The 70,963-nt window shown below is 52.6% G+C and overlaps 1 protein-coding gene across 3 annotated transcripts; it reads right to left on the bottom strand.

Annotated features, from left to right (window-relative positions):
* Positions 1-30,887: 30,887 nt before the first annotated feature.
* On the bottom strand, positions 30,888-70,322 carry TFAP4 (transcription factor AP-4). Of its 3 annotated transcripts, none has more exons than XM_005306172.4 (7): positions 70,091-70,320; positions 60,281-60,446; positions 57,791-57,889; positions 56,085-56,255; positions 52,515-52,652; positions 33,511-33,669; positions 30,888-32,426 (listed from the first exon to the last, which is right to left on the bottom strand). In XM_005306172.4, exons 1-7 carry the CDS (start codon positions 70,294-70,296, stop codon positions 32,232-32,234), a joined length of 1,134 nt encoding a protein of 377 aa, XP_005306229.2. In that variant the 5' UTR covers positions 70,297-70,320; the 3' UTR covers positions 30,888-32,231. The 3 variants fall into 3 exon arrangements, with proteins under 3 accessions (XP_005306229.2, XP_023956413.1, XP_023956412.1); XM_024100644.3 differs by having other exon boundaries at positions 31,632-32,426; positions 52,569-52,652; positions 70,091-70,322; XM_024100645.3 differs by lacking the exon at positions 52,515-52,652 and having other exon boundaries at positions 70,091-70,321.
* Between the last annotated feature and the right edge of the window lie 641 nt (positions 70,323-70,963).

Genomic DNA, 70,963 nt, shown 5'->3' with positions numbered 1-70,963 from the left:
GGTTCCAAAGAGGATGGAGCTCGGCTGTTCTCACTGGAGGAAGATGACAGAACAAGGAGCAATGGTCTCAAGTTGCATTGGGGGAGGTCTAGGTTGGATATTAGGAAAAACTATTTCACTAGGAGGGTGGTGAAGCACTGGAATGGGTTACCTAGGGAGGTGGTGGAATCTCCATCCTTAGTGGTTTTTAAGGCCCAGCTTGACAAAGCCCTGGCTGGGATGATTTAGTTGGTGTTGGTCCTGCTTTGAGCAGGGGGTTGGACTAGATGACCTCCTGAAGTCTCTTCCAACCCTAATCTTCTGTGATTCTATGAGTTGTATGCAGGAAACCAGACCAGAATAAGCAGTGTAAGTGACCCTATTGCTACAGGGAGTCACTGCCAGTGCTGTGCACACCAGTCCCCTACATGGTTGATTGGGTACGGGGAATGCCCTGAGCTAAGAGGAAAGTGCTGTCCGAATTAGGCTCTCCGGGAATGATGACCTGTGGGTCCTGTCCCAACCACTAGGGGCAGCCCGAGAGAGGTAACCACCCCCATGGGCTCCTGCAGTCACTGCCCTGTATCACCCTGCTGCTGAGCCTGCCAGTTCCCTGCCTGGCTTCAGTCCCAACTCCCAGGCTGCTGAAGGCCCAACGTACTGCCCTGTCAGAATGCCGCAGGCCTAGCTGGCTCAGATTCCCATGCAGCATCAGGCTGCTGGCTGGCAATGTGCATTGCCTTCAGGTACCTGCCGTGTGCATCGCTGTGGGGTGGGGAATGAGTTCACACTATCTCCACCTCCCCCCAACTCACTCAGCACACCAGGGCCGAGGAATGTCACACACAAACACAGAGCGAGATTGGCTGCCCTTTAGTCCCCACCACCCACTTTCCAAGTGGCAGTCATGGCGGAGTTTGGCATGGGCACATTCAAAAGCCCTTCTTTCCCCTCCCAATACCCCTGCAATGCAGCGTCTCTGGCACACAGTAAGCATGGATCCAGACCTGTGGGTCAGGTTCTGCCCTAAAGCTGGAAATGAAGGCTGGAGAGCTGGGCTTGCAATGCATATGTGACTGCACCTGTTCATACCCACATGGAGCTTAAGAATGCTTTGCAAACCAGGCTCCAACTGGTCTCTTCAAGCTACCACCAGCCCCTGTTTGGATATAGGGCTCAGCAAGCACATGTGTTTCTCGCCACTGGACAGCACTGTGGATCCCTGCACAAGACATTTTCAAACTGTGGTGTCCATTTACAGACACAACTTTGTACACATGGAGATTTGTGCACAATTCAAGCAGTATCAGCCACGCACAGGGATGACAGGATCTACTGTGTGATTCTGCAGGGGGCTGGGAGATAGGCACAGACCCCACTGCCGGCATGCATTATTATTAGGGCTGTCAATTAATCGCTGTTAACTCATGCAATTAACTCAAAAAATTAATTGTAATTAAAAAAATTAATCGCAATTAATCACACTGTTAAACAATAGAATACCAATGTCATCTGAAAGTGAGAACGGGCGTTCACATGGCACTGTAGTAGTCGGCTCTGCAAGATATTTACGTGCCAGATGCGCTAAAGATTCAGATGTCCCTTCATGCTTCAACCATCATTTCAGAGGACATGCTTCCATGCTGATGACGGATTCTGCTGGATAACGCTCAAAAGCAGAGTGGACCGATGCATGTTCATTTTCATCATCTGAGTCAGATGCCACCAGCAGAAGGCTGATTTTCTTTTTTGGTGGTTCGGATTCTGTAGTTTCCGTATCTGATTGTTGCTTTAAGTCTTCTGAAAGCATGCTCTACACCTCATCCCTTCAGATTTTGGATGACACTTCAGATTCTTAAACCTTGGGTCGAGTGCTGTAGCTATCTTTAGAAGTGTCACATTGGTACCTTCTTTGTGTTTTGTCAAATCTGCTGCAAGAGTGTTCTTAAAAACAAACATGTGCTGGGTCATCATCCGAGACTGCTATAACATGAAATATATGGCAGAATGCCGGTAAAACAGAACAGGAGACAGACAATTCTCCCCCAAGAAGTTCAGTCACAAATGGAATTAATGCATTATTTTTTTAATGAGCATCATCAGCATGGAAGCATGTCCTCTGGAATGGTGGCCGAAGAATGAAGGGGCATACGAATGTTTAGCATATCTGACACATAAATACCTTGCAACGCCAGCTACAAAAGTGCCATGTGAATGCCTATTCTCACTTTCAGGTGACATTGTAAAATTTTACATTGTTTTATTTTTGAATGCAGTTTTTTTGTACATAATTCTACATGTGTAAGTTCAACTTTCATGATAAAGAGGTTGCACTACAGTACTTATATTAGGTTAATTGAAAAATACTATTTCTTTTGTTTTTTTTCCAGTGCAAATACTTGTAATCAAAACTAAATATAAAGTCAGCACTGTTCAATTACAATACAATACAAAGTGTAATCAATATATTTGAAAAATGTAGAAAAACCATCCAAAAATATTTAAATAAATGGTATTCTATTATTGTTTAACAGTGTGATTAATCGCACGATTAATCACAATTAATTTTTTTAATTGCTTGACAGCCCTAATTATTATTGTTACTTGTATTGTGGTAGCGCCTAGATGTCCCAGTCCTGGCCCAGGACCCCACTGTGCTAGGTGCTGTACAAATACAGAACAAAGAGACAGGCCCTGCCCCAGAGAGCTAACAAGCAAGACGCATGCACAAGTGACGGTGCTTGCAATGCAAAGCCTGGCTGAGGCCCTCTGAGGCATAGAGCAGGGCACAAATGTAGGCATTGGACACTAATGATGGAGGCCAGCTAAGAATGGAGATAGATAGAAGTGTTGAGAGCAGGAGTGGCAGAAGGTCCCTAAAAGTGGGGGGGGCCACTGATGTCCAAACCATATCCCCGCCCCCTGCCCTACCCCTTCAGCCAGGGCCGGCTCCAGGGTTTTGGAGCCGGCCCTGCCTTCAAACAAAGCAGCCAAACAAACAAAAAACAAACAAAAAAAGCCTCGATTGCGATCTGCGGCGGCAATTCGGCGGGAGGTCCTTCACTCCGAGCAGGAGTGAGGGACCGTCCGAATTGCCGCCGAACAGCTGGACGTGCCGCCCCTCTCCAAAGTGGCCACCCCAAGCACCTGCTTGGTAAGCTGGTGCCTGGAGCCGGCCCTGCCTTCAGCTGACGCCCCATCCCCACACCACCCCTTTTCCCCAAGTCCCCACCCTCACACTGCCCCTTCTGCCGAGGCCCCACCGCCATGCTGCCTCTTCCCCCAAGACCCTGCCCCCCACTTGCTCCTCTCCTTCCCCTCCCCCCCCCCCGGTCACTCTCCCTTACGGCTGGCAAACAGTGCGGGGGGGGGCACAGCCCTCTGGTCTTCCCTATTCTGGAGCCCCTGGCTGAGAGCAGTGAGAGACAGCCTGAGCTCAGCAGCTCCACGGAGCCATCTGCAAGCAGCAAATAAGGAGGAAAGTAAGATGACATGGTCTCTGTCTCTCTGGAGAGACACTGCTGCGTTAGTATCTTGATCTTCCCAGTTATTCTCTATTTCCACCTAGCATGTTCATTTGAGTTATGTATTCCGCTGAGCAAGCACAGACGCTGAAGCACTGAAAACTAACAATGCAGGCCTTGGGGCAGCGTGTTTGCTAGACTGTATCTGTTCCCAGCCCTCGGTGTAGGAGGCCATGTGGGCCAGTCACCAGAGGAGGCAACCAGAAGCCAAACCTCCCACATGCTGTTTCTGACACAGCCACTCGCTCCTTAGTTTGCGAAATGGGTATCCTGAAGCCATGTGGGGGTGCCTCATCATTTGTCCAGAAAGCACCGGGAGACCCTCGAGTGCCGATGAGCGCTGTGGAAAGGCAACGTGCGATCCCATCACAAAAGCAGACTCACTGGCGGCAGCAAAGAGAGCGACCCTCGTTCCACCTGGGCTATCTCCCTGCAGCTGCAGCTGGTGAGAGAGCGAGGAGGTAAACACAGCCCCACCCTGTCCTTATCTCTGCTGCCCCCCCTCCCCCCCCCCCCCAAGCAGTGTCAACAGTGGAGTTATAGCTACACCCCCCCAAATCCCGATGCTAACGGGGCAGATTTCCCATCATACACCTGCGCATACCCCAGGCCTGCTCCCAAGGCATCAGATTGACCATAGCTTTGACCTGCCAGGCTGCCCCAGCCTCGTGGTTGCTGGATGGCAGACAATGGGCATTAATGATACTGCGGGGGAGCCAGGGGATAGGGCAGAGCAAACTGCTTTCCCCAATTTGCCAGCTGTGGCCACCAGGAGGCGGGCCCAGGACACGAAAGGAAGAGATTTCTCCTCTGCAGCTCTCAGCCCCTACAGCAAAGAGGCCAAATGGATAGGCGTGTGCCAGGGCTCAGGCCTCAACAGCCAGGAGGCATCCGTCCCTCCCCCCAGATCCCCCACCGACCCTCCCCAGGGGCCTACTGAGGCAAGCACTAAACTAGCAGTGCGTGGGCTACGTGTGATCAGCTGGTGGGCCGGGTAGGGGCGCAGAGGAAGCGTCTGGAACACTCCACTGGCTGGAAACAGCGCTTATGCTGAGCGGCTCCCCCTTGCGCCGTCGACACATTACCTTCTGAGAAATGGATCAGCCAGTCTTCGCAAGGGAGAGGCGTGGCTGCTGGACGGATCCTACAGGAAACATGGGTAGAGTAGAGGGCAGGTTTACTCATCTTCCAGCGACCCCAGCCAGGCCAATTCCCTCGCCCCCTCCTCCCCAACACACACACAGGGCCGGCTCCAGGCACCAGCATTCCAAGTAGGTGCTTGGGGTGGCAATCTGCAGGGGGCGGCATTCCGTGAGTTTTTGCTGCCCCAAGCAGCGCGCCAAATTGCCGACGCGGACAGCGGGGGCAGTCCATGTGCCGTTAGGGCAGCACGCGTGTTTCCACGGTGGCGGCAATTCGGCAGCAGCTTCTATGTTCAGCTGCCCGTGGCGGCAATTCGGCAGCTTCTGTCTTCTGGCTGAAGACAGAAGTTGCCGCTGAATTGCCGCTGCCCCAGAAACGCGCGTGCTGCCCTAACGGCACATGGACTGCCCCCGCCGTCCGCGGCGGCAATTCAGCGCGCTGCTTGGGGCAGCAAAAACAGTAGAGCCGGTCCTGCACACACTCTGTAAATGGGTCCCTTATAGAGCAGGGGAGGGTAATGGGGCTGCAGGGCTAATGCAATGGCTGTCACCCAGCCCCTGGCTCTGTACAGACTGCCCCCCACATGGGTGTGCCCCCTTGAAGAAGCTGCATGTCTCACTCCTGGCATAGCTGTCCTGTGAGATTTGTAGGGTCAGAAGGGTGATTCATGGAGACCATGAGTCACCAGTGTCCCCCCCCCCCCCCCCACAGGCCTGGCCCACATCCAGACTGGCAGCCATTCAACGCAAGGGGGGATTGGGACCCGAGGGGTTAAACTCAGCACCTTTGTGCACAGACACCCTTTGATTTCAGTTCAGCTTGACTGAAACCCACAGGAGTGGCTTTCCACCATGGCCAGAGCCCCCACAGGGCAGTTTGTGTCACTTTAATGAGATCAGCTTTTAAACAGATTTAAGCTAATGAGTTCACTGGCAACCAATTAACAAGTTAAATCCTCTAGTGTTGACAAAGCCTAGGTGAGGAGTCCTTGCCTGAAGCCAGTCCTACATCCTTGCACTGGGCTCTCAGAATCCATTGCTTTCTGGCCTGTGCCTCCCCACCTGGCTCTTCTCAGTTCACCCTCTGCTACCCCTCTGTCCTGTCACCACACGGCCACCCTACTCTGCCAGTGATCCCAGATGTTGCTGTGTGCTCCTGTGCTTGGCGCTATCTCCCATGGTGCTGCATCCACGCTGGGGCTGGGCTCCCCGTACAATGTACCCCACACAAACTCAGAGAGAGTTACGGTGGGCCTGAGAGGCCAAATATGCTACCCAGCTACCCCTGGAGAGCAGGTCAAGCTTAGAGATGAAGCCCAGCTGGGTGCTGACTATACATGGAGGAAGTGGAGAGCAGAAGGGGGCTGCAAGGAGGAGAAGGGACTTTGGAGTCCCTATCTGGGGCTAGAGAGACCAGGAGGAAGCCCAGGGTAGAGTGACCAGATGTCCCATTTTTAAAGGGACAGTCCCATTTTTTGGGACTTTCTTATATAGGCACCTATTACCCCCTACCCCCTGTCCCATTTTTTCTACAGTTGCTATCTGGTCACCCTAGCCCAGGGGAGAGTTGGTCCTGGGAACCTCCCCTGAATAGAGGGGCCAGGGGAGACAGGGAGCAGCCACCGGAGCAGAGCAGACTGGAGTGGAGAGCCCTGACAGAAGAGCAGAAACTGGACTGCCAGGAAGAGCACCCTGGGAGGCATCCAGTCAGGAACAGAGCAGGAGGAAGTGAGAGGGACAGAAGATCGAGCCCCAAGAGGGTTGTTTGTTTGTAGTTTATGGCTTGGGAGTTTGGTGGGGGATTGCAGGGGAGGGCCTGGAGAGTCCCAACCCTGGGGGAAGGGTGAACCTAGAGCGGTGGCAGGGGAGAGGCGGAATAGGAAGAAATCCAGGGAGGCAGCAGCAGCAAGGCGTTGTATGGAGCAGGCCTTGGCTGCTTGTTATAGGGTCCCTGGACTGGAACCCAGTGTACTGAGAGGGCCTGCGTTCCCTACCCCCACTGGAGAAGGGGGTGTGAAGCCCCTGACATTTGGGGATAAGAGAGATCAGGTCGGGGAGGTAATCTCTTTTATTGACCAACTGCTGTTGGGGAGAGAGACAAGCTCTCGAGCTACACAGAGCTCTGTTTCAGGGCTGGGAAAGGCTCTCAGTGTCAGAGCTAAATACAAGGTGGAACCTGTTCTTTAGCATAAGTAGTTAACACACTCTTCAAGGGACCATTCAAGGTGAAGTGGCCTGTTAACACCATTGCAGTCATGGGGGGAAAGGGTGGTGGTGGGGGGGGAAGGGGATAAGGACATTCAAAGCTATGAGCCAAGATCACACAAGGACCACAGGGACCAGAGTCAGGGCCAAAGACCGATTGTAAGGGCATAGCAGAGTCAGGATGAGCTCTACCCTGACATCTGGTGGTGAATTGTGGTGAGTTGTGCAAAAGAACTTCAGGGGCTGATCTTGTTTGCATAGACACACCCATCCTGCCTAGCATGAGCCCACAGCAGCCCAAATGGTAACTTTGGCTGCTGTGGGATCCCCAGTTTCTCTGTTATTGGGGCAGGAAAAATAAAGTGCTGTTACCCTGATTATGTGAATCAAGGCCAGTGGAACTGTTTTATGACAGAGGGACTCGCCATCAACTAAGTAGCATTCGCTAGACAAGGGACATGGGTTCCCAAACCCTGTGAATTGAGAGAGGCTGGGGATGGGTATTTGTATGGGCCTCTTTGAGGGTCTGAAACACCAATTGCACCCCCTTCTCTTTGCACTGTTGAATATCAGAGCTAATTTTGATTCTATTAGGAGTCTAGTTAGAGGCTACTGAGCTGAATTCACTTTTGGCCAATAGTGTACTAGCACTGGGGCTCTCCTAGTACAAGTTGAAATCACTAAAGAGCTAAAATTATTAAGAGCTGAGATCACTGAGTGGTGTGTTAACTAGTGAGGGGGGCCTGAAGAGTGGAGCAGTTTGTGGGTCGGCTGGTGGAGTGGAGCAGCTCCCAGTGAAGGCTGCAGCCGAATCCCACGGAGAGGTAGGGCAGTTGGCTCGGACCATGTAAGGTGCCCCTTAACACCCTGTGCCCCCCACCTCTCATTTCCACCTAAGCTGGGGGGATAAAACTCTGCAAATAAATTTTTGAACTCTGGGGCTGCACTGACCAGGGACAAAGACTTTTGGGTTGTTGGACTTTTGGGACGTTGGGTGATTCTTGGGTTGCTGGACTAAAGAACCAAGGGAAAGGACATGGCCCAATTTGCTGGGGTGGGCCTTTGCTCATGGTTTGGTCTATGAACCCTAGTTGTGATGTTTTCCCAATTTAATGCTGATGTCGTTTACCTCATGTTATTAAAAATTTTCTGCTACACCGAGACTCTGTGCTTGCGAGAGGGGAAGTATTACTTCTTTGAGGCACCCAGGGGTGTATGTAAGATTTTCCCAGGTCACAGGGTGGGGGCTCAAGCTGGTTTTGCATTACATTGTTGGGAGGGGACCCCTATGTACTGAACCCGGCCCTTGCTGCTATCAACTTGGCCTGGCAGAAGGATTACAGGACTATTTATTCTGTTACCCCAGAAGGCATGGATTTAAACATGACCTGGCTGGAGGGCCTTGTTACGGGAAGAGTGATCACCAGAGGGCAACCATTGGCAAGGGGCACCCAATGGGGAAACAATTTGCTCTGCCACGCCCAGCTGCTAGGGGCACAATAGCAGCAAGTGTGCTCTTTCCAACCAAGCAACAGAGGGTCCTGTGGCACCTTTGAGACTAACAGAAGTATTGGGAGCATAAGCTTTCGTGGGTAAGAACCTCACTTCTTCAGATGCAAGACTTGCATCTGAAGAAGTGAGGTTCTTACCCACGAAAGCTTATGCTCCCAATACTTCTGTTAGTCTCAAAGGTGCCACAGGACCCTCTGTTGCTTTTTACAGATTCAGACTAACACGGCTACCCCTCTGATACTTTCCAACCAACTTATCCTTCAAAGCCCTCTGTGAAGGGCCCACTCACCTCTCATGAGCCCCTCCTGTCGGGCGTGTGCAAACCTGCACTCTCTCTTGTTCTGCTCACGGTGCCTTCTCTCAGCAGTTACCCTCATCAGGTGGGTCTTGTGGCTCAGGCCTCCAGCTAGTCTCATGCATGAAGGAACAAAACTCCTTCCAGATTAATAGGTGCAACGGGGCCTATCCCAGTGCTCTTGTTCCTGTCTTTAGTCCTGTCTCTGGGCTCAGTTTTCAGCCCCTTCTGGGCTAGCTTTAACTCTGTCCCTGCCCTGTTATGGATCAATGTCCCCAGGGCTTCTTCACTGGAGTCTTTGTCCTTAGCGCTTCTCACTGACCACTACTCCGGGTTCCAACCCAGGGATCCTACAAATAGCAGCCACCTGCTGCTTCCTGTAATAGTTGCTTCTGCTGTTCCCTGGGCCACTTCCCACATAGCCCCTTTCTCTTTACCCTTCCCTCAGGGCTGACAGAATGTCAATGTCACCAGCACCCATCTTCTGGCTCTCCCTTGCGCTCCAACAAGGAGCACCTTCCTTGCTCATCTGGTCCCCACCAGCAACTGATCCGCTCAGCCCTTGCAGCTCCTTTTAACTGGGCCTGCTGCGCTTTGATTGGTTGCTTCCCTGCAGCCTTTCTAGACAGGCCTGGAGGACCCACCTTGACTGCTCCTTTTCTGGGGTGGAGTGTAGTAGGACCATGAGGCCTCCAGCAGGGGCCTGCCACACCCTCCTTCAGTCTCACCTTAGCTTCAGAACTCTGCCATCTGGGAACAGCCAGGCAGGTGATTGGCTGAGGTTACTGCTGCTGACAGGCACATGTATGAACTGCGCGCACAGTTAGTCCATGCCAAACACGCTCAGGGGATCACTCCCTACCCCATTGGCTTGACTGGCCCACCTGCTGCTTCCCAGCGTTAAGAGCGCAAGTCTCTAGGGCAGGGACTGGCTCTTCTGGTGAGTCCATGCAGCGCCAACCAAAATGGGGCCCTGTCCTCGTTGAGGCCAGCAGGTGCTACAAATAACACCACAGCTGAGATTTAATTAGTGACTCTGGCTATGACGCCTGTTCCCAGAACAGCCTCCATCTCCCACTCCTGTAGCTGCGCTGGCTCGGCAAGGTGGCTGGGAGGAACAACATGCCATTGCCAGCAAAGCCAGCAGACTGGACTCCAAGAATCAGGGAGGAGATGTTCTGAGGAAGAAAAGGTCCCTTTTACATTCGCTTTTCGACCCTACTTTACAGATCCCACCGGCAGTCACTCACCACATTGACAACTAAGTGATAATAGGGGGGAGGGGTATTTGCCACACAGTGACTAAGGCGGGGTAATAAACACAGCATTGTCAACCCCAAACTCATGTGTCAGGCCTCAAAAAAATCATGAGATTGACTTAAAAATAATGCAATTTTTAAAATAGAATAAAGGTGGGTTCTTTTGCTTGGCCTGCTGGTTTTTGAGTTTTTAGGATTCAGTTTTAGGCTTTTCAAACTTTGCTCTGTAACCAGGGTGCTAGAAACATCCTTTTTTTAATGCAAGTTGAGATGCTTACATAATCACCTGACTCCAGGAGCTGGGGATTTAAGGGAAAACACCAACTATCATGAGAGTTGGCAACACTGTATAGAACACAACGCACAGCCATATGCATGTGTCCCCATTTTCAATGCATGCACAATTTCACAACAGAACAATGGGTGCTTTCCATTTCCTTTGTTCTTAATCAACAACGAGGTTAAAAAATGAGTGAATTTTGTGCTGATGAAATGGAGGAATGTGACAGTGCCGGAGACCAAGGCCTCTGCTTATTGACAGATCAGGTACAGTGGGCACAGCAACAGGGTGAGCTCCCCAATGTACCAAACTCCTGCCCTCTCTACAGGAGAGGGGAATACATTGTCCATTGCCTGCTTGCCTCTTAGTCCCTCTGCTGAGACTTCTGACAATCAGTGCCAATAGTAATGGTGGTGCCTAATGTCAATGTGTGTCCTCTGGGGTCTGGACTGAGACCATCAGCATCTTTTACCTGAGCCACCCAACAGCCATCAGATGGGAGGCCTTTTGATCGCTGCTAACCTAGGCTGGACTTGAACTGGTGCCAGAAGTAAAAAGCTAGAGCTGGCCCTTGAATAAACCAATGCTCCCTAACATCATCCCACAGACTTTGAGCTGCAGGTTAGAAATGTAACATTAACATCATTATTATTTACTAATAAACATCATCATTACAAGCTCATTTCTATCTTTCCATGGTACTTATCTGGCCCCCATCAAAACGATACCTGAATGCTTCAACCCTCACACACCTCATTGTACAGATGGGGACTAATGCACAGACAGGCTACCTGACTTGCCCAAGGCCCCACAGACAGTCTGTGGCAGAGGAGAGAACTGAACCCAGGCCTCTCAAGTTATGGGCTAACCACTAGGCCATTCTACCTCTTTCATCCCAACCTGTCTAAACTACCTCTTTTAGCTATTCCAAAGGTTCATTTCACCACAGTCATGGGCGGCAGGTATCAAAGGCCAGGGCAGGCCCCACCCATGTTCCCCTGGAGGCTCCGCCCTCCCTCCCCCTCTACCCTGAAGCAGCCCTGGCAGGGGCTCAGTTTCAGCCAGCAGCCTGGAGTTTGGGCTGGCTGGAGGGGTTGGGCCAGTGGCATTTGGGGGGACTGGCCAGTGAAGCTGGGCGCTGGGACTGGGCCAGCACTTGCGGGGAGGTGGCCAGTGCGGTCGGGCACTGGGACCAGCCCAGTGGTCGGGAGGCCAGTCAGCACAGCTGGGGTGGGAAGGCCAGGGTTCCTCTGGCAATGGGGGAAGAGGAGGGCCTCAGGTGGAAGGGGCAGAACCAGCGGGCTAGCCTCCCCAAAGGGGGGTTCACCCACTGCCCATGACCACAGGCTATATGTATATGGGATCTACTGCAAATGCTTCATGTATAATAATGACTGGCAAAATTTACTTCTACATTGCCATGGAGCAAATGTGGTGCATTCATTCATCATGGGCTGCTGAGTACAGGAAACAAATCCCACATCTGAACATTGCCCTTTGACCTGTCAGAGGTCAGCCTCCTTTTGTATTGGATTCAGACAGTTATGGTGCCCACCAAAGGCACAGAATAGTGATATCTGGCCCACTCACGCATTACGAGCCATTGCCTATGGACCTCATTTTGACCTCGGAATTTTTCAGACGTCATTGACAGGTCTACATCCATCCTCATCAGCTTTTAACCCTTCCATGGAAGATTTAGGATCTCGAACCAGAGGCCATTAGGAGCTACTGTCTTGAAATTCAATCACTTGGTCAATATGGGTCACGAATTGAAATCAAAATGTGACATATGGCATTTTGCTGGTAAGCCACCAGACAGGCATCAGCAATGGTGACCATGTGCGTTGGGCATCTGAGGTCACCACTTCTATTCAATGGATTTTAGCCAAAGGCCCATCCTCCCAAAGGGTGGAGGGCTGTCAGCTCGGAGCTAGATCGCTTTACAACCACCCGCATTCAGGAATCACTTCACCCAGCTCTGAAAAGCAGCCACCTCTGGGGTGGAACACAGAGCAATCCTACACAACAGTTCAGATCAGGACGCATCTCACCTCACTTCCTGACCTTCGTATAGCAGGAGAAATTTAGGGAGGTGGAATATAAAAATGCTGACTGGAATTAGACTAGCACAGCAGAGCTAAAACCTACAAAGGGATCTTTAATGGTCATACGTGGATAGGATCTTTCCTTTACGTCCCATATGAAAAATCACAGCTCTGGCAGCACAATTTCTTGGCAGCATGCTGGGGCTTTAGTTCAGCGTTAACTCAGAAGGAAGAGGATTTCCCTCTGAAATCATCAGTGCTACTTCTTCCAGCATTACATGATCTGTAGTATTTATTTATTCATACAACATCTGTGGTCCAAAGAGTTGGGTTTCTCTGGAGGCTTTCCAGTTAAGCCTGGCCTAGGCCCTGCTTGGGAGCTCAGCCAAGATTCCATCAGAAAGCAGGATGCCTGCGGCATAACTCTGGTGGTACCTGTGTCCCTTGTCAACACTTCTGCTGGGGAATGTCACGTTTCAGGATAATGGCCGTCACACACACACAGTTCCGTTGTCTCCGGATAAACGTTCTCACATGTTGCCTGTTGCAATGTCACTTCACGGCTCAGAATTATTGTTCCTGTAAGTAACCGCGCAAAGTGATTCCCTCAATAGCTCTGCAAACAGCTTGTGAAAGAACAAAACAACCAGCCCCCAGAAGTGCTAGGTCTGGCCCGGTGCTGAGGGAGGCTAAAATGAAATCTGTGACTTCGGCTACTACCACCAGGACTGAGGTTCTGGTGGGCCCAGGGACCTAAAGCAGGCACCAGGCTAGCAGGACAGCAACACTCTTGCTAATTGCTTTGGGGAGACTCCCTGAGCCAGGAGCAGTGGTGACCATGGGACCTCATGACCGATGAAGAAATAATTTGTAACTAAGGCAGATTCTCACCTGGTTGCCCAAGGTGTGAAAAGTTTGCTGTGCCTAGACAGCCCCTTTTGTCACAAGAGAGCCAGGTAACTGAATGGAGGTAAGCCCCAGGGCCTGATGCTCTAGGGTAAGGAGCTCTCTGCTCCCTTCTGTTGGAAGAAAAGCCACAGAGCTACTTTACCCGCATAAGCTGTTTACCCAGAACTCCAGATGGACAGACACTATGGATCAAGTACAGCTACAGATGAGGGTTGCCACTCGCACGTCCCGGTACTTCCGGGAATGGCATGGGCCCATCCCCAGTGGCATGCCCTCCCATGCACTCAGTTCCCCACCCACCAGTGTGAACAATCAGTAAGCAAATGTCCCTCTACATCACTTTCCCACTTCCCCGAGGGCTAAGTCCCACTCATTGGGTGGTGAAATGCCAGACTTCTGAAGTCACTTGGACACGCCTGTCTCCAGCCCCTTGGGAAATGCTGCCTGGTCCTGTCCTTTGCTCCACCACGTAATCCATCTACAGTGATTGCTCCTTCATTAGTAGCTGGGTAGGATGAGGCCTCATCAGCGTTCACTCTGCTCTACTGCTGTCCTCTACAGCTTCAGAAAAGATCCTTCTTTGTCCCCATTGAAGAGCTTTCTTTCCTTTGTTTCATCTCCCATTCAAGAGTCCTCAGTGGTAGCAAGCCAAAAGCACACAAGACTTTCAAGCAGAGTCCTTCCTTGATGCAAAACAGGAACCAGCTCCCTTCATGTTTCATTTCCACTATCCAAAGAATTCTGAGTTTGTGTCCAGTTCTGGTGACTCCCAAAGTGTCACTGGAGGAATTCTTGGTAGAAAACTTATGCAAATGAAGCTCTCTCTGTAGTAGGCAGGCCACTCATCCGATTTGAAACTGGACAGGCCTGCTTTTGTAAGGTTTGTCCCCCATCTGATACTGAGACAACACCAGCTGTAGTTTTGTTTGCTGTCAGATGGGGGACACCCTAATGGAGAGTGCACCACTCCACCCCTGCTGGTGTGACTGCCTCCTGTGCAGCATGACCTCCCATGCACTGTGCATGGGAGGGCATGCCACTGGGGATGGGCCCATGCCATTCCCGGAAGTACCGGAATGCCCCGTATTCCAGGAACGTGCGAGTGGCAACCCTCATCTGTAGCCGTACTTGATCCATAGTGTCCGTCCATCTGGAGTTCTGGGTAAACAGCTTATGCGGGTAAAGTAGCTCTGTGGCTTTTCTTCCAACAGAAGGGAGCAGAGAGCTCCTTACCCTAGAGCATCAGGCCCTGGGGCTTACCTCCATTCAGTTACCTGGCTCTCTTGTGACAAAAGAGGCTGTCTAGGCACAGCAAACTTTTCACACCTTGGGCAACCAGGTTACCCAAAGTTGCCATGGGGGGAGGGGTGTTTACTTAATTCATACTGCTGTATTGTGGCTGTTTTCCCAAGCTGATGCTGTGCTCCCGTCTCCCCTAATACATTGTCTTTGTTTCAGACACAAGGCACCCAAAGAAGGTATTTAATTATTCTAGAAATTCTGCATGGAGGCTCAAGCCAGTGTGTTTGTTAGTTTTAAGAGGGATTGGTAGGTATTGAATCCAGCCCTTGTTGCTGCCGCCAACACCAGGCAGAAGAATTAAAATTAGAACAAGTCGGAAAAATGCCAGTTGAAATAGTTTTTCATTGGAATTTGCTAATTTGTTGAAATCTGAACGTGCTGCAGAATCGGTCAGATTGTGATGAAGGTCCTCCAGAAACTCGGCAGGTTTCTGATGGAGGCCTGCCTGCCTGCCTGGCAGGTCTGGGATTCTGCCTGGAATCCTGCCAGCTCACTGGCCAACAACTCTGACCTCTTTGTAGTCTGCCTGGAAGATTGCTGGGTAGCCCAAGTTTCCAGGGTCCATGGCTATGGGGCAACCCGTCAGGCAGACTGCGGCAGAGTCAGGCTCCATCTCTTTTCATGGAGAATTTTGCAATTTGTGTTTTTTGTTCCAGATCAGAACAAAACCATTTCAAGATAGTGAACTCCTCCACAAGCTGGCTTTCCCTTTCCCCGCCCAGCTCCCGTTACAATGCCAATGGTTAGTTAATAGATCAGGTGCCAGGAGAAGGTGCCACAGCTCCACCTGCTCTACAGAAACAACTGTGCTTTCACCGTCTGTTGTGAAACGTGGCAAGGATCCTGCTATGTCAGAAATAACATGCTTTTGATTGCCCATATGGTCATGGAAAGGAAGCCCATTTACCCAGCCCCCACCCCCTTTCTTCTGCTGCATTCACCCTGCCCAGGGCCTGATACTGCATTGGAAGATAGAAAGAGCTGGAGAATCACATGAACACTGGTGATGGGCAGCAGGGCAGGGCGCTTTCCACCCTGACAGTGCCACTCTAATTCCAGTGCAGAGACTTTTAGGGTGTCTGCTGTGAAATGAATTCGCTGGGTCCCAGTCCATTTCCTACTGAGCAGGGGCCAGATCACAAAACCCACCATCACTACCAGGAACCTCAGCATAGGCCCAAAGAGGGACCAGGCCAGAGCCAGAAGTGGGACTGCAGAGCAGCTGTGAGGAAACTCTGCAGTGGGGGGCCAGGATCTGGGGGACAAAAGGGAGGGTATATGGGGCTGAGCAGGGACAGGGTCTTCAGGGCCCATAGTGGTGGAATGAGAGATTCACAATGTGCCCTGCACTGAGCGGCGATCTGTCCCTGAGGCATCAGCCCAGCATTCCTTTTTTAAAGCATTTTTTGGCACTGAGGGGGCAGGCGGGATGGGGACGAACAGCCTGGGGAGAACTGAGAAGCTTTTCTGGCCCTTGAGATTTGAAACATTTTCTGATGGCAACTGCCTCTGCTCCTTCTCCTCCTCCGACTGGCTCCCCGCTCGCTGAGTCAGCACTGGCTCCTGTCAGTCACCTACAGAAAGTGCCAATTCAGCACAGCCAAGCTGGGTGTGGAAGGGGGGGACGGGGGGGGAGGGGCACAGCCAACGAGTGCCAAGGCCTGCCATGAAAATAGAGATTGATGAGGCAGAGTAGGGAGAATGAATCAGGGCAGGGACTAGGTCTAGGGGAGGGGAGGGGAGCAGGAGACAGGATGGGAGAAGAAGAGGAGGAGGAGAGAGAAGGTGAAAGCTGCTACATTTCAGCTCCTCCAGACCCTGCCCCATCATGCTGCGATGGGGAACTGGAGCACATAGGGAGGGGAACCCCCTGCTGGAAGCCAGGCCTGGAAGGGTTAATTCAGCCCCCCCTCTCCCCCTCCCCAACTCCACGTGGAAGGGGAAGTCCAAGATGCCACCTGCTGAAAGAGACTCTTCTATTTGGAGCATGAGGCTCCCAGTGCAGTAAAAATAGCCCTGAGGTCCTGCCGCCAGCAGCACCACTGCTCCCCCTTCCTGCCCCGGGCCTCCCCACGCCGCTCGCCAGCCATGCCCCAGGCACAGGCTCCAGCTAGAACTCACAGGGGGCAGCAGTGATGGGGGGGAGGTCCCCTGCCTATGCTAAGATGCAGGAAGGCTGGAGCCAATGCAGTCACCCCACGGGATGCGCTGGGCCCAGAATCTTAACATGCACTAAGAACCCAGTATGCAACGGAGCTCAGCCCACACAGAGACCCATGGAGACCCCTGCCCCTCATCACCCCCCAAACAAAGCAATGGAGCATTCCCTCCTCCCCACCAGAGACACCAAGGAAACATCCTCCCTCCCCCACTCCCCAAGAGAGCAATGGAGAATCCCCTCTCACGCTCCTCTTCCACCCCACCCCCCATCCTTAGGGCACATGCCGCTTTGTGCTGAGGCTAAGGAAAACCTGGTCCTAAATATAGCCGTGAGCCCTGCCTGCTCCCTTGCTGAACACCCGACTCCCCGTGGAGGGCCTGTAAGAACCCCACATACTCAGGCCCCCGATGCTCCCCTCGCAGCGCTACGCCCATACAAATGGGGATCAGCTGCTCCGGCTTCCCTGCGGCATCTTCCAGCCGAGGGGCTAATGCTACCTTAGGCCTGTTTTCAGAAGTAAAACTCAGGGTTTCACCACTTTCCTCTCCTGCCTGCCGCAGGAAAGTGAAAATCCTGGGCATTTACAGAGCCTTGCGGGGGTGAGGTGTCTGAAAATGGCTGGCAGAACACAGCAGTGAGCCCTAAAGACCCTTCGCCATCGCCACCCCCCACCCGTGTACACGCACCAGGAGCCCCAGGAGCGCAAGGGGTCGGAGAGCCCTGGTGAGCACTAAAGGTCTCCTCCATTCACCCCAGGGTCACAGGGCTTCCCAGGGCCAACCAGCCCCACAGCTCTCCACTCCCAGGCTGACAGGGAGCCTGTGCTAATTGTGACAAATATTTCAGCTACCTCCCTGCAGAGCCAGTCCGAGTGCCACCATTCGCCGCCCATCCAAACACAAACTTTGCCAACAGCAGCACAGTGATAGCAGAGAATGGCTGGCCTGGGGATCTAGCAGGGGGTTGGGTCCCCTGACGACCCGTCAGTTCACCTTCCCATGCTTCAGTTTCCCCATCTGTGAAATGGGGCTAAGACCCAAGGAGCTGCAAGGTGATGAGGTGCCCTGCACAAACAGCAACCTGACCAGCAAGGAGGCAAGCTCCCGAGGCCACCAGCTACAGCCCAGTAGCTCCTCCACCAATAGTAGAGGTTCCTCGGGGGCTGCTGCCCCTCTGCCCAGCGGGCAGGAGAGATGGTATGCCCACCCAGAGCTCCCAGGGGTGCAGGGCAGCACAACAGCTATAAGACACTGGCCCTTGCCTCCTTCAGGCCCCTCCCCAGACCCTGGCTCCTCTCCACAATCCCAGGGGAGAGAGATGGGGGAAGGGCAAGGAGGCATTACAGTGAGCATGGGGGGAGCGAGCACAGGCTGGAGGAGGGCAGAGAGGGGAGGATGGGGCAGAGGACAAAGTGAGACTAAAGCCTGCGAAATAGCAGAGCGCTCAGCGAGGGAAATGGAGGGGTCAGATAAAGGGGCAGGGGGAGGCCATGGCCACCGGGGACAGGCCTGCAAGTAGGGCAGAGAATGCAGCCGTGGGCAAGGGAGGACATACCAGGCTCAGCATTGTCAGCCTTGAGAAATCATGAGCTGGACCCCCAAAATCATGAGATTTTTTTTAAAAAAAGCTGCTGTTGGTGGTTTGGAGGCTGCCCTTCGCTGTCTGAACACCCCTGCCCATCCCCTGCCCAGCAATTAATTTTGCCCCCCACCCTCTCAGGAAAGAGGTGAGGGCTCTGGGACAGAGTCTGGGTGCGAGAGGGGGCTCTGGGCTGGGGCAGAGGGATGGGATGCAGGAGGGTGAGGGCTCTGGTTGAGAGTGTGAGGCCAAAGATGAGGGGCTTGGGGTGCAGGAGGGGGCTTCAGGCTGAGTGTGGGAGGGGGTGCATGCTCTGGAAGGGAGTTTGGGTGTGGGAGAGGCCTCAGGGCTGGGGCAGGGGTGAGCTCTGGCAGGGCGGCGCTTACCACAGGAGGCTCCCAGAAGCGACCGCATGTTCGGCTCCTAGTCTCAGGGGCGGCCAGGTGGCTCTGCGCATTGCCCCAGCCTGCAGGCACTGCCCACCACAGCTCCCATTGGTCGCGGTTCCCAGCCAATGGGTGCTGCAGAGTTGGAGTTTGGGGCGGGGGCAGCGTGCAGAGAACCCGTGGCCACCCCTGCGCCTAGGAACCAGACATGCTGCCACTTCCAGGAGCCACGCGGAGCCAGAACAGGTAGGGAGCCTGCTTTAGCCCCACTGTGCTGCCAACTGGACTTTTAGCGGCCTATTAAAATCTCCCGGAATGCTTTCAATAGTCACTGGGAGATCGATGCCGATTCTGGGAGACTCCCAGCCAATCCGGGAGTGTTGGCAACACTATTAACTGCTCCCGCCCCCCGTCCTATCCCCTCCTGTGAGAACAGCTTTGGATTGCTAGGAGGAGGGTGAGAAAGCTTCACCTGCAGCAGCTCTGATTGGCTGTTCTTCCTAAAGAGGTGGGCAAATGGGGCAGACAGCCAATCAAGAGTTCAAATGCTCTATAAGGGGGTGGAGTGTCTTGTGTGAGTGCCTCCAGTCCTGTCAGTCACAAAAGCAGGGGGAGAGTTCGTGACTGGGGGCTTCCTTGTTGCCAGGATGAGGATACTGTATCCTAAGGGGAGCAGGTGTGGGGGTGGGAGTGCTGCAGCGGGGAAGAAGGAGTAGGAATCCTTCAACCACTCTGAGCACTCAGCAGGCTGGGATCAGCAGGATTACGGCTCTCGCCCCATCCCTGGGAGCCCTCCAGGAAAGACCAGCTGGAGCTCCTGCTGCAGTTTGGAGGGAGCAAGGCCAGGAAGGCAAGAAGGCACCAAGACCTGCAGTCTGAATTCCTATCTGAGCACGACCAGGAAAGCCTGAGAGCAGGCACGTCTGGCCAGCCCCATGCGCCTGCCAGTGCTGTGCCGGGTAGCAGATTAGAACAATGCGCACCCTCAGATAGCAGCTGTGGCCCTTGCTCATAAGCGCAAGGTCTGTCATCAGCAAAACCCCATTCCTGGTGATCTGATGTCAGACGAAGCGACTCCCCTCGCTGTGTCACTGAGATCTGGCTAGACGGCCCAGCCAACACAGTATGGACCGGGCTGACTTCGCTGGCTGCTCAGGGCCACGTTTACCACGAAGGAGGCAAGAGCAAGCGAACAGTGTGATGCTGTTGCAAAAAAAGCAAACATGATTCTGGGATGTATTAACAGGTGTGTTGTGAGCAAGACACGAGAAGTCATTCTTCCGCTCTACTCTGCTCTGGTTAGGCCTCAGCTGGAGTATTGTGTCCAGTTCTGGGCGCCGCATTTTAAAAAAGATGTGGAGAAATTGGAAAGGGTCCAAAGAAGAGCAACAAGAATGATTAAAGGTCTTGAGAACATGACCTATGAAGGAAGGCTGAAAGAATTGGGTTTGTTTAGTTTGGAAAAGAGAAGACTGAGAGGGGACATGATAGCAGTTTACAGGTATCTAAAAGGGTGTCATAAGGAGGAGGGAGAGAACTTGTTCACCTTAGCCTCTAAGGATAGAACCAGAAACAATGGGTTTAAACTGCAGCAAGGGAGGTCTAGGTTGGACATTAGGAAAAAGTTCCTAACTGTCAGGGTGGTTAAACACTGGAACAAATTGCCTAGGGAGGTTGTGGAATCTCCGTCTCTGGAGATATTTAAGAGTAGGTTAGATAAATGTCTATCAGGGATGGTCTAGACAGTATTTGGTCCTGCCATGCGGGCAGGGGACTGGACTCGATGACCTCTCGAGGTCCCTTCCAGTCCTATAATCTATGAATCTATGAATCTATGAAACAAAAGAGGGGAAGCAGAGTTAGAGTCATTCATGCTCCCTTCTGTCTTTGGAAGAGAAAAGACCCCCATCCTGCAGCCAAATCCTTGAGACCACCCATATGAGTGTGGCTCTAGAGACCACAGAACATCAGGCTCACCCAAGTGTCCCAGCCTCTCCGAAGTTCTGTGGGCTTCAGAGAAGAATAAATTGAGTTGCTCTGACACTGAGGTGCCTCTGATTCTCGAGCCTTGGAGGCCCTAATGACCATGCAGGAGACTTCAACAAAGTCCAGCATGGAAACCATGAAATTCTGCCTCCAGACACACACATAGGTGGCCGCAGACTGGACCAGCTATTCAGCCCAGGACTGGACATCAAGAACACAGCAAACAGAACTCCTTTCTGGCCCATCCATCATCTCTTTGAAGCAGATATGACAGTTTTCCCAGCTCCCCACTTAATGGATGAATTCACTCCAACTAGTTTGGACTAGTTTATTTGCCTTCAAGTATCCAGAATGCCCTAGTTAGAATAAGGGCCCAGCTACAGGACCAGAGCTCAGATGACCTAGTAGAGCCAGATCACCCCCTAGTGGCTACAGCCATCAACACCTTAAACCCAAATCACCTCCCTGCACACTGACTGCACAGCTGACCTTGCTGCACCAATTAACTCAATCAGATGTAGCATGAGATCTCTAGGGCACAAATAGAAGGGTCCAACTCCTGAAGAGAAGCAGTCAAATGAAAAGGAGTCCCATTCAATGACATCACATAATGGCAGACAACTAAAAAGTGACACATTTTATAAATGCTTGTATACAAATGCTAGAAGTCTAAATACTCAGATGGGTGAACTTGAGTGCCTGGTATTAAATGAGGATATGGATATAACAGACATCACAGAAACTTGGTGGAACGATGATAATGAATAGGCCATAGTAATACTAGGGTACAAAAGATATAGGAATGGCAGAGTAGGTCATGCTGGTGGGAGAGTGGCACTATATGTGAAAGAAAGCATAGAGTCAAATATAGTAAGAATCTTAAATGTATCAATCTATACCATAGAATCGCTATGGATAGAAATTCCATGCTTGAATAACAAGTGTATAGCAGTAGGAATATACTACTGACCAGCGGACCAGGATGGTGATGGCAATTGTAAATTACTCTGGGAGATTAAGGAGGCTATACAAATAGAAAACTCAATAATAATGGGGGATTTCAACTGTCCCTATACTGATTGGGTACATGTCACCTCAGGACGGGATGCTGAGTTAAAGTTTCTAGACACCGTTAATGACTGCTTCTTGGAGCAGCTAGACCTGGAACCCACAAGGGAAAAGGCACTTCTTGATTTAGTGCTAAATGGAGGACAGGATCTGGTCTAAGAGGTAAATATAGCTGAACCACTTAGGTAATAGTGACCATAATTAATTAAATTTAACATCCTTGTGGGAGGGAAAATACCAAAGAAGCCCAACACAATGGCATTTAATTTCAGAAAGGGGAACTACAGTAACTCCTCGCTTAATTATGTTCCTGAAAAATGCTACTTTAAGTAAAACGATGTTAAGCAAATCCAATTTCCCCATAAGAATTAATGTAAATGGGGAGGGGGGTTAGGTTCCAGGGAAAAAATTTTTGCCAGACAAAAGGCATTTTATATACTGTGACAAAATTCCTCCTCTATCTTGGTGGGTCCTGCGCTTATTGGTGGATTTTCTTGCCTCAGAGATTCACCATGTGGGTTGGGGAACAGCCCAGAGACCTTCCCCTCTGGAAGAACCCACAGTCCAGGTCAATTGGGAGGTTTGGGGGGGAACGTGGGCCTGCCCTCTACTCCGGGTTCCAGCCCAGGGCCCTGTGGACTGCAGCTGTCTATAGTGCCTCCTGTAACAGCTGCATGACAGCTACAACTCCGTGGGCTACTTCCCCATGGCCTCCTCCAAACACCTTCCTTATTCTCACCACAGGACCTTCCTCCTGGTGTCTGATAATGCTTGTGCTCCTCAGTCCTCCAGCAGCACACCCTCTCAGCTCCTTGCGCCTCTTGCTCCCAGCTCCTCACACTCGCACCACAAACTGAAGTGAGCTCCTTTTAAAACCCAGGTGCCCTGATTAGCCTGCCTTAATTGATTCTAGCAGCTTCTTCTTAATTGGCTCCAGTTGTCCTAATTAGCCTGCCTGCCTTAACTGGTTCTAGCAGGTTCCTGATTACTCTAGTGTAGCCCCTGCTCTGGTCACTCAGGGAACAGAAAACTACTCATCCAGTGACCAGTATATTTGTCCTGTACCATACTCCTGTACCCCACTGGTCTGGGTCTGTCACATATCCCTCCCCCCTGCTCAATGCCAAGGGGTTGGGCAGCTTGGGACACCAGACAGTGCACATGTGACAAGCCATCGGCGTTGCCATGACGGCTCCCTGCTCTGTGTTGCACACGGAAGTGGAAAGGTTGGAGGGATAAGAACTATCTGGTCACCCTTGTGTTCTTCTCCTTGTTCTGATGCATCCATTGAAGCGGGGCATGGTCGGTCACGAGGACAAATCTGTGCCCGAGCAGGTAGTAGCGCAATGTTTCCATGGCCCATTTTACAGCGAGGCATTCTCTCTCCACCACTGCATATTTTTGTTCCCTTGGAAGGAGTTTCTGACTGAGGTATAGAATTGGGTGTTCCTCCTCCCCGACCATCTGTGATAGAACAGCCCCCAACCCTACTTCCGATGCATCCGTCTGCAGGATAAACTCCTTGGTGAAATCAGGGGCTATCAGTACAGGGTTACTGCAGAGGGCAGTCCATAGGTCTGTGAATGCTTCCTCTGCTGCGTCAGGCCATCTCACCAGATCAGGTCCATGGGCTTTCACTAGGTCTGTGAGGGGGCTTGCCCTTGTGGCAAAGTGGGGGATAAATCGTCGGTAATACCCCACTACACCTAGGAATGCCTGGACTTGTTTCTTGCGACTTGGTAGGGCTAATTTTGGATGGCCTCTAACTTGTTCACTTGGGGTTTTACCAGACCTTTTCCCACAATGTAGCCAAGATATTTGGCCTCTGTAAACCCTACAGCGCACTTGGCAGGGTTTGCTGTAAGGCCAGCTCACCTGAAGGTATCGAGGACTGCCTCCACCTTCTCCAGGTGGGTTTCCCAGTCTGGGGTATGAATGACCACATTGTCCAAGTAGGCAGCAGCATAACTGTTACGTGGGCGTAATAGCTTGTCCATGAGGCGCTGGAAGGTAGCTGGGGCCCCATGTAGTCCAAAAGGGAGGACAGTATATTGAAAAAGACCCTCTGGTGTAGAGAACGCAGTCTTTTCCTTTGCGTCTTCTGCAAGGGAAATCTGCCAGTACCCATTTGTCAAGTCTAGGGTAGTCAAGTACCAGGCATTACCCAGACGGTCCACTAGCTCATCTATGCGAGGTATGGGGTACGCGTCAAACTGGGATACTTCGTTTAGTCGCCGGAAGTCATTACAAAATCTTGTGGTACTATCAGGTTTGGGCACCAGCACGATTGGGCTGGACCACTGACTGTGGGATTCTTCGATGATCCCCAACTCCAGCATTTTTTTTACTTCTGCTTTTATTTCCTCCCTTTTTGCCGCTGGCACTCGATAGGGCCTCATTGTTACTCTGGCCTCAGGGTTCGTGACGATGTGGTGATATGTCTTGGTTGTTCGACCCGGTTTTGTCGAGAACACATCTTGGTTCCAGAAGATCATCTCAGACACCTCATTCTTCTGGTCTGGTGTTAAATCGGGAGACACTCTCACCTGTTTGGAAGGCTTGTTTTCCTGGGTTAGGTCTTTTTGGACCGCTGTGCATGCCTCTTGTGCATGCCAGGGTTTCAGAAGGATAAATCTGTTCTTGTTTTCTGCATCCTGGCTGCCGCACCTTGTAGGTTACTTCCCCCACGGGTTCAACCACCTCATAGGGCCCCTGCCTTTGGGCCAGAAGCTTGCTTTCTGCCATGGGTACCAACACCATAACCCGATCCCCTGGTTGGAACAGTTGCACTTTTGCCTGGCAATTGTAATGGGTTCGCTGGGCCTCCTGTGCCTTCTCCAAATATTCCCGTACAATAGGGGTAACCCGGGCTATCCGGTCTCGCATCTGCATTACATGCTCTATTATATTTCTCCCCTCATTGGGTTCCTCTTCCCAGATCTCTTTGGCAATATCTAGTATGCCACAGGGGTGACGCCGTATAATAACTCGAAGAGGGAAAACCCAGTTGAGGCCTGAGGTACCTCCCGGATAGCGAACATAAGGTAGGGTAGTAGGGTGTCCCAATCCTTCCCGTCCCGACTTACCACCTTCCTTATCATAGCCTTGAGGGTTTGGTTAAACCTTTCTACCAACCCATCAGTCTGCGGATGGTAGACCAAAGTTCTCAGGGTATGTATATGGAGCAGCGTACAGAGGTCCTTCGTTAGCTTCGACATAAATGGGGTTCCTTGGTCAGTTAATATCTCCTTCGGTAGCCCCATTCGGGCAAAGATCCTCACCAGTTCTTTGGCTATAGTTTTAGAGGCCGTGTTCCGCAGGGGGACGGCTTCTGGGTAGCGAGTAGCATAGTCCAAAACAACAAGTATATATTGGTGGCCCCAAGCCGTCTTCTCCAGGGGTCCCACTAGGTCCATGGCTATTCACTCGAAGGGGACCTCTATGATGGGAAGGGGTACTAAAGGTGCCTTCAAGTGGGGACGGGGACTGTGCAGCTGACACTCTGGGCAGGAGGCACAGTACCTCCGCACTTCTTCATGTACTCCGGGCCAGAAGAACCGTCGTCGGACTCGTGCCAGGGTCTTCTCTACCCCCAAATGCCCCCCAAAAAAATGACTATGAGCAAGACTTAATACAGCGTTCTGGTGTTTTTGAGGTACTAGGATCTGCTGTACCTTCTGCCCCTATACTGGTGCAACCCAGTATAAGAGATCCTTCTTCATTATGAAGTAGGGTCCTGGTCCCTGGATTTTCCCTTCCATGGGGACCGCATCTATTTCAGCCACCTCCTTCCTAATGTTGTTATACCTTGGGTCTTCTGCATGGTCCCATCCAAAATTTCCTCTCCAGGGGCTAATCTGCCCAAGATCTAGGGGCCCAGTCTCTATTGCCTCTACTGGTTCAGAAGCATTAGGGTGGGGGTCAGACTCAGGTGCTTCTCCCTCCTACGTGGCCTCTTTTTCAGCTGCGCGGGTCCACCTACCTACAAGAGTGACCCTCAGGCTTTGAGTCAGTATTCGGGTTCCCAAGGCCTTAGCTGCCCTTCTTTCCCTTTTTGTCTTTCTACCCTGTCTGGGAGTGGAGAACAAATCTGGGGATATTTCAGAGAAGATTGGAGGTTGACAGTCTGCTGTGGATGCCTCACCAATTTTAGGGTCCCCATCTTTCTCCAATCCCCCTACTGGGAGTAAGTTTCCAAACCCTGGGAAGTCCCTCCCTATGAGCACCGGGTATGGGAGTTTAGGGACTACACCTGCTGCTACCTCAGTAGTGTTCCCTTGGATCTCGATTTTTACTGGGATGGTGGGGTAGTAACTAACTGCCCCATGGACACATGTTATCCCCGTAAGTTTAGCCTGCGGCAGCTGACTACACTTCACGAGCTTCCCTGAGATAAGCGTGATAGCACTCCCCGAATCAACCAGTGCCGTGGTCTCCACCCCATTTAGTTTCACTGGTCTGGTATACATATGTGGGGTTAGTGAGACCCCCACAAGGTGGATTAGGGAGCATGGATCTGCCCAGTTCCCCAGGTTACACTGCATAGGCTCCTCAGCATTGGGACACTGTGCAGCTATATGTCCCCGCAGGCATAACAGCTGTATGGAGCTCTAGGCGTTCCCTGGTCTCTTGGTTTGGGCAGTCTAACATCAAGATCCTCTTCTCCCTCAGTGCTCCGACTCTTTGTGGCCTCTGATGGGCCTTCAGCCTCTCTTTTTCCACCTGGGCCCTCCTGGTGGCCCAGTCACCCAAACTTTAGGGCTTGGTGCTGCTAGTTTAACCCGGGGTGCCTCTTCCTTAACTGGTCGGGTCAGCTCCCTCGCTGTCCTTCGCCTCTCTACCAGAGCGACAACCTCGTCATAGGTGGAGGGTTCGTTCTGGCTTACCCAGGCACGAAGGTCTGGTGGTAGTCCCCTCATGTATCGGTCGATGACCAGAACCGCTAGTATCTCTTCCGGACTCCGGGGCTCTGTTTGCAATCACTTTCGTGCGAGATGGATGAGGTCATGCAATTGGGACCGTGGGGTTTTGTCTTCCTGGTACCTCCAACCCTGATACTGCTGGGCCCGCACTGCTGTCGTTACCCCAGATCTGGCCAGGATCTCTGCTTTCAGCTGGGGGGTAGTCTGCCGCAGCCTCTTCAGGCAGATCATGGTAGGCCTTCTGGACCTCCCCACACAGGAATGGGGCAAGGATGCCAGACCACTCATCTCGAGGCCAGGCCTCCCGTAGGGCTGTCCTCTCAAAGGCCAGAAGGTATGCCTCTACATCATCCCCCTCTGTCATTTTCTGCAACCAATGGTCGGCCCATATGAGCCGCGTCCCATCATGGCCACGATTCAGCTCTGTAAGGGACTTTACCTGGTTTACCAGTTCCTGCAACATAGCTCGGTCTTGAGCAGCCTGGTCCATCAGCAGGCGATTAGTCTCTTGCTGCAGCCGCACTGCCTCCTGTTGGGCGGCTGCCTGGACATGGGTAGCCTCCTGCTAGGCCGCCGTAGCTTGTATCAGTGCCTGCACTATGTCATCCATTGTGGTGAAAAAAAATAAACCCTCTCCCTTTTTTGTTGTTGTTGTTTTATTTATTTTTTTTTAATCACCCTCCTTCTTCCACCGCGCTGTGCACTCCAAGATCCAACCCCTGACACCAGTGTGACAAAGTTCCTCCTCTATCTTGATGGGTCCTGTGCTTATTGGTGGATTTTCTTGCCTCAGAGATTCACCATGTGGGTTGGGGAACAGCCCAGAGACCTTCCCTTCTGAAAGAACCCACAGTCCAGGTCAATTGGGAGGTTTGGAAGGAACCTGGGCCCGCCCTCTACTCTGGGTTCCAGCCCAGGGCCCTGTGGACTGCAGCTGTCTATAGTGCCTCCTGTAACAGCTGCATGACAGCTACAACGCTCTGGGCTACTTCCCCATGGCCTCCTCCAAAGACCTTCCTTATTCTCACCAAAGGACCTTCCTTTTGGTGTCTGATAATGCTTGTGCTCCTCAGTCCTCCAGCAGCACACCCTCACCCTCACCCTCTCCCTCTCAGCTCTTTGCGCCTCTTGCTCCCAGCTCCTCTCACTCACACCACAAACTGAAGTGAGCTCCTTTTAAAACTCAGGTGCCCTGATTAGCCTGCCTTAATTGATTCTAGCAGCTTCTTCTTAATTGGCTCCAGGTGTCCTAATTAGCCTGCCTACCTTAACTGGTTCTAGCAGGTTCCTGATTACTCTAGTGCAGCCCCTGCTCTGGTCACTCAGGGAACAGAAAACTACTCATCCAGTGACCAGTATATTTGCCCTGTACCAGACTCCTGTACCCCACTGGTCTGGGTCTGTCACAAAACTTTGTGTGTGTATTGAACAAACAATTTAATACTGTACACAGCAATGATGATTGTGAAGTTTGGTTGAGGTGGTGGAGTCAGAGGGTGGAATATTTCCCAGACAATGCCTTACTGCTAAATGATGAACTAACACTCAGCTGAGCCCTCAAGGGTTACCACATTGTTGTTAATGTAGCCTCACACTCTACAAGGCAACACGAATGGAGGGAGGAGACACAGTGGAGGCATGGCAGTGGCTGCAAACATTCCCTGAGGAAACTGAACATGATGATGAACCCACACCATCCCACTTTTGGCCCTCGGGCCAAAATGTTTGCACACCCCTGATCTAAACCATATGTCCCTAGTTTGCTTATGAGAACAGCCTATGGGACTGTGCCAAAAACCTTACTCCAAATAATCAAGGTATATCACATCTTCAGCTTTCTCCCCATCCACTAGACCAGTAACCCTGTCAAGAAGGAACTTAGGCTGGTTTGGCATGATTTGTTCTTGACAAATTGTGTTAATTACTTATTACCTTCTGATCCTCTAGGTACTTATAAATTGATTGTTTAATAATTTGTTCCAGTATCTTTCCAGGTATCGAAGTCAGGCTGACTGGTCTATAATTCCCCAGGTCCTCTTTGTTCTCCTTTTTAAAGACAGGAGCTATGTTTGCCCTTCTCCAGTCCTCTGGGGCATCCATAATTTCTCAAAGATAATAGCCAATGGTTCGGAGAGTGCTTCAGCTAGTTCCTAGGTGGATTTCCTCATGCTCTAGTGACTTGAATACATCTACCATCTAAATATTCTTGAACCTGTTCTTTCCTTATTCTGGCTTATGTTCCACATCCACTCATCTTTGTAAGTCTGGTAGAAAGTGACAGTCAGGAACTAGGGCCTGAAGTTCACTCAGTGGGAGAGTCCCAGCTGGCTGGAAAATAGCCTCCCATGTAAGAGAACCAGAGCGGTTCATAAAGGACTTTTGGTAGCTTGGACAGGGCCCATTAATATCCCATGACCTAGGGGCCTCTTGCTGGAAGGCTTCTGAAGTGCCAAGCCCTGGACAAACCCAACGACCAGGGGCTGCTTACCTTCGACCACCTCATGCTGTGCAACATGCCTGAATGGGGTTGGTTTGTGTGCTGCCCCTAGGCAAGTGGAGGCAGGCATTGGACACAGGTTGCTTGGCTGCAAGTCAAGAGCTGGGCCTGAGTGCACATGGCAAACCTTTGGCATCGTAGACAGGTAGCCACTGGCTCAGGGACACATCTACAGATCTCTGCCTCGCAGCAGTTCCCAAACTGGGACGGGGCGCAGTGCCCTGGTTCAGAGTGATGAGCTGAGGCCAGGCTCTCGCTCCAGTAGGATTCAGCCATGGCCTACAATGGAGCTGAACGCCATTTGTCAGAGCTAGTGTGGGACTATTAGAATGTCTCTGGGCTTTGCCAGGACTTGCTACCCGAGGCCCAGGAATCTCCATCCCCCATGGATGGAAATCATGACCTTGCTACCATTGTTCTCAGTGCCATTCGCAGACTCCCACTAAGTCGCCACCACCACATTCATAGGTCTCACTGTATTGATCTGGTTGCTGCTGCCAGGTCGCTGGATTTCTACAGCACCCCAGTGCTGGGCCCTACGCGAAGCAAGGGGCCATGGAAGCAGGAGACGCAGAAGCTGGGGTAATGCAGATTGAAGTATGTGAAAGGCAGTCAAAGCATTCTGTCAAGGGCATCTAGCAGAATGAACTTCCAAAGACAAGGTGGGTGTGGTGGCTGGTCACTTGAAAACTTCCTGTCACCATAACCACTTCTCCCCCTCCTCCCCATCAAAAAGTGAGAGCATACCCCAAGCAGGGCTTCCACTAACCCCCACAGGGGGCAACGAGCCAAAGAGTTCACTAGGGACTTTGCTATTGCTAATCTATTGTGTGCAGTAGGCATCAGTGATGTGCAGCTGTGCAAAACCCAAAGACAGAGGAGGTTCTTTGATTGAATGATTTGTGACCCTTACTCATTTCACATAAATCGCTGCAGGGGATGAGGGGGGGTTAATGCATTTAGAAATGCAGCTTATTTGGGTGTCCCCCAAGGTTCCAGGAACCCCGGGCAGGGTTAGCTGCTGTGGAGGTGCGGGGGGCGTGGCGCAAGGAGGAAGTTTTGCCTAGGGCACGAAACTTCCTTGCACCAGCCCTGGCGGGAGCTGGTACAAAATTAAGGGATAGAATATCATGGCCGTTGTGAAATAATGAAGCTTAGCTATTAGGTATTATAGGCCAGATCCTCAGTAGGTTTAAACTGGTGTAGCCCCACTGAAGTCAATAGAATGATGCTGATTTACAGCAGCTAAGGAGTTGGACCTATTTGGGGAGTACTTGAACACCGCATTACTCAGTCTGTATTAGTTTTACCCTTGGGTTCTCTCCATTCCTTATCCTCTCCCCCAATTCCCTGCCTGTGGCTCTCCTACTTCTGCATTTCATTCTTAACCCTTCTCATCTCACCTGCTTAAGTGATCAGCACCTGAATAGTTACCACTGGCACAGAAAATGATTGCGCTTAGCATTAACACACCATTTAGATTACGAGTGGAGGTGGAGTTCACAGCTTCTGGAGCCAGGGTTTCAGGCTGGCTGCAGACTCAGGTAACAATACTATCAGTTTAGTGGATTCCCATTTCAAAAGGTTTTCTTCACAGCCATTCAGGCTAGAGGCTCATGGCAAGGGGAAGTCAAAATTCTGCAAAGGTTGAACGAGTGGCGAGGTGGCCAGATGCATTCCCTGGGCTGGTGGTGGGATATGTGTAGTGTAGAAGATGCCATGGTGTTCTAGGCACCAGCTGTGGGACTGGAGCCCGCTCTGGGAGACAGTCGTCGTCCATCAACTGTGTTTACATAGCTTGTGCATAGCCCACAGATTTTACACTAGGCAGAGATTCTAAAAAACAAAGTACAAACTTTATTTTGTTTCTTTACAAAGGCACAAGCCTTTTTTTTTTTCCACTTTCTTAACAAAATATAATAGCTTCTCGATGAACACAAAGACCTGAAAATCGTAAAAAAAAATACAAAAAATGAAAGAAAAACAGAGAGAAACAGTTGTGGCCGGGGAGGAACCTACCAAATACCCACAAGGCTCTACACAACACTGGCCTAAACCTACAGCCAAACAGGAAGGGGGCAAGGTAAGGGAGAAAGGAAATCAAAACACAACAGAAAAAAGAAACAAAAGCGACACAATCACAGAACAGCTCTTCTGACTGGGCAGACCCCACAAAATGGATTAAGTGCTTTAGGAGGAAACAAAGGAAAAATAAAGAATGTGAAGTTGATATCGGCTTGTTGAGCATCTCCTGCCATCGGGGCTGGAAATGATGTGGGTTTGTAGGGTTGGGATTTTTTTTTAATCTAAAGCAACACCACCAAACTGAAATCTAGTCAGTCAATTTTTAAGCGAGTTCAGAGTCCTTTCAAGTACTACACCTGCTCTCCAACCCCCCACACGTTTCCAGTGGCCTTACAATCCCATCTTTCTGTTTTAAAAAGTGTTTTCTCACCCCTGTTGCCATTTGTGGGGGTTCTTTCAGGGGAAGTGCCCAGTGATGCAGGAGAAGTAGTGAAACTGACCACACACAGAGCATCGTCAAACGTGCCAAGTAACCTCAACACATTCCTCTCTATTCTCCACTAGTCGGCTTGAGAGCAGGAGATGCGCTCTGTGCCATGGGACTTCAGTTGATGGTGTCCCTTACATTTTTTTTTTCTTTTTTTCCTTTTTTTAAAATAGAGAAACTACCAACAAACAAGAAACAAGAACTCAGGCCGGCCCATGAACAGCCCAGCGCCCGTGCACCAGCCACGCCATCCATTGCACCAGTGCTGGATAAAGCCGGGACTAGTTTTGCAAAATTACTGTAAGGTGGGTTTGAGTTTTACAAAACCACAAGCGATTTGGTTCCAGGTCCCAGTTACCCGAACCCCAAAACAGTTCATCTGAGTTCAGATCCTGGGTTCCAGTTTTGGCCCATCTCTAGTTAAAAACAGCTCCCCTCCCTCCCCCAGTGCTGGTTCACTGACACAGCACCCCCCTCCCTCCCCCTGGTTTGCTTTCAACTGCAGCATGAACTTTCAGCGTATCTGGTTCTAGCGCTCCGATTTACAGTATTGAAAAAGGTCATAAAAGAGACCCAAATCGCATTGTATTTTTTAAAAATTTCAGCATATTCTCTGACATTCCCATCCCCCGGTCCCACCCCTTTCCCTGCTACTGGCTGGGGGTGTCAGGGCAGCTCCCCCTCCCCTGAGGGATCTTCCTTGCTCTGATCCATGGAGTCACTGTCATCTCCCTCTGTGTCGGAGGCGGTGTCAGAATTGGAGGGCTCCAGGCACGCCCGGACAGGCGTCACGATGACTGCACGCCTCTGCTCCTCCTCCTGCAGCTGCTTTTCCTGCGTCCCTTCAATGTGCTGAATTGCCTGCCAAGGGGAAGGAACAGTGAGGGGAGTGGAGAGGGAACCCTGGCCACAGGGGCTTACATCCTGGGGGAGGCAGGGAGAAGAGCATCAGGAGAAGAACCCACCCAGTTATGCCTGTATCTTCTGGTGCCTGTGTTCTCTGGAGGGGTCTCCTCCAGAGAGGCTGCTACCACTCTCCTCCCCTACTAGTTCTGGGCTGGGTCCCCAACAACATTAGCCACTACTCTGCTTTGCAGCGCCAATGATCTAGCCCCATCCTTGGGTACTTTGGATGGAGACATGTGCATCCCAGGTCAGACATGCCAACAGTCTGGTTCCCACCTCCTCTGCAAAACTGAACCATGCTAGGGAGTGGCTGGGATATCCAGCCTGACCAGTGCACAGCAGCCCTTAGCTACCCCCCAGCACTCATCAGCATCACACGGGCAGCTCACCGGACACACAGCTGGATTTGCAGACCCTTCGGGGGTACGTAGTTATGCTGCAATCATGGGGTATGACCGCAGCTCATGCGCATGTACCCAAGCTAGCTCTGATCTAGCTCGCTCGGTTACTGGAGCAGGGAAGCTGCTGCAGCAGCACAGACCGTACTTGAGCAGCTAACTCAGGCTGAAGCCCATGCTGCTTGAGCCAGCTGGATTAAAGCTCTCAGGTATACCTCCACCTGCTGCAATCATGCCTCCCACTGCAGGGCAGACCTCCCGAGACAGTGTAGAAGAGAACTGGAGGTGCCGCTTCTCTCCCGGAAGCGCTGCTGCTCTCCCAGGGCCTAGCGCAGGTGGGATGCTGCCCACACATCCCGGGTTGGAACAGCAAGATCTGAAGCTCTTCAGACGGCTCTCTCCTAAGCAACCCCATCTCCAAGCCTGAGCCCATGGGAGTCTCAGCCACAAGAACCACTGAGGTTCACTCAGTGTTGGGGTTATGGGGAGAAACCCAGACATTTCCCCAGGGGCCCTCAAATTCTCCCCACCAAGGACAATCCTGGCCTTGGAAGGTGCCCTGTCCTAAAAATTCTCCCCTTCTTCTGACAGGTACCCTCAAGTTCCTCCGGCTTCCTCCCTCCCATATTTTTTCCCCATACCTGAACAATGGTGTCCAGGTTTTGCCTGGATGTAGACACTGTGTTGATTACGGAGGATGGGCCCATGGTTACCACGGTAACATGATGGGAAGGAGGCGGCGCTGGTACAATCACAGTGGGATGATGGGTGGGTGCTGGGGGACCGTGTGCCGGCAGGAGCTGGGGAGAGAAAGAGACGCCATTGAGTATGGAAGCTGCCCAGCAACGCCTCCAGCGCAGGTGAATCCAGTGCCCATGAGTTCCAGGGTGCAGGAAGGGGGAGGAGCACCCCGAAGGGGGACAGGTCACAGCACCCCAACAAAGGGAATGGAGCCAACACGTGGGCTCCATGCCCAGGAAATACCCAGTCGACAGCCGGCTTTGTGGGGAGGAGCCTGCCATGCACACCCCTGCCCTTCCCCCTTCACAAGGGCTCGCCCTCTGCGCCCACGGGTAGGAGCTCAGCCACAAGCTCTCTGTGGACTGAGCCAAGAGAACAGTTCTGGCAAGTCCCCAGAGGGCACAGCTGGGGTCTCCAGCCAGGCACTCTGCTGGCCGCCCACCAGCCTGCACCAGATGAGGACACTGCAATGCCAACCAGTCTGTCAACTCTGCCATACTCCTGAGCAGGGTCGCTGCCCTCTGGATGCCTCCAGGGACAATCCAAAAATAAAGGTTACAGGATCATACTGTAGGGGAAGGCTGAAGGATTGATAAACTGAGGCAGGCAAATGATGCAAGCAGACTTGCCAATGTCCCTCAATCCCGACCCGCAGCCCCCCTTCCATTCCAGTCCACATGGCGCCAAATCAGAGAGGCGGCTTTGGGAGCTGGGTGAGATTCATTCTGCTGTTATTAGAGATGAGATCTGAGTCCAGGCATTTGGAGACAAAAGAGGTAATTCACTACACCCCCAGCCAGGGGAGAGGGCTGAAATGAGTCCACAACTCTGTCATTCCCTTGAACTCTTCGGAGCTGGAGGAAACGTCTGACCCCACACATCCTTCTCAGGGCTCGCACGGCTGGCAGCCTTAGAAATCCAGGGTGCTATCGTAGTAGGTTTGGCTGAGCTCAGACCTTTACGGTGGGCCATGTCCATGCTATCCCCACCACCTAGTCTGGGGAGTCCAGAATTGTGGAGGCAAAGCCCAGCCTTCACACAGATTCTAACCCTTTGCATGGCTAAGAGCACTTTGAGAACCTCACCAAGACAAGCCAGTCACCAGCACTGAAGTTCATCACCAATTTCCCCTAAATACCAAACTATTCGGTTCAGATTTCAGAATGATTCTGCCCCCCACCCCAGCCCTCCAGTGCTGGTTCTTGGGGTCTGAAGGCCATGGGCACAGGGAGGGCTCTCGTTTGAGGCGCTAACCAGCCTGCATAAGTATTGACACCAAGCCCCTTGCTCTAGGATCACACTTCCCTCCCAGCTGAGCCTACCCCTCCGCCGAGGGCTCACTGCCCCCTTTGGGCACAAAGAGGAGCAGCACAGTCCAGCCCCTATCCATTCCATTGGGTAGAGGATCTGCAATAAAATCAGTTTTCAGAGTAGCAGCCGTGTTAGTCTGTATCCGCAAAAAGAACAGGAGTACTTGTGGCACCTTAGAGACTAACAAATTTATTAGAGCATAAGCTTTCGTGGACTACAGCCCACTTCTTCGGATGCATATAGAATGGAACATATATTGAGGAGATATATACACACACATACAGAGAGCATAAACAGGTGGGAGTTGTCTTACCAACTCTGAGAGGCCAATTAAGTAAGAGAAAAAAAACTTTTGAAGTGATAATCAAGATAGCCCAGTACAGACAGTTTGATAAGAAGTGTGAGAATACTTACAAGGGGAGATAGATTCAATGTTTGTAATGGCTCAGCCATTCCCAGTCCTTATTCAATCCAGAGTTGATTGTGTCTAGTTTGCATATCAATTCCAGCTCAGCAGTCTCTCGTTGGAGTCTGTTTTTGAAGTTTTTCTGTTGTAATATCGCCACCCGCAGGTCTGTCACTGAATGACCAGACAGGTCATTCTCCCAGTGTTAGGCTCCTGTTCTTAATAAAATCAGTGCTGCTTACATCAATGCATCAGCCTGAGGTAACATCCAATGAGACAAAGGGGTGTTGGGAGAGTTACTTCCCCCAGCTACTGTTTCAGGATGGCTGCAGACTCAGGAATTTCTGCATTGGTTCACGTCTGGACATTTATCTTCAGAAGCACAAGGGGCATAAACTTCCATTAAAAAAGTCATCTTCAATTCTGCCACACGTGAATGTGTCCTGCAATCGGAAATCCAGCAAGATAGCCAGATCTAGCTGGCTTCCAGCAGCACCAGGCTGAGGGGAGATGAGGAGGGGACACGCAGAGACCACCTCAAAGGAGAGGAGTTACTTCTGGACAGTGTCCTCATGTAGCTGTACTGATCCCTTCCTTCCCAACGACTCCTCTCACAGATACCCACTGCAGGAGAGCAGCCAGCAGTGACCTCTGCCGAGATGGGCCGAGAAGCCCTGCCAGGTGAAATTTGACCAAACCTCAGCCCCAGAAAGCAGCATCTGTTTTGCTGCAGCGTTTGACAGCAGCCCCAGCACAATTTCAGAAAACACCACTGAGCTGCCATCACGCTAAGCAAGTCAGCTCAAGATGGCCTGTCACAGGAATGGACGCAGACTCTTACCCACTTTGCCTTCGGGACGACCTAGCTTGACTCAGATTTTTCTCCAGAGGCCACAGATCAAACCAGTTTGGCTTTCCACACTGCTTAGTTCTGAGCAGCAGCTACCAGCTCTTAATCCACAAATTCACACACACCCCAGCACAAGGCTGGCTTTGGGGGAGACAGGCAGTAGCGACTGACTGAAATCAACGGCCATAATGAAAGTCCAACACAGTTTGTCTGAAGTTGGGATGAGGCTGAACCACCACCATGTCTTTGGGGGGGGGGGGGGGGGGAAGGGGGGGGGGGGAGGATGTCAGAAGAGGGGAATTGGTCAGCAGGCATTTTAGCTCCAATCCCCTCAGTGTGAGGGGCATAGACAGGGAGATACCCAAGGCAATTTGGATAACCCCACGTTCAAGCTCCATGGAACAGCAGGCCCCTGAGCGAAGGGTAAAGTTCACAAGAACATCTAATGGTTTCACTAGGGGAGGGAAAACTGGGAGGTCCCTTTCACAGAAATACAGGAGGCAGGAATAGCAACCAAGGAAGCTTTTCGTGTTGTCAAAGCTAACCCTGGCAACTGCAAAGACAGGAGAAGTCCAAAACAGACAAGAAAAAGTCAAGGCCTTGACCTTGAGCACCTAGCTCCATTTGGTACTTTCCGAGCAGGCGGCTTTCTGGAATCTAACAGCACTACCCTGATCTCCTGAGGGAAGCACAGGTCCACCTGACCTCAGAGATCCAACATGCTGCAAGGTCTGGATGCACTACCCAGCTGGGATAAGAGATCTTGACTTGAAGAGGGAGGAGTGAATGGATGGCATTTGGACAGAGCCATAAGCTCCGAGAATGGAAAATCACTTCTTCCTCACCCATGCTGGGGCAGTGACAATCACTCTGGCTCTGTCCTGACAAGTCTTACTCAGTATTCAGGGAGGAGAGGAAGCAGGAAAATTTAAGCAAGCGTAAAAGGGATCCGATCCATACTGGGGATCACTGCCTGCTCTCAGGTAGGTTTTGGGATGCTTGTTCTGATGTGTACTAAACAAGTGCACTTCCTGGTGACCCCACCTGCAGATTCAAGACAAGCCCCAGAGTCTGAGTGACTGCTCAGGATGAGCCATGCTTTAGGACTCGTGTCACTGGTGATGATGGATTGAAGTGCTCTCAGACTAGACTGGAAGTATCCTCCGCATCACCTGACGAGCAGGACACCCCTGCAAGACGTTCTGTGGCAGCGTCCACTAGAGTTGAGAGCATCCGAGACGCCAAAGGGGAATGATCACGTCCACGCGGTGAGTGCTTGGTGGGCACACAAGGCTGTCACCCCTGCAGCCATGACACTGGGAAAGGGGGTTTGTGCAGGCTGCCAGGCCTAGAACTCAGAACTTACACTGGACCTTCTACCCTGGGTGTGGCTAGCTCACTGGCCTGGATGACATCCTAGAGGAAGGCAACTAGAGCCTTTCTGGAATCTAGGGAGACTCCCAGGAAGGTCAAGCCCAAGTTGGGATCGTGGTAGATTTGTCTGTCTCAGATCTGCAGAGAGAGACAGTCTCCCCCAGGGCATGGACACCGCCGCCGTTAGAGTGTGGTTAAGTGGGGTAAAGGTGTATGTAGAACATTTCACTTAGAGATCTCAAAGTGCCTTACATTGAAAGGCAAGTAGCATTACCCCAAACTAAGGCAGAGGTGAAGTGACTTGCCCAAGGGAGCAGGTGAATGGCAGAGTAGGGTTTGGAACCCAAGTCTACTGACTCCCACTCCAGGGCCATATCCACTGACTGACGCTGCCTCTTCACAAGTTAGTCTTCCAGATACCCCTGCAGGTCTTGGCAACACAAAGAGGCTGCATCTACAGCCAAGTGCTTAAATGCCCTGGGGATGCCAACCACCCCTAGCCTCTGTCTGTCAGAGGATGGAGATGGATGGCAGGAGAGAGATCACTTGATCATTGCCTGTTAGGTTCACTCCCTCTGGGGCACCTGGCATTGGCCACTGTCGGTAGACAGGATACTGGGCTAGATGGACCTTTGATCTGACCCAGTATGGCCTTTCTTATGTTGGTAGTTACACATCACGAATCTGAGGGGCTTCCTGGACTTTCGCCTTGAGATATGGAAATAAAATCACTAAGGTTTAGGGCCCTCCCTCAACCAGTCCTAAGGGCTGAGAGCAGGAATTACACTCCCCAGAAAAACAAAGCAGGATTGGATTTCCTTGGGTATTTGTCCTATGCATTGAGGTCTAGAATATGGTGCAGGCCTCAGTTTCTTTTGCGAATAAGGATACTGGGACTCAAGCTGTTTCCCTGCTAGGGTTCCTGTACTCCTTTTACGGCTCCCACTTTTGTGTAAGCGGGATCCTTGAACAGGAGGGCTTGGCTATTAGCATGGCTTCCTGCATTCCATAAGCGCTAGGAACCAGCAGTCTGAAGAAATGTCTTGCCAGTCCTGAAAATACTGGGAATGGTCCACAAAGGAAGGGGTAAAACAAAGCATGAGGACTCAATGTCCCATGACTGGTCTGAAGTCCTCTGGTGCCACCAGGACCTGAGGCCAAAGAACAAGACTTGTCTTCTGATTGGATCAGAAGGGCTTCTTAAATGGTCTGGACCTCTGCAGGCAGCCAGCTCCTGAAGAGGACTGCTGTTAGGTGTTCCTTATGGAATCTAACTGAAGATTTCCTGTGGAAAACAGACAGATTCAAGCCATGGACTTCCATCTTTCCCAAGACCACATCTGCCTCTGAGCTGAAGAGATCTGTGCTTTCACAAGGTCAGTTCATAGCTTACACCTGAGCTGCAGTAGAGTGACCAAGCCAGGAACATGTGCTGAGAGAGACATCCAGATACATCAAAGAAAGACTTGAGGGAACCAGACACCTCCTGGAACACCTCCAGAAAAGAAAGGTCACTTAACCAGTAACTGCGACTCTCCAAGAGTTGCACCTCAGCATTCACTCATAGGACGGCACCCAGTGTCTGAGCTTCTGGAATGGGAATTTTTTTGTCCTCAGGAAACATGCTGCTCAAGGGGCAGTGTAGCGAGGCGGTGGGACACCCCACAGCCCCGCTAAGGGCCAAACCTCCCCTAATCCCAACGTGGGCGGAGCCACCGGGTCCGGAGCCCACCCCTCCGAGGTCACGGCCCTGACCTGAAAGTATAAAGGCCTGCCGGCAGAGCTCAGTGGAGCCCAGGCCGGCGGAGAGAGCAGACGTCCATGGCCGAGCTCCCGCTTGGGAAACAGCCGCAGGCCGTGACCTGCCTGCTGACTCACCGGGCCGGCCAAGCCTACCTCTCGCCAGGTACCCCAAGGAGGACTGGACAAGCCTGCCCCGTGCCAGGTACCCCAAGGAGGAGCCGAGCCTGCCCCGTGCCAGCTACCCCGAGGAGGAGCCAATGCTGGTGGAGAGCACCGACGACACTAAGACAGCCCAGGTACCATACGAGGGGGAGTGTGGAAGTAGCCCGGGGGCAGCTGACCCCAGTCTGGCTGCTGCACTGCCAGAGCCGATGTCAGTGTGTTGCGGCCAGGATCCCCACTGACAGCAGCGAGTTTCCATCGCTGCTAGGGCCCTGGGCTGGGACGCAGTGGAGTGGGAGGGCCTGCGTCCCCCCCTTGCCACCCACTCCTTGGGTGGCAGACTCCCCCTGTTTCCCCTGGCCTAGAGAGGCTGGGCCACTGATTGACTCTTTGCTTGCTGCCCGCCCTGACTTAGGGCCTCAGCCCCTGCTTATGGGCCTGGGCCCCTAACTGTGTGCCTGTTGTCCCAGACTGCCGCCGGACCAGAGCGAGGCGGTGGGACACCCCACAGCCCCGCTGAGGGCCGAACCTCGGCCCAAACGTACTACACGTGGTACCAGAAGTGGGGACCTCTTGCCCAGAAATGTGGGCACGAGCCCTTGACCCCTGTGAGAAGGGGTCCGGGGGGGGGTAGCGGTCCCCCACAGGAGACATGGATATAACCAAGCTCTTCACATTCCTAACAGAGAGCCAGGAGTGACAGCAGGCCGCCCTGCTCCAACAGCACCAGCAGCTTGTCCAGCAGCTGGGAGCCCAACAGCAGCAGCTGATACAGGACTTGACTGTGCAAAACCGGGAGTTCCAGCAACAATGCTTACAGCAGTTGGCAACGGCCCGGCCCCGGCCTGTAGGGCCTCAGCTGGGAGATCCGGACGGGGCTCACCGATTCACCCTGCCTGTAAGACTGACCAAAATGGGACCCCAGGATGACCCCGAAGCCTTTCTGGTGACCTTCAAAAGAGTCACGCATGTTGCCGGGTGGGCGCCAGACCAGTGGGCCACCCTCCTGGCACCATACCTGACGGGGACGGTGCAAGCGGTCTACCGGGGTTTATCTGTGGAGGAGGCCAGAGATTATACCCGGGTAAAGGCGGCAATTTTAGACGCCTTAGACATCAGCCCCGAAACCTTCCGGCAGCGGTTCCGGGCTCTGTCCTACACCCTGGGTGCCCGGCCTCTGTTGGTGGCCCGGGAGCTGAGGGACCTGTGTCGGCGGTGGCTACAGCCCGAGAGGCGGAATCCCAAGGAGCTCACCGAGCAAATTCTGTTGGAACAGTTCATTCATATCCTCCCGTCCTGGGGGAGGGCTTGGGTCCTCCGCCACTGGCCTCCAACTGTAGTGGCTGCCGTTGCCCTCATGGAGGACTTCCTGGCGGCGGAAACCCCGGTGGGGCCGGGTATGGGGGCCATCCTCCAGGGCTTGATCGCCCCAAACCCGAGAGATGGGCGAAACCCCGAGTCGAACCACGGAATCCCCCAGGGAGTCAGGAGCCCCGGTATCGACGTCCCAAGGGTCCCCCTTGGCCTGCCCCCATGGGACCTGAGAGCGGGACTGGCCGTGGCCTGCGGAGTCCCCCTAGGAACCCAGTGCGGGGCTCAGCCCGACCCAGGCGACCAGAAATCGGGCCCTGTTTCTCCTGTGGGAAGCGTGGGCATCTCCAACGCGACTGCACTGAGATGGACTGCAGCTTTGGGCACGTGTGCGCCGGGGAGAACCGTGCCCGACCCCCGCAGGCCGCTAAGGTCACCATGCCTGTCGTTGTTGGAGATTGCCAGGCCCGAGCCCTGGTTGACTCTGGCTGTGGACAAACCCTAGTCCGCCAAAGCCTGGGCTTCCCCGAAGACCCCCAGCTGGGGAACATCCTCCTGCAATGCATTCATGGGGACGTTCAACCTTACGCCAGTGCCCGAGTCCCACTGACCGTTGACAGAGTCACGCGGAACATGGTGGTGGGCCTGGCCCCACGACTCGCTTACCCCGTGATCTTGGGGCGGGACTGGCCAGAGTTCCCAGGCGTCCTAGGCTCCCATGCGCAGGAGAGCCCCGATATCACCCCCGCCTTGGAAGGGGATTGCTGCGAGGACCCCCTTGAGGAGACTGAAGAAGCGGGACATCGGAGCCAGGAAGGAGGGCCTAAAGACCTCCCACTAATGCCAACAGACGACCCTCAGATCGCTACGGACTTCTGCCGAGACCAGAGGGAGGATCCCACCCTGAGCAGGGCCTATGAACAGTTGGCCGCAGTAGACAATGCGCTGATTGATCCCGCCCGGGCCAAGGGGTGGCCCCGGTTCGAGCTACGGCGTGACCGCCTCTATCGGGTCGATCGAGATTCCAGCACCGGGGAGGTCCAGAGACAACTGATGGTGCCCCGGTGCCACCGACGAGCGGTGATGAAGCTCACCCATGACGTCCCCGTGGCCGGGCACCTGGGTCAAGAGAAAACCCTCGCACTGATTCTGTCCCGGTTCTTCTGGCCTGGAGTGCACCAGGAGGTGCGAAACTATTGTAGCTCCTGCCCGGAGTGCCAGCTTGCTGCTCCCCCACGGATGGCCCCGGCCCCACTAGTCCCCATGCCCATTATGGAGACCCCGTTCGAGCGGGTGGCCATGGACTTGGTGGGACCCCTCCCGCGGAGCCGGGCCGGGTTTTTGTACATCCTGGTCATAGTGGACTACACGACCCGTTTTCCCGAGGCTGTCCCGCTCCGGTGCATCACTGCAAGGACCACTGCCAACGAACTCGTCAAAGTCTCTGCCTGCGTGGGCCTGCCCCGGGAGATCCTCACCGACCAAGGTACCAACTTCACCTCCCGGTTGCTGCGGCAGGTCTGCAGACTCCTTGGGATTAAGCAGCTGCGCACCTCTGTGTACCACCCGCAAACCGACGGCCTAGTTGAGCGGTTCAACTGCACCCTGAAAGACATGCTGCGCAAGTTCTCCCCTGAGGACCTGCGCCGATGGGACCAGTTGATCCCACCATTGCTCCTGGCCATCCGTGAGGTACCCCAAGCCTCCACCAAATTCTCTCCCTTCGAGCTATTATACGGCCGTCGTCCGAGGGGACTGCTGGATCTCATGAGAGAGACCTGGGAACAAGCCCCGTCACCCACTCAGGGCCTTCTCCAGTATGTCCTCCAGCTGCAGGGACGCCTAGCACAAGCGGGAACTCTCGCTCAACAGAATCTGAAGGTCGCGCAGGAAGCTCAGGCCCAAACATATAACCGCGAGGCCAGAGTCTGTGAGTTCCAGCCTGGCGACTGGGTTCTCCTTCTCTTACCCTCCAGTGAGTCCAAACTACTGGTGCGGTGGCAGGGGTCATATGAGGTGATCCGGAAGATAGGTGACCGGCCCAATGAGATCAACCAACCCAAACGCTGGAAAAAAGCCCAGCGATATCACGTCAACCTCCTGAAACCCTGGCGGGAACGGGAAGGCCTCTTGATTAATCCCTGTCCACCAGAGCCCGAGTTAGGGCCTCGGGTTACCCCGACCGAGGACGTCGGCACACCGCAGCTTGGAGAGTCCTTGACTGTGGAGCAACGGAAACAGACCGAGTGCCTCTTGCAGGCGTTCCGTGGGACGCTCACCACCGAGCCAGGCTACACGACCCTCGTGTACCATAACATTCAGACGGAGCCGGGGGTGGTGATCCGAGAGTCAACGAGACCCCTTCCCTATCATATGCGGCAGGTCGTCGAGGAAGTCCGAGCGATGCTAGAGCTGGGCGTCATTGAACAGTCCCAAAGCGAGTGGCGCAGCCCAGTAGTCCTGGTTCCTAAACCGGACAGCACACAGCGCTTTTGCATCGATTCCTGCCGGGTTAATTCCATCTCAAAGTTCGATGCCTACCCCATGCCTCGGGTAGATGAGCTGCTGGACCGTTTAGGCAAGGCCCGCTTCCTCACGACCCTTGACCTAAGCAAAGGGTATTGGCAGATTCCGCTCGACCCCACGTCACAGGAGAAAACTGCTTTTGCCACCGCCACGGGCCTCTACCAATTCACCCGGATGCCCTTCGGTCTCCATGGTGCCCCCGCGACGTTCCAGCGGCTCATGGACGGCCTCCTGCTTCCTCATAGGGAATATGCGGCTGCATACCTGGACGATGTAGTCATTTATAGTGACCGATGGGAGAGCCACCTGGAGCGGGTAGCGGCTGTCCTGAGGTCCCTACGAGCTGCCAGGTTAACCGCCAACCCAAAGAAATGTCGTATCGGGTGGCAGGAGACCACCTACCTAGGCTACACGATTGGAGGAGGACAAGTGAAGCCACTTGTCGGAAAGGTTCAAGCCCTAGTAGCATGCCCACCGCCCACTATGAAGCGCCATGTACGCCAATTTCTGGGACTGGCGGGCTATTACCGGAGGTTTATCCCCGATTTTGCCTCCATTGCAGCCCCCTTAACAGAGCTCCTCACCAAAACCAGTCCCAGACAGGTGGAATGGACCCTGGAGTGTGACAGCGCCTTCCGGGCCCTCAAAGACTGTCTCTGCCGCGAACCCATCCTGTACAGCCCCGACTTTGACAGAGGATTCGTCCTCCAGACCGACGCCTCGGAGGTAGGACTAGGGGCGGTCCTGTCTCAGGAGGTGGATGGGGAGGAGCACCCCGTTATATATCTCAGCCGAAAATTATTCCCGCGAGAAAGACACTACGCAGTAATAGAGAAGGAGGCCCTAGCGGTAAAATGGACCGGTGACGCCCTGCGTTATTACATCCTAGGGGCCCCCTTCATAATAGTCACGGACCACGCCGCACTTCGGTGGTTGGCCCGAATGAAGAATAATAATATGCGGTTAACGCGGTGGTACCTGGCGTTACAGCCCTGTGGTTATACCATCCACCATAGGGCCAGTAAGGACCACGCGAATGTGGACTTCTTGTCCCGCATGGGAGAGTTAGACGGGTCTGACCCCGAGGGATGGGAGCCAGCCTTGAGGGGGTGGGTGTGTATAGCGAGGCGGTAGGACACCCCACAGCCCCACTGAGGGCCGAACCTCCCCTAATCCCAACGTGGACGGAGCCACCGGGTCTGGAGCCCGCCCCTCCGAGGTCACGGCCCCGACCTGGAAGTATAAAGGCCCGCCGGCAGAGCTCAGTGGAGCCCAGGCCGGCGGAGAGAGCAGACGTCCGTGGCCGAGCTCCCGCTTGGGAAACAGCCGCAGGCCGCGATCGGCCTGCTGACTCACCGGGCCGGCCGAGCCTACCTCTCGCCAGGTACCCCGAGGAGGACTGGACAAGCCTCCCCCGTGCCAGCTACCCCGAGGAGGACTGGCCGAGCCTACCCTCCGCTACCTACCCAGAGGAGCCAATGCTGGTGGAGAGCACCGATGACAGTAAGACGGCCCAGGTACCATACGAGGGGGAGTGTGGAAGTAGCCCGGGGGCAGCTTACCCCAGTCTGGCTGCTGCACTGCCAGAGCCGATGTCAGTGTGTTGCGGCCAGGATCCCCACTGACAGCAGCGAGTTTCCGTCGCTGCTAGGGCCCCGGGCTGGGACGCAGTGGAGTGGGAGGGCCTGCGTCCCCCCCCTTGCCACCCACTCCTTGGGTGGCAGACTCCCCGTTTCCCCTGGCCTAGAGAGGTTGGGCCACTGATTGACTATTTGCTTGCTGCCCGCCCTGACTTAGGGCCTGGGCTGCTATAGACTTTGCCTCAGCCCCTGCTTATGGGCCTGAGCCCCTAACTGTGTGCCTGTTGTCCCAGACTGCTGCCGGACCAGAGCGAGGCGGCGGGACACCCCACAGCCCCGCTAAGGGCCGAACCTCGTCCCAAATGTACTACAGGCAGCTTTGGACCAGAATGAGAGAATTTATCTGACCGTAACTGCCTCATAACTGGCTGCTCTCAGAGACCAGGCAGATGAAGGATAAATCTCCCTTCCAAACACATCCACTCACTTGGACACTGATGACTCCTCCTCTGTTCTAGACTTTCCATTTGCAGCAGCAGCCACAAGTTAGCCCCAAGGTCGGATGCTGGAAAAGAAAAGGCCAGCCTGTGTCCCTTAGGATCTAGCCTGAAGGACGAAGACATTTTTCACTTAACAGAAGAGGAGGTAAGGGGGTTCCTTTTGGCCTGGAGCTCCAAGATGTCAAATGCCTGACTGGCTTCCTGGGGTTGGCTATTAGAGGAACAGCATGCTGCCCAGCAGATCCTGAAACACCATGACCGCTCCAAAGGCTGGAGGAAGCAGTCAAGTCAGTCCCATCTTGAGAGGAGTCAAGAGGATGCCTCCAAGGACTGTCCCCCCAGAAGCAATTTCCTCCTCCTAAAAGCACCACCACTTACTCCAGGGACTCAGGAGGCAGCTGCAGTAGAGGGATCCCCATAGGAACCTTTATCATCTTAGGAGGAGACCTTGGCTTCACTCCTTGTAGAAGAGGCCAATTTAGAAGGAAGAGCAGCATAGGGCTAAAAGGTGCCCAGCGCCCATGTGTATTAAATCTCACAAATCCTGGGGCTGTCCAACAGGACAGCCAAGGCTCCAAGGCCATTCTTGTGCCTGAACAAGGTTCCCCCCGAGGCAGAACTACAAGAGAACTCTTGGATCCAAGACTGCCATAGTACCAAGCTGAGAGCTGGGCAGGGGGCCTACAGCTCTGATGACAGCACCAGTCTGCACAAGGACTCATCCCCATAGTGCCAGAAGGTGACTGTTCTGGAGAGAACTTCGGAGGAAGCAATCCAATGGAGCCTGTGGGGGAGTACATAGGGGTCAATTCCACATCCCGGGATTTCACACGCACACACCAGAACCGTGACTGGGCGCTGCTGGAACTCTTACCAGGTGAAATCTGATGGACACTCCCAGGTAGGTGACCACTTTATTCAGCCAGGACCTAAGGAACCCTTTCCCTTGCCAGGAGTCTTAGGATCCAGGAAAGCCAGATCTGATGGCTGGATCTCTGCTGTAGCCCTTCTTTTCTGTACCATGGATAGACTTTGTTGCTGGGCCTCTGGGGGCCATTCTGAGTTCCTTACAGGGCACCTTTCCAGCAGGATGACAACCCCCTACAGCCTAGAATTTTGCAACAGACTGTGGAACTGAGCGAGGCTTAACAGCCACCTCACTTTTGCCTTTTTTAAAGGAGGTCATCCAGATTTATATGCTACTAGAGCAGGTTCTAGATCTGAACCTAAAGGAGCCCAGAAAGGCCAAAAGAAGAACTTACAGGCTTAGCCGCTGCAAACAGCCCTCTCCCAAAATGTTAGAGGTGCATATGCCCTTCTGAAGCAAGGAACTTGGTGAAGCAAGACAAAACCATCTGTACTCGGCGTAAACACAATCTCATCTCAGGCCAAGCACAAAATCTTAATGACGTGGTCCAAAAAAACCCCCACAAAACCCTACAATCTTAAGAGCCAGCCTGGACTGAATCGAAAGTTACAAACTTAATGTTTTACAATTAGATGTAAAGGTTACATGGAGAAGAAAGGGAGAAGTTGATTTCATGAGCATACCAGCGGTTAGACGGAGGGGAGGGATTGTTGGAGGTATGCGTGTGGCCTATGGAGTACAGGGTTTACGAGAATTTCTTTCACATGCTCTTTAACTACTGGCTGTTGCTCAGGAGGGCTGTGCACATGTAGGTATTTTAGCATGATACAGTGTTAAAGAAAGGAAGATGTGCAAATTAGTCTTTATGGTCACAAAGATTTCCACAAGACTTACCACCTCACTCAGCACACAATGAACATGCAGGGGTCCAGCAGACCCTTGCCTTGTTCTACTCATGGTTACACCGATGTAAATCCAGAGTAACTGAACCAAAGGAGTTGGTCCAAATCTACAATGGTAGAACTGTGTAATGTGTCCATTAGTGCCTGGGAGTGATGGGGAACAGTGAATGAGGCCAGGTGCACTGAGTGAGCCACAATTTTTAAAGAAGTCGTTCTGACAAAGAAGATTGGACTATTTTTGAAACATGGTGAAGGCCTCAGCATTGCTGGTTGTAGCTGAATTTTAAAAATGTAGCGTGTTCTTGGGAATACAGAAAGGGTACGTTAATATAGAAACACTTCAACCAGGGATTTTATTTTTAATAGAAGGGGAGGGAAATAAGGCAAAAATTGGCTCCTAAATTTGTATGTTATGTTTAGTTTTACATTTGTACGCAAAAAGCAAAAAACTTCCATTTGTCTGACTGCAGAACTAGAACATATATTTCCTCTGTATCAGACACAGTGTTTGTATTAGTTACATTTTAAAAATACATATTTGTGAATTTCCAGAAATGTACTGGGAATTATCTGTTTTCACAGAAGATAGCAGAGAAGTAGAAATATGGGCGGGGAGAAGAGGAGGGGGACGGGGACTTTCACTTCCGATACTATCGGTACAGGGCTCTCACTCCTGCCTCTTAGCGGGAGATTGGTGGAACTCCCTTAGTTCTTAACAGCAGCGGAAGTGGGTTAAAGTATAAGCCAGGCTTCCCGATGGCAGCTATGTGCGACCCATTGCCAAGGTAAAATGATGCCTTTGGACCATTCCGGACAATTCCTATGAGAAGGTGAAGCTCCCACAAAGAGCAAACAAGTTGATCAATGCACAAAAAAAGTGTGCCTCAGAAATTCACAAACCCAGGAGTGCGTGAGAGAAGGGAGACCCTTAAAACAGGGAATTTCCCAAACCAAGCCGCAGAGCTCAGTAAGCACATGCAGAGCAGGTGATATAGCTATGTTACAGAACATCTGTGATGAATGCATCCCTAGGACAGGCCAGGGTGAAGTTACTGCCCCAACCCTTGGTGTGGCCTTCTCAATTCAGATCACTCAGGTCCTAGCAATGTGAAAGAGAGAGACAGACAGACTTAGCCACAGTCCTTTCAGTAACAGCACTGCCAGCACATGGGGTTTAAAATGAGGAGACCTTCCCAGAGCTAACAGCAAACTCTAGTGACCTTTTGACATGCGGCACAGCGCTCCCACATACACCAGATTTTGCAGGACTTTCCCCCATTCCAACGATCCAAGCTGCCTGTTCTTCAGGACCGCTGAGAACAGCGTAGTCCTGCAAGGGAACAGAGAGGAGAAGGGAGACTGCCCACCCAAGCACTCTGTAGCCAAGAAGATAGAACTCCTGGCTCCCAGCTCCATGCACTGTCGCATCTCTAGCGAACTGTTTCTGTGCTCGTCAGAGCCCTTATTACTGAATGGAGCCTCACTCATTAACCTAGGAGGCAATCAAGTATCGGCCCCTCATTTTACAATATGGTAACAGATTGCACACGGTCCCTTCATGCAAAACTGGGACTAAACCCAGGTCTCATACAGTAGATCCAAGTCTTACCTATTCAGCCACCTTGCCTCTCTGAATGAAAGTGCTTGACTTCCTGTAACCATTGCTCTATTAAATCAAAGTCCCCTCCCAGAGCCAGGAATGGGACCAGGAATTCCTGAGTTCCAGCATTTGCTTGCTGCCTAATGTGACGGAGTTCACTCACCAGAGCGGCACCTCCTGCTGATCATCTCAAGGATTAGCTCTCCCAGCTGGCACGTGTTCTCCTGGTGGTGCCTCTCTTGCTGCCTTCTCCGCCTGCAGACTTGCCTCAGTCCTAGAACTGCAATATCCTCTTCATGTCTCAGCCCTCCGACTGCATCACCATCTGTGTTTTCCCTCTTCTAGGGAGGAGTATCTCCATCAATAGTCCAGCCACTTCCCCAGTGGTGAGTGGGGGGCAGCAGGGCCCAGGGACCCTCTAGATAGCAGCCTCTTCTTAACTTCTCTGCCAGTGCTGCTTCAATTCCCTGGGCCACTTCTCCACAGCCCCTGCACCTTCTTCATCCTCTTTGCAGGGCCTCCAGCCTGCAAGTCCCAGTAGCTAGCCAAGTTACCTCTTAGCTCCTCCAGTCCCTGCCACCAACTGCTCTGTCCAAGGTGCTACCATCTTGCAGCCCACTAGGAGCGCCATCCTCTCTCCTTGGGCTCCCTGAAGCAACTGACCTGGCTCTGCCCTGCAGCAATCTTTTATTTAAGCCCGCTGGACCCTGACTGACTGTTTTGTGCAGCCTCTCTCTGATTGGATGCTCCCTGGACAACCTCCCTAGGCTGCTTTTAACCTCTTCCTTTCCAGTGTGGGGTGAATACCCCATCACACCTAGCAAAAAGTAAAAGAATGGCAAAATGTGCCAACTCCCCCCATCTGGTGGCTGGTCCACAGAGAGGATAAGTTACTCAAATGGTAGAGATCTGTGCTGAAATCCCAAAGTCCATGGTTCAAACCAAGCTGATGGCTCAAGCAGGGAGCCCTTATGGTTGCACAGGACTGAATTTGTTTGCCCAGTTCTCTTTAAAACCTGTTTGGGTCACACAGCAATAAGCTGTCCTTTAAAGAACAGGTTGGGGAATTAAGCCATTATATCCAATTCGTTATGGCCCATCACAGATCAGGTGCAGCACATTTCAGGCATTTGTTGCACGTTTTGATGGCCTGTGTCATGTTCAGGCAGGTGTGAGCGTAGGATGGAGTGTACGGAGAAGGGCCTCCCCAGGATGGGCATGGAAGCACGCTGGCAGGACAATCCCCTCCTTCAGGAGGAATTCGGAGATCCATCTCCCTTGAAGAGCCTGCAATAAGACAGATAGAACGAGGGCCTGAAGCTCACTCGCTCTGAATCGAGCTGAAGTCACTGGCACCAGGAGAGTCCCCTTCTGTGTAAGACACAAGCTCATGAGGAGCAAGTCCAAGAGGCACTTCCATAAGCTTTGGCAGGACAGTAATATCCCACTGACACAAAGCGCAAGCCCTGCACTAAGCTAATGAGGGACCGCAGAGATACTGTTTTACCCGCACTTGTCTCATCCCAGTCAGGGTTTAGTTTGGAGAGGTTACTCCCCAGAGCACTCCAGCCCAGCCTGGAGTTGGACTTACAGGTCTCCCCCTACGGTGCCTCAGGGAGGACTTGCAGACTTGTTCCATGATTCTTATGTGCTCAGGATAACATGTACACACATGCCTGGCATCCCGGCACGTTGTGTTAGGCTCCAAGGCAGACCCTAATGATGTGACCGTCAGACTGCAGCACTGACAAGGTCTGAAGCTCCTGAATGGGCTCCTTCCCCACGCCTTTCCTGTAGAGAGAGCAGGGCACCAGCACATTTAGGGAAGCACTGGCACATGCAAACTCCACATAAAGTCATCTGGACACCAAACAGCAGAGCAGACACCGATACCAAGCACCCTTCCGGCTGGCAGCCCAGATTTTTAGCCAGAACGCCTACACTGAGTGCTGGCGCACCAACACACCAACGATAAGATGGAAAGCATCAAAGACTAAGGGGGTCCCCCCAAAAAAACAGACACTATGCACTGCAGAAGACAGGCACCGAAAGGCCCAAGGCCAGAGCTGACAATTGGGTACAGGTACTGAAAAGGAATTGACAAGCATCGTTGGGATGCTGGGATCCGACAGAGGGCTAGAGTGATGGCCAACCAAGCAGTCTTCTGCAGCGAGCTCCTTTGCAGACTGTGCTGAAGCAGGAACCAGCTGCAAAATGTAGAACGCGGCAAGATAGGGAACATCAGCTTTGCAGGAAGGAGCTAATCGCTTCAAGGGGATTTAAAAAGTAACATCCCACCCTGCCTCATTCACTACACTCCGCACAGCCAGGGCACTCAATGAGGCAGAGGACCTACAGGAAGAATCTTGTACATGACCATGCAATTCAACTGCACATTAATGCCCAAGGTGGGAACAGGGGTCAGATTATGCAGCAACCGTCACTTGGGCATGTCCTGACTTCTGGATGCTTAGCATGCTAGCTTGGCCTGGCCAAACTGGACATTCACAGCCCACGTGATCCATCTACCTGCTCTTTGCCGTGAGGATTAAGGATATTTCATTTTTCTTGGGCATGGAAAGGCTTTTCTATGGAGAGTTCGTGGGGGGGGGTACACATCATCATATGCTGGGTGGAGTCAGAAGCTCTGAATGGGGAGAGGGGGGAAAAAGGAGGGGAATGTCAGCACTTACTAGGCTAAGAGGCACTGACGGCCCTGAGGGAACGGGCTGGCTTGGGGTGGAGCGGGTGCTTTTGGCACTAGGTTGCTAGTCCAAACACAGACCAGGTCTGTTGTGATGGCAGCTAGCTCACAGAGGTCCTGCGTGAGGAGAGCCATCATGTCCTCGTGGACAGACTTCTGCAAACCAGAACCCAAGAACTGCCCCTGCCTACCCTCTGCAGAAGAGCCAAGGACTGAACTGGCAACGAACTCCCCCTACTCCTAGATGGACCCCTCCAGGCAGCACTCAGGGAGAGTCTCACCTGGCTGCCAACTATGCTGCGCCTGCTAGGGGGACATCACGCTCCAGCCAGCAGAGCTGTCTACCCAGCACTAACCAGACCGCACCCGACATTGGCTCTGCTTGGGCCTAAGGTCACATTCTCTAGCTCTAGCTCTCCCCCTCCCCGACTGGCATCCAGGCACAAGATCTGATCCAACATGATAACCCAGGCCCTCCTCAATGTGGTCATTCCCCAGTGGGACCAACAGCAGTGGTGAAGACAGCTCATTGCTACCCAAGGGAGAGAGAGGGGGACCTATGGAACGTGACCAAGACTTCTGGATGGAGGATTAGAGCAAAAGGACTAAGCTACAAGCTGTGGTTCTCCCTCGGCCCCCATAGCCACACTCAGCCAGCCCTTCCCCAGCAGCAGCCTCAGATGATGCCCTCAGCCTGAGAGCTGGGAAGACAGTTCACCACCACCACTGCCACGTCGCCCCCTCCCAGCAGGGGAGGTGCGAGAAGGCCATACGCGCTGCACCCCTTCCCCCTCCCCTGGAGCTGAGAGCATTGCCAACACCATGCTCTCAGCCCCAGCCAGCCCGAGGATGGAAAGACTCCAAGGTCTTCCTGATGGGAGGCACATCATGTCGTCGGGCCGCTCCCCCCAACACCCTTGGATTTAAACACCTGCACATGAGGCTGTGGGCAAAACGATCTGAAATCTCCCTGCAGGGGAGCTAAGGACAGGGTCAGCGTTTGGGCCACATGTGATCTCAAGGGGGTTGGGGCGGTGGGAGATGGGAGGCAGGGTCAGCACACTCACCTGCGTTCGGATCTGCTGCTCACGTTCCAACTTCTCCTGGTGCAGCAATCTCACCTGTTCCTGCTGCTGCTGGAGCTGCACCTGCTGGGCGATCACCTTGAGCTTCTCAGGGTACATGTGGGCTTCCAAGGAGCGCACCTGCCAGCCAATCAGAGAGAGGAACCCATACCATTGGGTGTGGAAGAGGAGCACAACCCCACCCCCACACATATACCAACCCTGCTTATCAAGATGGCGCCAAGGTAGTCTGATGACTTGGTACTCCAGTGGAATCCATTTCAGTGCCAGGGATTCCACCAGCGCACATCACGGGTCCTCACACCGCCCACCCCCAAGGCTTCCACGAGGCAGAGCTGCTCATAGCAGCAGCAAAAGAATTCAGCAACTGCTGAGAGCAACCAGTGCCAAATGCCAAAGGATGTTCCTCTGTGGTGAGGACCCTGCAACCGGTGCCTCAGCTACACAAGGTGGCAGCACGTGGCTGACATACTCCCTAATGCTGCGCTTCTGCAGTGAAGAAGGATGAATGAAGCAAAGAGATAGGAAAGAGCTTGTCTTCCTGACAGCATGCCCCTGGGAGGAACACAGTGAGGCTGGGTGTTAGGTGAACACCGCTTGGAGAAATGTCCAGAGTCCCACAAGGGAAGATACAAATCAGATGCGGATCTGTTGGAGGAACAGATCTAACATGACTCTGGAGCCTGGGCTCCACTCCTTGGTCAGCGCAGATGTCCCCTGTTGAAAGGCTGAGACTGTTACATGCCAGTCTTGCATAGGATCAAGTCAGGGGACTCCTGACAAGTTTCTGCTCTACTAACGCAAGGGCCAATTCATTGTCTTCAAACTCCCGTACCAGTGTGATCCACGTGCCATGCTACTGAGAGTTCCAGCCATCGCTACCACCAGTGTTGGAAGAGACAGGCAACTCCCTGCTCTCTGCTTGGCCACCAGGGGATTATCCACCTGAAACTCCACTCCACTGAGGAGACCATTGCAACAGGATTGTTGCTCTTTGATCTTAGCATGAGACCAACAGGACTCCCACTGCTCTGAAAGGATTTTCATCCCCCGGGGCAGCGGTAGCAGGCTGGGGCATGAACCAGGCCCCCTACCGGTCACCCTCCAGAGGGGACACAAATGCAGCCTTCCAGAAGCTCCAGTCATTTTGTTCAGCTCTGCTGAAGGTGAAGTTCCCATAACAAGTCATGATGGTCAGAACCTCGGCTCCAACAGAAACAGTGCAAGCAGAACACCTGGAAGAGAGAGAGCCCCAAAATCAGAGACACTGGGTAGGCAGGTGACAACCCTGTTTGTTTGATCCCTTTCACTCTGCTTCTCTGAGGAGAGGGGACTCTCTCCTCCCTAAAGATACCATCCCCCAAGGAGGTCCACGCAGAGTAAGAAGCTCACAGAATGACCAAGAGAAGGAGTACAGCCCATGGAGTGGCAAGAACACGCTGTGCTTTAATACAGACACCTCAATGAGGTAAGACGGCTCTTCAATGTCTCAGCCGCTTGCATGTTTTGCACCTGAGAGGAGACCATAAATTAGAAACAAAAAAACTTCATACAAAAAACAGGCAATAAGGGACATCCTGCAATGAAAAAAGGACCTCTCTGAGGGCTAAAGAACAAGGGGTTCCTGGCCTTGGGACCAGGTTCAGAGGCTGTAATGGCATTCCCTACTGAGAGCAAATCAAGGCAGTGAGGCTCTGTATGTGTGGAGAAGAGACTGCAGCACTGCGTTACAGGATCTCTGCAACAGAAACACCCCGAGACAGCCTTGCCTTGAAACAGCCGCCTAGTTCCAAGCTAGCCTGGCCACGGCACCATGCATTACTCCAGCGACTTCGATGTGGTCCCTGTAGTCACAGAACTGCCAAATGCACCCCTCCTTCACTAGCTGAGCCAAAATGAAATACATGAGCACGGCAATCTGGCTGGAGAGAGTTCCTAGCCCAGGTACTTCTCAGTCATGGCCCTGGTGGAATCCCAGACTGGCTTCAGCTCCAAGTCACCCACCTTGAAGAGCTTCAGTAGAAACCAGGGAAGAGCAGAATCCTCACGTGAAGAGAACGAATTTGGTGTTCCCACAGTGGGAGAGAATTTAGCATCATCCGAGTCCAGAGAGCAGCCTCAGTCAGCCTGGTTCTCTGCCTGCCCTGATGCAGGCAGCTGGAATTATCGAGGGGATTGGGGGAGGAGTTGGGAGGCCTTAGCTTTGGAAAGCAGAGACATCGACATCTGTGGTGGGAGAGCCAACTGCCTCAGCACAAGTGCTCCAACTCCATCTGCTGGGTCCAGGCTAGAGGGATGCTTCCAAGCAGATAAGGAAGGCCTCACTGAAACCTTGCAGGGAACCAGGAGCAATCAGGGTAGGTTACCAAGCATACACCAATACTCAGAATCCACACTCCCTCTCCCCTTTCAGTGGAGAGTTCTGGAGGGGGGGGAAATCTGAATGCCTTGATGCAAAGCTGCCTGGAGCCAGGGCCCTCAGGGAGGGAGTGTCAGCACCTCCATCTCGACTGTGGAGGTTCCACCTCATTCATGACCTAGAGCTCTGCATCCAGGCTTCAAGTCCTGAAGGCCCAAGTGCACCAAGGAGCCAGCACCGGGCAGAGCCCCTGGCTTCAATGGGAATGGAGCTGTGCGCTTCACTGGACCTAGCAGTTCACAGCCCAGTCTGCACCATCACCGGGTGCAAGTGCAGTTTGGTGCTCCGCTGTTTTGACGAGCTCAGGGCTGAGTTTTGAAGTTTACTCTTTGAAACACTTGGGGCCAGCCTCAGACTGGACTTCCAGGAGTCTCCCTGGAGATGCCCCACATTTCAATGCCATGAGCAAAACTTGTAGACAACAGCCACCCTGCAAATCCTGGCCTAGGGAGATAGCACAGGCATCCATCACGGACACAGCTCTGCCACACAGACGTAACCTGGAGGTCAGGAGCAGCCCTGCTCCACCTTCCGACGCACACCAGCGAAGACATGGAGTGTCAAGAGACACGAGCGTGCCCAGCAAGACTGAGGCTGATGTAGCCCATCAGGGCTCCGGCTCTAAGAACATGCTGTGGCCACAGAACGTAGGCAACTGACAGGCAAACAATGACATGGGCAGCAACAGCACGTCAGCAGCTCCTTAGCCAAGGGGGGAAATGGCTGGAACACTGGGAAGGCAGCGTGTATATCCTTCAGGACATAGCACACAGCATCCGGCAGAGTGCCAGGATCCCACTCCACCTGCTTACAAATTGTAGTCGCTTCACCAAGACAAAGATTCCTGGCAGATGGTACTTCAGAGAAATTAGTGTCTCAGCACATCTCATCTGTGTTGATCTGCCATTGTGCACTAGAGGGCGCCACAAGACTGCAGACTGCCTCCACCACCCTGCTGAGAGCAAAAGGGAGCCAGGTGGTGCAGGCTGGGTCCTCTCCTTCCTCCAGTCACTACCCTGAACAGGCTCCTCAGAGGTTGTCAGTTCCCCCGGACACCCCAGCCTGGACAGCAGAGCACCCTCCTTGCACTGGCTACCTTGTGTCCAGGCTGCCCACACCCCTACAGGCCTCACCTGCTCCTCCAGCATCATGCGGACCGACCGCTCCTTGTCGAGCTGCTGTCGGAGTTCGATCATTTCTCGGCGCAGATCCTCTGCCTTCTCATCCTCCCAGATGTCCGGCGAGCCAATGCCCTCGTCCTTGTCCTCCGCCCGCCGCCGCTTCGGAGAGGAGCCACTGAACTCCTGCCAATCAAACACAAAGTTAGAGGCAAAGGGACCAAACAGTGACCACAAGGCCTGTCAACGAACACCCTTCCATCACCACAGGAATCCCAGAGCATGCCACAGATTGCACAGCAAAATGCAGCCACCTCTGGAGTGGAACACAGTAGCACACAGGAACAGGACAGCAGCAAGCGAAGAACCCATATCGGGGTAAACGCAGGGCAGCGGTGGCAATGCTGGGAGTCAGGAGACTCCTTTTCTGTATCCAACTGTAGTCTTCAGCTTCTGAAGGGGGGGATAATAACCTTTACCCCGCCCCTTTGTGAAAAAAGACCTACAGATGAAAAGGGCTAAGTGCCAGCAGTTACTAATTACCCCATTGGCACTTGCCTAGACTTGGGGGTTAACACTCCTAGTGACACAGATTTCAGCAAACACTCCGGTAGAGCAGATCATGACACCTCCAGGAGCACAGTAGTTTCCTGGCACCATGCTGGGTTCAGGACCCACGCCCAGGGAAAGTGCTCTCTCCCCTCAGTCACCACCACCACTTCCTGATGTGCCCAAGTTTTCGTCAGTTTCCCGTACAAAATCCATCCACAGGCTTGACCCTGCTTCATTTGATAGCCAATAAGATCACAGCCAGGGACGAGCCACTGACACACTCCAGCCATACTATATCCTTCTCTGACAACTCTCCAGAAAGGCCGGAGAACTGTAACCCAGCCTGTAAAAGCCATTAATATTTTGGTTACATGCGACTAGATTTACCAGTCGGCTCCCCAGCCTGGACCCAAGTAACTGCCGCACCGAAATGGAGTAGCAAGGGGATGGTGCAGCACTGTGAATGCCATCCCACCAGCGAGGGGTTAAACCGAGCTCGTCTTTGGCCCTGCCAGAATATTGAAAAACCCGCAAATGTGAGCTCTGGGCTCATCATGCATTCGCCACTAGTGCTGAGAGCTGCATGGCTGCAGCCTCTGACTGCAGTCCCAGATAGCTGTGCCAATGCACCTCGGTGTAGCTGTGTGGGGTCCCAGGAGGAGGGCTGCAGGTCAGGAACCCAGACCAGACCCTCACTTACATAAGCATCGAGCACATTATCAGAGTGGAAAGTCACTGCCAACAAGGCAGCTGTAGCAGCTAAGACAACTGGGATACACAGCCAGGCAGGGATGAGGCCTATACCCAACTTCAGCATGTCACAAGGATGAGTGGCAGGAAGTCCCCCCTCCGACCCCCGCAGGGTTTCCACTCCTGATCTGGAAGAGTCTGGGGGAGAAGCAACAGGCCTGACTGGCCACGCACCCAGAGAGAGCAGAATAACTCCCAACAGGTGACGCACAGAGAGACCCAGCGACATTCCATCAGCTAACCAGTACTGTGGGGTGTGGGTGGGCGAGAGAGAGACCGGGGCGGGTGGGGATTACACTGGGCAATAAATAATGGTTCTCATGCTGGCCAAGGGGCATGGGTTATTCCATGTTCTGGAGCTTTCCTGGCAGAGAGGTAGGAAAGGGGAATAGCGGAGAGAAAAGCAGCAGCTACACTACCTGGATGAACCGCTTGAGCTGTGTGTTCTGCTGCAGTAACCGAGTCTTCTCCTGCTCCAGAGAGAAGATGTATTCAGCTGTTTGCTGGAGAATCGCCGCCTGGGGAGAACCAGCAAAGAGGGTTAGTGGCACAGGAAGGTCAGTGTGTCAAGCCATCTCCCCTCTCATGGCCCCCCCATCAACGAATATAACCAGAGATTTTTTTCGTGTGCCTCTTCCAAAAAGAATGGTCAGACAGCTGGAGTCCTTGCACCAAATGGCGACTTGGGGTAGAAGACAAACTACCACTGCTCCCAGATTAACTCTCCCATCAGTGTAGTAGCTCCACGTGAAGATGAGTCCCCTGTCATCTGCCTCCCAGGTCCCTAAGCCACAAGTGTTCCCCACTCAAGCCCTGACCAGACCGAGCACTTTACAATCACACCTCAGTGCCTGTGAAGTGCTAAAAGGAGCTCCCCCCAAACACTGAAATGCACCTTGGCCCTTGGTGCACTGGTGGTAGCCGTGAGCCACCTCCTTCCCCAGCTGGAGCCCCAACTTGTTCTGGGCGTGCCTTTACACCTGCTCCTAGCACTCTGCCAATGGGCCATGCCAGCATCAGCCTCCTAGACCACCCACAGCATGCTTGCTGCCTCCTGGAAGCTCCAGAGCCCATGCCCCAAAGAGTCAGGGGTTAGCATCTGAGAGTTACTTGGTGGCCTGCGATGCAAGTTGCTTGGTCTCAGCCCAATTCCTAGTGGACAAGTTTCCATGTTACAAAATCTACCAGCGTATGCAGCACTAACCGGCCCCTTTGATCGCAGTCTGAGGAGAACTGAATGAGACTTCAAGTTCCCTCTCCTCCATGGGGAGGGCATTCTCTCCAGGTCAGCTAGGCACAATGGCAGGGCAACATGGGAGATACCCACGCTGCACCAACAAACAGAAGATCCCTCCCCCCCCCCCAAACCACCACCTTTTCCCCAGCACTGTTTTCTTTCTGGAAGCATCATTAGCAGCTGCCTACTTAGCACGGCAGGAGCAGCATTTACAGCCCTGTGTAAGCAAACGTGTGACAACATTCTCGCACCAAGGGGATACATGGGGTGGGCTGCAGGGCTCCATTTTGCAATTTGAAGGGGTTAAATTAATCCTTTTTGAACAGCAGGGATGGTGTCTACCACTGTTCAGATGCCTGCGATTTTTTACAAGACATTTCAGGTGCAAAAGGAAAGCCATAGCAAGCTGTAGCTCTGCATGAGACGTCCACAGCAGCATCCATAAATAGCAGCTGCAAAGACCAAAGTTACTAGCACTATTTGCCACAACTTTATATGCTCCAGGAAGGCCAAGGGAGAACAGAGCAAGCCAGGTGGCCCAGACACCATGGGGGAACTTTAGCAACACCGCGATTTAGGAGCTCCTAAACCCTGCTGGGCTCCTTGGTCTTATATTAGTAGAAATTAAGTGCTTCAGTGCCTAGCTGGCTACGTGCATAGGCCATGATGTGCTTCAGCGGAAGCCAGTTTGCTCGCAAGAAGCTGTAAGGGGCTCACTGGCAAAAGAATCCCATCCTGCAAAGCCCAGGAACTCTTAAAGGTAAGAGACTCTGCTCCTTGTCTCCCACAGAGCTCCTAAGTCTTGCAGGAGACGGGAAAAGGCTCTCAGCTCTCTAGGGTTTAAGATACTGCTAAACCCCACCCCAAAATGTATGAATGAGTCCTGTCACCACCACCACTCCCTGCTCCAGAACTCCTGGGAGGAATTGCTCAGGACAGAAGCAGCGCTGGGACTTTTGGCTCCGGGAGCTAGCATCAACAAATGCACGCAGAGCGTTCCATGTTTATGCCACCTTGATTGTTTCAATGTCCTGGGTATTTAAAGCACATCGCACGTGCATGCCTCAGGAATTCCCCACACAGAACATTCTATTAGCACAGGTAAAATTGCTTCACTGGCAACAGCTTCATATGAGGCAACAAGACCATCAGTTTTACAATCCCTGTTCACTAAAGAGCAGGGAAGTGGCCAGTGATGGTAATTTACCTAAATATTCCAGTTATCTTGCCACGCCACTCATTGGTTTGACGTGAAAAATGCAACCTGCATATTTGCTCTACAATACGTCAACAAACTCTTAACATATCAATCACTAGTGTAGTCTATGAATTACAAGGCTAAGGGAACATCTATATTACTTACCTTCGCTATAATTTCAGTGCTCACATTACCTTTCCCTCCCTCCAAGTTCTCGTCTCATTACATAATCACAAGAGCAACCTTAACTACAAGCTGAAGTTTTCTGAGTGAGCTTATTTTATTTAGAGACTTTTTTTAGATCCACATAGTTGGGAGGTTTAGTTACTTAATGACAGAATGTCACTGCTACAAAGCAATGGGTCAGCAACAAGTTAATAGCTAGAGGATCCTGGCAGCTCAGACAGAATCTGGAGACCGACCCTGGGGCACGTGCACACCCTCACAGCCATACAGACACAGACTCCCCCTCACCTTACTGAGCTTCTCCCCATCTGTGTGTGGAATGAGGGTTTTTAGAGACTGGAAGCCGGCATTGATGCTCTGCATCCGCCTTCGCTCGTTGCTGTTTGCGATTTCCCTGCGTATCCGCCGCTCCTGATCCCGCTGGGTCTCTGGGGTCAGTGGGATGTTGGCAAGGCTGTGAGAGAGAGAGAGAGAGGGTTAGCGAGGACAGCCAATGCTCAAGAGCCCCCACTCCCAACCTGCAGATGGAGGTTCACTCTTACCATGAGGATATATTGCATTAGAGGAAAGAACCCCAGAGGGTGCTCTTCCCAGATGCTACCTGTTTTGCAAGGACCAGATTGGTATGCACAGAAACTTTCAGGGAACCAAACAAAAGACTATTCTCCTGAGATGGAGAAGCGGCCACTCCTGCACTTCACCACAAGCTATGGATCTACAGTCCTTTTTCCAGGCAGTGATCATAACCTGAGAGCATACCTGCACCTGGAGTAGGACGGGGGTCATTTTCATGACAATTTGGAGGTGTCCGGGGAATGTGGCTAATCCAAATTGAGGCTAGAACTCAGTCCCTAGGTCCTTCTCCAGGTATTTAAAAATTCAAGGATTGCTGGGACCCTGCATTTTAAGATCTGCCACATGGGACAGTCCTGCAGGTAAAGATGGTGCTGATCCTCCTGAAGGAAAGACAGAAACCTAGTCAGTGTCAGTCACTCCCTCTTGGGCTACTGTGCCTCCAGAAACTAACCAAACCCCGTCAGCCTCATACTTCCTACCTAAAGCACTTTCTGCCCAGAAGAGGCAGAGGACAAGGTGCTGCTGCCCTGGAGGACAGAGCAGCATCCATGTGATTTTAGGGCAGAGGGAGGGAAGAGCTAGGAATGGGGACCACACCTGGGAGGGACACCACAGCATTCCAGTGGTTGGGGGAGCAATCAGCTTTCCAAACTGAGTCCCAGAGAAAGGGAGAAACTAACTGCTTTGGAACTCTGCTCCTATTAATGGCGACAGTTTATTGAGCCCAAAGCGAGGTGGGGGAAAAGAGGAGTTTCCCCACCCTCACTGCAAGCAGAAGGTGGGATTCAAAGTCTGTCCACTCCCCAATTCTCATTCTACATCCACACCACCGCAGGCTGGGATCTCTTGCAACCTCCAGAGCTATGCAGGATCAGAGCAGAACAAAGCTTGGCTAGGAGGCCACTAAAGAAAATCCAAGGTGCTGAAGAAAGTGGTGACGCAGTAGGTGGCACTCCTCCCTGAATTAATATTAAGAACACCCAATGCCCCGGCATGAGACTAAGGACCCTGCATCTTTCAGATAAGGCTTAGAACGGAGGGCCTGGACATACGTATTCATTGGGGCCCAGGGTACCTCTTGTAAGACAAGGTGTCAGCCCCAGCATCCTGCCCAACTTCTAACTTGGTCATTACCTTCTACTTCATTGAACAACCCATTCACTTTCAACTGGACACAGTGGCCTCTCCTTGCTGTCCTACCCTGCTGTGGACTGGTCACCTGCACTATGAAATGGCTAGGTTCAGTCCCTGCGGGGCTCTTTCACCAGTTGACACAATGACTCCAATACAGAAAGATGGGAAGAGTCTTTGGAATCCTTCAGTTCAAAGGTGCTAAGCAAGACCAAGGTAAAGGGACCCTCCAGTACCAGCAGAGCAGAGCCAGGCCCTGAGCTGGTCATTGCAGCAGCTGAGGAATCACAGCTCCTCCAGGATGGAGCTGTGACTCCTCAGCTGCTGCAGTGACCAGTGTCTGAGGGCTGCTGAAAGGTGCAGGGCTGGGCAGGGAAGAGGGAGGATTAAAAGATTAAAAGAGCTTGTGAGCTGCAGCAAGGGCCTCTGGTTACTCACCATCCTTCCTCCCCCCCGCCCCCCCCCACACCATGGTAAGAAAGAGGCAAGCATCTAAGCTGAGGTCCCTGCAGGGCCAGCCTGCGTGTGTGGCCCTGGTAGAATCGGATGAGAGGCCCCCTCCCCCTCCTGCTGATGGCTTCCAGATGATCACTCCCAGCAGAGGCAGCCCCCGCCCCACCCAAAGCCACGGCTCCCGCCTGCTTCCTGCTGCCTCCGCTGCGCGTTCTGTTCCCGAGTGATCTGGCAGACTGGCCAGGAAAACACTTCCCACACCAACCACCACCAAGCAGCTAGCTGGAGGGAGAGAAGGAGGAAGAAACATTGGGATCAGTCCTGCGAGGGAACGCGGGCTTGACCATGACAGGCTCACAAGTTTTTAAACCCTGTCTACACTAATGTTTAAAACCATGCCAACCCATATTCCTAGTCCAGACTTTTCCTCAACAGATGGCATTTTTGAGGCCTGGGGAAGGAAAAGAGAACTGGATGACTTAAAATATATTCTGTATTAGGGTTATTAAAACCAAAAGAGGAAGTTGAACTCCACAACGAGGTGAAGCAGTGTTTACACAGCAACCCCAGCTCTGGATCTACCCCTCCATGCTTTCCAGGCAATGCTCGACCAGCAGCCTCACCCTCCTAACAAACCTGCCCATGTGGCCCATCTCACAGAGCAACCAGAGACTGATCCATGGCCCAGGCCTTGGAATAGCAATCCTGGCCCACTGCCAGACACACAACGCTTTAGAAAAGACCAGTGGCAATTTCAAAGGTCACATACCTTGCAAATCACCTAAAAGCTTTAGGCCATTGGAGAGTTGGGAATGCTACTTAATGCTAGAGAGGTGGTTTCTAGCCCTGACCAGCCATGAGATGCATGCCTTTAAAAAACCACAGACCACATCTTTCTGATTACTATCTTGCATTTCTTGTATTTTCCCATCACGATGTTAGTAGCCGCTATATCAAGAATTAGACTTAGAAAGCAGCTTTCTAAGGGTATGGACTATCCATATGTATGTATGATAGCCAAGACTGCATGAGAATTCAGTTACTAAAGTCATGCTGGAATTCAAGAACAATGAAAATTGCACTTCCAGCCACCTGCTATTCACTGTCACTTGTTAACAGCCAGCAAGATCTCAGCCCCTGAGAGATTCCGTATTAACTCACCCTGACAGCCACTTTCCTCTCTGTTAACTACCCTGATGTGTCTTGCAGTCACCAGTCCTGGCCAGCTGTGCCAAGCATGCTACAATCAACCTGCAAAGTCAGCCAGCAAAGGAAGACACCACAAGTGCTAGGAGATCCTCAGATAGAAGGAGCTATACAAATGCAAAGTACTAAAGACTAGCAACTGTTTCCTAGAGCGAAGAAAGATCACATCGCTTGAAATTGCAGGTAGAGATTTACGGTTTATTTGCCCATTTTTGTTCAGGTTATACAACAGAAGTGCAGAGAGGGCTAATGGGGGTGATCCAATACATAAGGTATGAGCCAGCCCCTGGGCACAACAGGGCCAGAGACTCAGCCAGACCTCTCAATCTTCTCCTTTTGTGGGCTGAAGTCCAACTTCTAAGGTCACCGCTAAGGGTGGGGTCAGTAGCCAGTAATGTCAAGTCATAAAGAAGCTGCTGAACTTCAAGGCAGCACCCACAAGTTCATCACATCACAGCCAAAGTGACAGGAGAGGAAAGAGCAAAGCCCCTAGACAAGAGCTCTGCATTATATAACTGACACGTTCTTACCACCCCAGGAAGCAGAAGGCTCCGAAAGCCAGAGCCCCAAGGGAGGAGCGACAAGAGAACCGAGACTGGGGTTCACGCCACAAGAGTGCGAGGCTGAAGACAATCGGGCTGAGGGAGCAACCCTGCTTCATGCCGCTGCGGATCGGTATCTCGGTGGTCTCCCCTTCTACCGAGCGGATGGTGGACCACTGAGCTATCCCTTAAAGCACAGTTCTGTTCTGAAGAGCAGCTGTCAGACCTGTGCCCATGTTTATTCAGGGTCCCCTAAAGTACATTCTGGCTTGCATTAGCCCAGCGAGCACAGGTCTGCTCTATTCAGTCTTGCACACCAGGTTTCTTAACTAAATCAACTGCTGAGCCAAATTCCACTTTCAACTTTTCCTGAGCAACCCTAGTGAAGGCAATGGGATTGCACAAGTATCACTCAGAGCCGTGCATCTGGCAGTGCCTTGGTTACTGAGGAAGATGGGCAAGAAGGAACCCAGCTTGTCTCTCAGAGTTCACAGCCTGACAGTTAGGGGAAATACCTTCTTACGCCACAGTCACTGAACATGGAACCCCATTGTGCTATTGGTCACACAGCAAGAGTGAAAAAAGCACAAGTGAAAGTACATGACTATTCACCAAATATATTCAGAAGGATCTGAAGACAAGACAAGACAGTCTCTCACTACTAACTCTAAGGCCACTTCCCCACTCAAGGCAAACAATCTTGCAGATCAGCTCTGGCCCTGCAGGTGGATAGCAGGGCTTCATGGGGCAAGCATGACTCCAGTGCAGGTGCAGGCAGGACCATTGAGAAAGCTGCTCTGGGGGCCCTCACCTTTCATTCCCACTATTGTGAAACATCCCCATGGGAACAGGCATCTTATTTCTACATGCTAAGAAGCCACAGTCTGAGCTCACACAGCACGAATCACCTTCTCTGGGGGAAGGGACAACAGTGATGAAATGGACCAGCCAAAAATGGATCCCTCAAATTGGATATTGCAGCGGGCTCACAACTTATCTCCAAGAAAGCTGACAGAATTGGTTGCATTGGGGATGTTGGAGAAGGGCCTAGCATGACCCCAGGCATTCCTTCATTTCCTGATGAAGTGCAGTCAACAGTCGCAACTGAATTCTCCTCAGATGCCAAGGGCATCCCATAAGTCACTAAACCTAGACTCCTGCAATGCTAGGTGACATGCCACAAAGGATTCTGGGACACACAAGGAGGACCTAGTTGCTAGCAGCAGAGCGTGGGGTCATTTACTCCTTGCGGTTCATCAGAGAACAGCAATGCAGCCCTACACTCTGCATCAGAGACAATAAGTGATGAGGCAGAAGCAGAGTAACAAGAATTCCACCTCCACTTTATACTTTTTGGGGGGGGGAGAAGAGGGGTAAATAAGTATCCCTGGGCGGAGAAGGGTTAAGTCTGCTTGGGAAAAGCCATTTATCCAGCTGCATCTTGAATCTACTCAACATTGCAGAATGTAGGCACACACATAGTCACTTTGGCCACTGTCCAGAATAGGAGCTGAACTTGCTCTGCAAACCACACCATAGCTCCTGTCCGAAAGAGGGCATTTTAACTGTATGAGCTAGGAGAAGGCAGCCAGGCTATTTTACAGAGGCAGAGGGGGAAGACGCTTGTATGGAGGGAGGGATCTTACACTGTGCCCTGAAAGTAACAAGATTTACGCTCAAACCTGAATTGTGGCATAGGCAGTTCCAGTCTGGGGCCCTCCACCTCCAGCACTATAGCTCTACGCTGGGGATTGTCAGCCTCAGTGTCAGCGAAAACCTCAGTTGATGCGGCAGATAAAACATCAGGTAAATGGAGAGCGAGATGAGCAAAGAGGAGAAGGAGCAAAGGTATAGTAGTCACAGCAGGTAGGTCACAAACTCCAGTGAACACAGCCATGGCTGAGTAAAACTGATATTGGGGAGGAATAAGGGATTACATTGGGATAGGGGATCAAACTCTTTCTGATTACACCACTCATTACAAGAAATGAGGAGGCAAGAACAGATTGCGGAAAGAGAGAAGGATATAACAACCCCTCTGACATATATTGAGGTTAACTCTTTCCTACCCTACATCCTCACAAAACCAGTGATCCCACAAATTCCCCCTGGATCGGTCCAGAAATACCCTGGTCGGTGGCCACAAACCAGAAGGCCAACACCGAGTGGGGCAGCAGGACTTCCTCTAACCCAGGCTTGGCCGGAACAAGACCCACTAGTCCAACTGTTCTACACCAAAAATCCCAAGCCATCCTCGTCTTTAACAAGGCAGTGATCTGCTCCATTCTGGCCTGAGCTGGGCCTGTAGCCTTTCTGATCATCATCCCCATATTAAAGATGGAGCAGATTGCAGATGCCTACTTTATTTTATTTTTATTTTTTGCAAGTGCAACCCTGAAGTTTTGCATGTGGCCGCTATGGCTTTCCTTTGAGCACAAGTATGAGCCCCAGCTCCTATCTGTGTCTGGGAGAGTCTAAACCTTTGGCCCATGAGGAAATTAGACCAAGGTGGCTCAAGAGGGCCATCTAGGAAGCAGAGGTTCTTAAGAGAGAAAGAGGAAGAGCCCATTTCCTCATCGGGGACCTCTCATAACCTTCCCCCAAACTGTTCTTCCTGGGGAAAGACTTTTTAAAAAAGTGACAGAACTAAACAGAGAAAAATGCATTTAGAAGCTAGCCTGGTGGATTAAATATGACAGTGGAAGTTAGTACCTTGATCTTTTACCTTGGGAGGCTAGAGTGCAGATTTAGACATCTGTCACAAATAAAGCAAGTTCAATGGATTTTCATGTGAGTCCCTTCAGACATTTATTCATAGCCCCTTCCCCCCCCCACACAAAAATACAATTCAATATGACTCAGTCTCTGCTCAAAAGAGATCCAGAGCAGGGTAGGACGCTGCAGATGAGAAGCAAGGTTCTTTCATACAGCTAGGCAGGAAGAAGCTTGCCTAGAACCAGCCTGCACCATACCAGCCTCTAATCTACTGGATCAGAAGACTACCAATTGCACTCAAGTCTCTGACAGAGGACCAATTCTGCCATGGGGTTCCTGATACTTCTGCCCCAGCTTTCATTTACAGGGGAGAGGAAACTGACAAAAAACAGTGTTGACATACTGAGTCTTGGATTAGAACTCGCAGCACAGCATTAGGGAATTCTATGGCAGCATCATGAAATACCTGTAACTTCACCCAGACCTGAAGATGAGCTCTGTATAAGCGCGAAAGCTTGTCTCTCTCACCAACAGACTTTGGTCCCCACCCTCCTTGTCTCTGTAACTTCAGCTCTCATTTAGTTGGGAATAAATAAAATAACCACACTTCACTTGGAAGATACGTGCATGCTAAGTACAAACACTGGCTAGTTATTCAGCAGAATAAAGCTGCTATATAAAACAGCTGAAGGGAGACAAGTCAGTCTAAACAAAAGGCAGTTCTCACTGGAGATTCTTTAAGTTATATACTTAGTGCGAGACCCACTTAATCAATAAACCAGTCTCCAGACACCGAAGATATGGAGACGTAAGCAGTAGTCAGTCTTCCAACCTGTATACCAATGACTTGTTCATCAGAATGAAGGTGGTATTTGAAAACAGGTTCACTCTCACCAGTGCTAGTTGTTCCTGCACAAGTGTACCCAAACTAATAAGTCTCAGAATAAAATGAAATTCCTACAGAAAGTGATCATAGGGTTTCTACGAACCCACGATATTCCAAAGAACTCTAGGGATACAGCCTTCCTACAGCATTCTGGGTGTTTAAGTAGAACTTCATCTTCTCCTTCAGCAGTGAAACAGACTATGGGAAGTCATCCCCGTACAGTCTAAGACGTTAATGTTATCCTGGTGTCAAGTGGAAAATGTTCCAATCACCAAGTGAAAGCAAAGATACAAACCTGTTCTGTCTCACAAAAGTTGTGGTGGTTTTATTAATCTAAAACAAATGCATCTCAGTGCTCCCCCCTCCCCGCAACAATAAAAAATAAAATTCAGAAATAACACCCTTGGGCAACTATTCTGTAACTATCTAATGTGTGTGAAACTGAAAAGATGCAGATTTTATTCTCAAGCTTCCCAGGGGATGAGTGAATACATCGTTCTGTAAAATTCTACCCAAAGTAATGGTCAATGCCCTTCTAAGCAGGATATTCTAGATCAGGGGTTCTTAACCTTTTTCTTCCCAAGGTCCCCCCGCACATGCTATAAAAACTCCACAGCCCACCTGTGCCACAACAACTGTTTTCTACATAGAAAAGCCAGGGCTGGCGTTCAGGGGTAGCCTGCAGAGCAATTGCCACAGGGCGCCTCACACAGTTGCTCAGGCTTCTGCTCCAGCCTCAGGTGGCAGGCTCAGGGCCCTGGGCTTCAGCCCTGCACAGCAGGGCTTAGGCTTTCTGCCCTGGGCCCCAGTGAGTCTAACACTGGTCCTGCTTGGCGGATCCCCTAAAACCTGCTCATGGCCCCTGGACCCCTGGTTGAGAACCACTGTTCTAGATGAATACAGCTTCAAGGTGCTCATGGAAGGATTCCTTTTTCCTATCCTAAACTTCTAGAAAGCTTAAATGAGCCACAGAAAGAATACTGTTGGTGGCACCCATCTGGGCAGGCCTTCAAACACAGGTTTGAATCTCCCCTGCAGTTAACTAAAGATGGCCCTCACCACCTGTCCAGCACCGATATTTGAGTAGGAAATAGGCCAGCTGTGCGACATTTTAAATAAAGCCAGCATCCTGTAGGCAGAGAGAAGCTTATATTTTAGCGCTGCTCTCACAAGATAATATCCTGAAGGTACTTTTTAAAATATATATGTATTAGTTTATGCTAAGGTGCGAAGCAATTCCATATGGCAAAGACTACACCAAATTGTGATCCTCAATATTTACAATAGCATAAAGGACAATTTCCTTCTCATGATGCAAGCTGCTCAATAGCAGGTCCCCCTTTGTAAATGGAACCAAGTTAGTTACAGCATTTGTGTATTCTGGCTACTTCCCTCCCAGTTTTCATTCTGAAGATTAGTACACAAGTGTAAGAGTCCAACTCTTTCTATACAGCGAATCCCTCCAGGCCACTAAGATGGGCAAGAGTGTGAAAGATTATGAAGAAAAGGACTTTCTGGAGCCTTACTTAGCACATCCGTTTAGACCTTTCCGGTATCCATACAGCTGGTAAGTTGCATGTCCCCAATTTGTAAATGGGGCATCTTTCTGGAGGTACTGGGAGAGTTTCCCCACTGCATGTACTAACTTAACACCTTGTTCTTGCCATAGCGATGCTGTTTAACTTAGTCAACCAACAGTGGATCTCCAAGGTCCAAATATACAGGGGGGCATTAATGTGCCGGGGGAAGGGGGGTGAAAGAAAACCAGCTTCGAGTGGTACCATTCCTGCCTCCCCAGGTGGCCCCGACACAGGTTCAATGGGTACTCCCGGCCCCGCACAGTGGTGCTGCCCGCGGGCTGTGTCCCCGGCCCAGCGGGGAGTGCATCTCCACGTGCAGCCCGCACGCGGCTCCGGGCTCGTTCGGGGCGCAGGGGCCCGGGCTGTAACCAACCCTCCAAGCAGAGGGCACGGGGCCGCCGGAGGCACCTGCCCAACACAGTCCGCCGGAGCGGCCACATGGCCACGCTGCTGGGCCGGGCCCGCTCCTTCCCCGCAGCCTGTGGCGAGCGGCAGTTGGGCCCGCCCCTACCAGCTGCTGCACGCACCGTGGGCCGCGCACGCGTGGGCCGGGGCGCTGCAACCCCCGCGGGGAACAGGCAGCTCCTCGCTCCGCCGCGGCACTCGGCCCACGCGTCCGCCAGGGCCGGGCCCGCTTTGTGTGGGGCAGCGTGGCCGGGCGCCTACATTCCCCACAGGGCCCCGGCCGTCGCACTACATGTCCCGGCGGCCCCGGCGCGCGGGCCCGCCCCCCGCGGGAGGGCTGCCGAGTCACGGCCAGGCCCCGTAGTAAACACACCCCCCTTTAAAGCTCCCCCAACATGCGGCCGGCAGGCAGGGCACGCACGGCCCGGCCCGCACCCCAGTCCGGGGGAGGGGGGACCCGCCACAGCCGGGCGGCGCGGTGCTCCCGCCGGGCCCCGCACGCGGCCCCGGGCTTCAGCGCCACGCGCGGCCCCACGTGCTCCGGCAAGCCGCGCCGTCCGGCCCGCGCCCCGCGAGCCCCCCAGTGCGCGCGGGCGGCACCCACCTGCAGAGCCCGCCGATCACCTCCTTCTCTGACTTCCTGAAGTGCTGCAGCGCGGGCACCTTCTGCGCGGGCACCATGAAGTACTCCATGCGGGAACCGGCCCCAGCTGAGCGCGCCGCGCCTCTGCCGCTCAAGGCGGGAAACAGCTGGTGCGAGCGCAGCGCTCCCTCCCCCGGCGGCGCCGCCTCCGCCAGCCACCGGCCCATGTAAACAAAGGACTATTTGCCGCCGCCCCGGCCCCCTCCGCGCCGCCCCCGCGGCCTCCACCGCCCCCTCGCACCCCCCCCGCAGCGCCGCGCCACCGCCCCGCAGCGACCCCGCCGCAGCCCGCGCCCCAGCGTCGCCCCCACCCGCGCCCGGGCTGCCCGGCTCCCTGCGCCACTACGGGGTGATGCGGCCCATCAGCTGACAGCTTGGCAAGCGGGGCCCGGAGCAGCCAAGGGGGGCGGGGGATGCACGACGGGGGGAGGGGCAGAGCCGGCCCTGCGTATGGGGGGGATGCACGAGGCAGGGTCGGCCCCACACATGGGGGGGCGGGGGTGAAGGAAATGCACGAGGCGGAAAGGGGTAGGGCTAGCCCCGCACGGGGGAGTGGGAGAGAGGCGTTGGGCTAGCCCCGCACATGGGGGGGAATGCACGGGCAGGGGTGGGCACACATTGGGGGGATGCACGCGGTGGAGAGGGGGAGGCTGGCCCCGGACGGGGAGGGGTCAATGCACGGTGGGGAAGGGGGGATAATTAGCCCTGCAGATGGGGCGATGCACACGAGGCAGGGTCGACTCCACACGGGGGGAGGGGTGAAGGGGTAGGACTGGTCCCGCACGGGGGGAGAAGGGATAGGGCTTGCCCCGCACCTGGGTGGGAGGCGGGGGA

This window comes from Chrysemys picta, chromosome 10 (genome assembly GCF_011386835.1).
Source record: "Chrysemys picta bellii isolate R12L10 chromosome 10, ASM1138683v2, whole genome shotgun sequence".
Lineage (NCBI taxonomy): Eukaryota > Metazoa > Chordata > Testudines > Emydidae > Chrysemys > Chrysemys picta.
This window is presented reverse-complemented; position numbering and strand designations above follow the sequence as displayed.

Bases quoted from the DNA above. Each gene is read 5' to 3' on its own strand.
- TFAP4 (XM_005306172.4), bottom strand. From the start codon at position 70,296: ATGGGCCGGTGGCTGGCGGAGGCGGCGCCGCCGGGGGAGGGAGCGCTG. The intron at 57,890-60,280 runs GTGAGGGGGAGT...GGTTCTCCCCAG, and splicing joins ATGGGGAGAAGCTCAGTAAG to GCGGCGATTCTCCAGCAAAC. The intron at 32,427-33,510 runs GTATGGGGAAAA...TCCCCTTGGCAG, and splicing joins ACCTGGACACCATTGTTCAG to GCAATTCAGCACATTGAAGG.